Genomic DNA, 72,089 nt, shown 5'->3' on the forward strand with positions numbered 1-72,089 from the left:
CCGACTCTTGATTTCAGCTCGGGTCATGATCTCACAGTTTGTGAGATTGTGCTGACAGAGAAGAGCCTGCTTGGGATTCTCCCCCCACCCCCCCATCCTTCCCCCCCTCCTCTTTCACACACACACATACCCAATAAATACATAAACATTTTTTTTAAATTACCAAACACAGGAATGCCTGGGTGGCTCAGGTGGTTGAGCATCTGAGTTCAGGTCATGTTCTTATGGTTTATGAGTTCAAGCCCCACATCGGGCTCTGCACTGACAGTGTGGAGCCTGCTTGGGATTCTCTCTCCTTCCCTCTCTCTGCCCCTCCTTTCAAAATAAACACACTTTTAAAAAAATAACCAAAAACATAAAAAACAAACCACCAGGGAAGGACCAAGAATAACAACAAAGCAAAGATTTAGAACCCAAATGACTCAGATATTAAAATTATCAGATATAAAATAAGTAAAAATAGAAGACAGCACATGTCAACAAAAATACTTGTCCAAGGATGATCATCGCAGCTTTATTTATAATGACCAACATCTGGAAACAGCCCAAATGTTCACCCATGAGACTGGATAAGCAATTGCCATATAACTCACTCAAAGAATACTACTCGACAATAAAACAGAAATGAATTAAAGAAGGAACTACAGCGTTGATAAATCTCAAAAATATGCTGAGAAAAAGAAAGCACATACAGAAGCCACACACACACATACTGTACGATTCTATTTATATAAAGTTCAAAAGCAGATAAAACTAATCTATGGGTGATAAATACCAGAACATCTTGGGGGGGGGGGGGGATAGGAGGAAAATTTAATGGAAAGATACATGGCAGAGCTTTGTGGAATTAAGGAAATATCCCGATGCTGACTAGGATAGTGGTTTCACAGGACATACAATTGTTAGAATTCATCAAACTGTACTGTTAAGATTTGTGCATTTTATTGTATAAATTACATTGTATAAATGTATTGTATTTAGTTACATCTTTATAAAATACATTTTATAAAATACACAGACACATTTAATGAAAGAGGGAATGGAAATCATGTTCCAGCCCATTAAAAAGTGATCAAGAATATCTGCAAAAGATTCAGAAGGAGCTTTCAGAAATAAAAATACATAATCACTGAATTCAGAAACTGAACAGGTTCTGCTTCAAGCTAAGACTTATATCAGACCAAGTCATCTATCAAGAATGTTTAAAAAAGCAGAAGAACATAGTTGGGTTTCTTTTTTTTTTTTTTTTTTTTTTGGTTACTGCTGTTGTTTTTAAGTAGGCTTCCCCCACAGCATGGAGCCCAGTGCAGGGCTTGAACTTACAACCCTGAGATCAAGACCTGAGCTGAGATCAAGAGTCAGACATTCAACCAACTGAGTCACAGAACATAGTTGTTATTTTAAATAATATTTTAAAGATGTTTTTAAATGCTGGGGAGCTATCAAAACTTTGAGAATTTGACCCTACGATCTCTGAGAGAAGAGACAAGGAGAGACAAGAGCCATATATTTAACTGTGCTTTTTTGTCTTAGAGTATGTGCTGAAAGTGTCCAAATGAGAATACGGGAGGTCGAGAAGAATATGGCAACAGAGAAGTTGAGAAGCTAGGCCAAACTCTTGGTAGTAGTAAGGGCTGGGGAGATAACCAGTAGAGTTCAGAACCATATAACGTATCCCCAGGCTTTCAGGTGGGACCTAGCTGAGTTACACCCTAGTTATAAGAGTGGTAGCCCCCACAGAGACCAAAGCCAGTATCAAATCAACCAAATTTCAAAATGAATTAAGTCTTCACCTAGCACAACTGCCCGACTGAAGCAAAAGTCAATCATCTTTGGAAGGAGATACTATCCGCAGCCCCAAATTATTTCTACAATTCCTCAAGTGCAATGTCCCTCCTTCAGTGAAAACAGGCAAGGGCTCCAGAGGGCATGCAAAGCCAAGGAAGTAGGGTTGTAATCACTGCAAAGCCTGCCTTGGCTCTTCCAGCACCCTCACCAAGCTCAAGAAGGCTACAACTGCCTGGGAGATGCTCTATCATGAAGGGAAAAGTTAAAGAAATAGTCACATTTCTTTACTCAGGCAGCGGCTGACTTCAGTTCACAGTTTTTCAACTCTAGCAGAGCAAACCTCCCTGCACATCCTCAGAGATGTCAGAATCTGCCAGCTGGGCCCCCTCCTCTGGGGTCTAGATCTCAGACCCAGAAGGCCCTTCCCCTGAGCTCAGGGACACCAGCACCAGAGAGGCAATAAGTACCCTTTCCCCAAAGGTTGACATTTCAGCATCATGAGGCCCCTCCTCCAAGCTTGTGAGTTTCAGGATTTCTGGCCCCTTACTTTTGCTCCCCAAGCTTTAGGGATGGCAACCGCACTTGCTCCTTTTAACCCTGAGATTCCTGATCCGTATCACACACCATACACATTTTCAGATAAATAAATACAAGTGGTTTTTATCATTAGTGGCTTTTTAAATTTTTTTAATGTTTGTTTGTTTGTTTGTTTGTTTTGAGAGAGAAAGAAAGCAGGAGAGGGAGAGAAAAGGAAAGAGAGACAGAGAAAATCCCAAGCAGGCTGTGCGCTATCAGTGCAGAGCCCAACGTGGGGCTTGATCTCATAACAGTGAGATCATGACCTGAGACAATTATCAAGAGTTCAATGCTTAAGCGACTAAGCCACCCAGGCGTCCCAAAACCATTACAATTTTTTCTAAAAACAAAGCATACAATGTCCCAAACAATATAGACAAAAAACAAAATGTAAATGAATCCTAATATTGCTAAAAAAGGAGAATGAAAAGCATTGAAAATGTGGGTAAATAGGCATGTCTGGGTGGCTCACTTTGTTAATCATCTGACTCTTAATCTCAGCTCAGGTCTTGATCTCAGGGTAATGAGTTGAAGCCCTGTATTGGGCTCCATGTGTAGCCTACTGGAAAGAAGGAAGGAAGGAAGGAAGGAAGGAAAGAAAGAAAGAAAGAAAGAAAGAAAGAAAGAAAGAAAGAAAGAAAGAAAGAAAGAAAGAGTGGGCAAATAGAAGCCCAAAAATGATACATAATTATAATACATAATAGTGATCATAAAGAAGAAAACTTTATGAACACTCAGCAGTTAAAATAAAGAGATCATCATTTTGGATGGCAAACAAAATGCAACTATACACTACTTATAAAAGATACACCTAAAATAGGACACAGCATATTTCAAAGTAAAAAAGTGAGAAACTACCATAACTGAGATATACCATGTATACATTAACAGACAGAGCTGACAGATCTCTCCATAGTAACATCCAACAAAATACAATTCAACAGAAAATATTACAGATAAAGAAGATCACTAGTAATAAAAATCTAGATTCTCAGGAAGATATAATAATTCTCTACCTTCAGAATATGTCAAGCAAAAATTGACTGAATTAATAAATGCAACATCATAGTGACATCTTTTAATGTACCTTTGTCAGTTACTGAAAAGATCAAACAGTCAAATATTAATAGATGTGAACAGTGCATTAACAAGCTAGATCTAATGGACAGTTACAGGACTTTCTTTCCGATAATTTGAGAATATGCAATTCTTCTCAAATGAGAAGGGGAGGCCATAGAGCAAGTCTCTATAAAGTTCAAAGAATATATTCACATTTTCTGATCACAATACAATTAATTCAGAAATACCAAAAGCAAACAAACAAAAACACTTTAAAAATGCACATTACCAAACAGAGTAGCTGATATCCCCAGTGGAGTTTGAGCTCAAAGGCAAAAATAACTAGACTCCTGAGAGTTAGAACAACCTCAGAATAAAGTCAACAAACTGAAGAAACATAGACCCGCCTGAGAAATAAATATTAAAATAGATGAACTAAGATTTTTTTTAAGTATGAAAAGTATAAGTAAAGATGTTAGTAACGCAAAACAAAAATTTGAAATGATTTTTTAAATTTTTTTAAAATTTATTTCTAGGAGAGAGAGAGAGAGCATGAGCAGGGGAGGGTCAGAGAGAGAGGGAGACACAGACTCCAAAATAGGCTCCAGGCTCTGAGCTGGCAGTCAGCACAGAGCCCGACACAGGGCTCGAACCCATGAACCGCGAGATCATGACCTAAGCGAAAGTCAGACGCTTAACCGACTAAGCCACCCAGGCGCCCCTGAAATGATTTTTTAAAAACAAAAAAGAAGTATTAGATTTGATGATCAGAATGGTTGAAATAAAAACCAAAATAGAATATATAAAAGGATGGGTTCAACTGAAAAAAGTAATTTGGTTACTTTGAAAATTAGATTGAGAAACTATTCTAAAATCAAGCAGGAAAAATTAAGGAGATAAAGGTTTAAATTAAAAAAAAAAAAAAACCTATCTACTAAGTAAATAATAATTGTAGACCAGGGCTGCCTGTGTGGCTCAGTCAATCAAGCATCTGACTCTTGATTTCATTTGCACATGCTGTCTCTCTCACTCCCTCTGTATCAAGATAAATATTAAAAAATAACAATAATTGTAGGCCAAGATCGGAAAAACAGGGTATCCAGAAAGAGAAAAAGACAAAGAAATATTTGAATAATAGAAACAACTTTCCTATAATGAAAGAAAATGAACAAGTTTGGAAGGGTTCAAAGAGCACTAAACACTATAGTGAAGTACAAGAATATCAAAATAGGGAGAAATAAATTAATATTTGCCACTGGAGATTTTAGTATACCCCTCTCAGAATCTGATAAATCAAGCAGACAGAAATAAACAAACATACTGAAGATTAGAACAATACAATTAATAAGTATGAGCCCTCAGTGGAATGACTCTATGCCCTCATTTGCCCAGAAAGTACTAGTTAATGTCTGGCAAATTTTTAATAGTGGCCCCTTTTACTGTCAAGTGTGTCATAGTTTGGATAATAAGGTATACGGTCACGCTGGCTACTGGATATATTTAGAACTTTAAACTCAGCAGAGAATATCATTTTTTAGCAGATAGGCAACATTTACAAAACTAGACCTTGTATTAGGCTATAAAAGAGAGCTCAATAGAACCATTCATTTAGTCATTCTTTCATTCAACAAATATTTTTTGAGTACCTACCTTATGACTTGGCATTTTTCTAGCCTCGGGAATGCAGTCAAGATGCTACGTGGCCACAAGTTCAATGGCAACTGTTCACACTGTGTTCTAAACATATTATAGTCAGCAATGTCCCATTGTACCACACACGGCTTGGTAGTCTATCATAATGATAGGGAAAAATCTGTTATAAGATGGCCGACAGGACTGATAGGGAAATTCCAGTCTCCAATTGAAGACTCCTCTTCTGGGTTCTTCTTCTTCCTATCCCACTTGCCTCGCGCACCAAATTGCTACTAACGCAGAATACAGAAGTAACAGACTATACATTGCTCCCTCTGCTTCCACTGGGGGCTCAGACCTCAGGAGAGTGATATCCGGTGAGCCCTCCGGAGAGCCTGCCTTCCAAGGTCTCCAAGTGCCGCTTGGTTCTTCCTCCGGGTGATCCAACCAGGTTCAGTAAACAAGAACACCTACCTGAAAGTCTTACCTTAAGTGCCACAGCAACAGTCTTGGGTACATTAGTGAATAAAACAGTCAAAAGTCTTGCCCTCCTGGAGCTTATATTCAAAAAGAGACAGAAGATGAACAAAATAAATAAGGGATGTGTTTAGTATTACAGAAGATGATAAGTGACATGCATAAAAGTAAAGGAGACAACAGAGACAGGACACCAGGAATCAAGGTTGAGGAAGGAGTAGTAATTTTAAATAGAATGGTCAGTAGGATAAGCCTACCGAGAAGATGACATTTGAGCAAAGGTTTAAATGAGGAAAGGAAGTGAGCCACACAGGTGTCTGGGGGAAGGCATACCAGAGTGGGAACAGTCATTGCAAAGGCTGGCATGCAAGCTTACCCTGCATATTTAAGTAAAAGCAAAAAGGTCAGTATGGCTAAGTTCAGAGAAAAAGAAGAAACCAGTAAGGGAGAGGTCAGGAAGGTGAAATTAGCCAGAGGGTGTTGACTCTCATCAGCCATTGTATGGACATTGGCTTTTTTTTTTTTACCATGAAGGAGATGGAGCCTCTAGCAAATTTGAACAAAGGAATGACATCATCTGACTCGGATGTTAAAGGATCACTTAGGCTGCTGTGTTCAGAATAAATTGTAGGGTCATAAGGTCACCCAAATAGAAACTTATTAAGAGGCTGCAAAAAATAATCCAGATAAGAGGTGAGGGAGGTTTAGATCAGAGTGTTTACAGTATAGATGGTAAGAATGGTCAAATTCTGGATCTATTTTGAAGGCAGAGGCAATATAACTTCCTGACATTGAATGTGGAATGTGTGAGAAAGAAATCAAAGATGACCCCCTGGGATTTTTATCCCAGGACTAAAAGATTAAAGTTGTCATCAACTAAGATGTCATTAACTAAGACTAAAAATAAAGCATGTTTTGGGGCAGGAAAATCATTTGGAGCATAAACTTAAAATGTCTACTGGACATCCAAGTAGAGATATTTGTTCAATAGTTGGATATACCAATGTGTAGTTCATGGGAGAGGTCGAGACTCGAGATGAAAATATATAAGTCACAGCATATAGATAGAATTTTAATACATGGGATTGGAAAATCATAAAAAGAGTAGTATGTAAAGAGAAGAGTTTCCAGGGCTAAGCTCTGGGACGTTCCAACATTGAGAGGTTGAGGAGATAAGACACTGAAGAATAGACAGTGAGGCTGGAGGCATGTCAGAGTGCGGGGTTCTGGAAAACCAAATGGAGAAAAAAGTATTTCAAGGAGGACACTAATAATAAAGTAAGATAAAGCTGAAAATTGATCATACAATTCACAAAGTGGGATTTTCTTTTACTGCCCTTTTTGGTAATTAGGAAAGAACAGGAAAAGAGAAATCGAAAAAATGAGAATACAAAAATTCTGTCAAGGAGTTCTGCTGTTAAGGGAATCCAAAATGGGGCACTATTAAAGGGAGAACTGAGGTCAAAAGTAGGTTTTAAAAAAACAGGAAGGCAGGGGTATCTGGGTGGCTCAGTTGGTTAAGCATCTGACTTCGGCTCAGGTCATGATCTCACGGTTCGTGGGTTCGAGCCCCGCATTGGGCTCTGTGCAGACAGCTGGCTCAGAGCCTGGAGCCTGCTTCTGATTCTGTGTCTCCCTCTCTCTCTGACCCTCCCTTGCTCCCCGCTATCTCTCTCTCTCTCTCTCTCTCTCTCTATCAAAATAAACAAAACATTAAAAAAAAAAAAACCAGGAAGGCAGTGGGGGTAAGAATAGCTATGCTAATGAGAATGATCCAGTGGAGAGAACAAACAGGATATAGGAATTGGATGAGAAATGAAGGCGAACTTCAGAAGCAATGCCCTTGAAGACCTGAGGAGACAGGACAGAATGCCAAGGTTGGCCAAATTTAGGAACCTGAGAATTAAACTGAAAGTAACAGGAAGGATGACCCAGCTTAAGGGGACAGACAGAGGAGGGTCATGTGGTGGTGGGCGCTGGTGGAAGTTTCCTTCTGAGTTCTTCAGCTGTCCACAGAAATAGGAGGCAAGATCTTTTGGTGTAAGAAAGTGGTGTTGCAAGTTATAGTAAGGATCTAAAATAGAAAATGTCCCCAGGCGGAGGGGAGCGAAGTACACTGTACACTGCCCCCGGGTCCCAGTCCCAGCCCCCAGGTCCCAGCTTCTAGTCCCCAGCCCACAGAACCAGGCCCAGGAAGAGGGGCGCAGCCCGCCCCACTCGGCGTTTGGGGGAGCAGCGGAAGCTCAGGACCACCTGACCACCAGCGAGCTCTCCCTGCTGGGGCAGGCTCGAGACACGTGTTGGCAAACCTTGTTCACCCCCAATTTCTGTGAACTGGTCAAATGGGGAACAGGGAGACTAAGGAGGAAAAGAAACCTTCAAATTTAAGTTAGATACAAAAGGAGTCTGGATCTACAACATAGCAGGAAAATGAGAATTTGGGGACAGGGTAGGGTTCTGTGAAGGAGTCAGAGGGAACCAGGAACTGTTCTGTGACTGGACTCCCTGTGGCAAATGGTGTAGGTCTCAGGGCAAGTGCACCCTGTGCCTGTGATTCAAGGACCCGGACTCCTCTCCCCAGCCCCTCCATCCTCAGCAGGCTGTAAAATGGGTACAGTAGCAATCTGGTTCCTGACGTGTAGACCCCAAGGTGGCGGTGTGCTTCTCACAGCATCCTCATTTATACCATTTCATTTTCAAACAGTTTCCTATGTCTTTTACCATAATCATGTGTTTTCTTTCCAGTGTACCAGATTAAAACTGTAGAAAACAAATAAATAGACAAAAACAAACACCCCAAGGATCCCAGATCTAAGACATGAATGTATATTTTCATACTTCTAAGTAGCGGATCAAATTTTGTGGAGGTCTTTTAGCTCCTTACTGCAGACGCAAAAAAGAAACATGCATCAACACAAAGGAGGCCTTACTGGTTACGCAGATTCTTAAAATTTGACTTATTACTCTTTATGTTTAAAAAAAAATAAGAGCGGGGTGCCTGGGTGACTCAGTTGTTTAGGCGTCCGACTTCGGCTCAGGTCATGATCTCATAGTTTGTGGGTTCGAGCCCCACGTCAGGCTCTGTGCTGACAGCTGGCTTGGAGCCTGGAGCCTGCTTCAGATTCTGTGTCTCACTCTCTGATCCTCCCCTGCTCACACTGTCTCAGAAATCTCTCTCTCTCAGAAATAAATAAAACATTTTTTAAAAAATAAAAAATAAATAAAAAAATTAAGAGCTTAGTTGAGGTATAATTGACAGGTAAACAACTGCTCGTATATAAAGTGTACAATTTTATAAGCTTTAAGATATGAGACTCGGTAAAACCATTCCTACCTTCAAGATAGTGAATATATTCAGAAATCTGAAAGGTGTCCTGTGTACCTCTGTACTGCCTCCCTTCTGCCCTTTCTATCTTCCCCTTAGCCCTTCAGGCAGCCCCTCATTTACTTGCTGACACTACAGATTAGTGTGCATTTTTTAGAATTTTTTAGAAATAGAATCATCCAGTGTTTACTCTTAGCATCTGGCTTCTGCCACTTTACCTAATTACTTTGAGATTCATTTGTGTTTCTGCACGTATCAATATTTCATTCCTCTTATGGATAAGTAAGTAGTATTTCATTGCTTGAATGCACCGCATTTTATTTATCTATTGATGGATAGTTTGGCTGTTTCCAGTCTGAGGTGTTACAAATAAACTGCTATGAATATTCATAAATCATCATCGTCGTCATAGAAAGTATGAACAAAATATTGCCTCTAACAGTGGGAGACACTGAACAGGTTATGAAGCATCATGAAAACATGACAGGAATACAGCACTGAATCCAGAGGAAGGCCAATCAGCATGGTTCTGGGTATTCTTCCAGCCATCTTTGACTGCAGGAGTACACACAGAGAGAAGCCAGAGAATTACATTCAACCAAGTTCAAGTTTTGCTCTGAGAATACTACAAAACGAAACAGGGGCAAGATACTCGAGGATAAGCCAAAGAGGGTGCTGATTGGCCACGAAGTTTGGAGCAGGGCATGAGTCAGCTAAGGTTGTTTATGCTTGTGTTTGAGTGCACATGTAATATACAGGTAATTTTGCAATGACAATATCAGTATAGTTGATAAATTCATTATTTTCCTCTTATGATTTCCATCCTCTTCTGTACTCAACTCTCAAGAAACTCCCAGCTCACACTGAAAGAGAGAAATGAAAAAGAGAGAATAGGTGGTTTATTTGCAGGACTCTGAGGTGCTTCCGAAAGGCTATTAAAACACAGTTGAAGTGAAAAAAATAGAAAATGAATGGTGAAGACATTCGAATGCAGGCCCACATTCAAAACAGACTCAGAGGACAATAGAGTCTGCATGGAGCATTAGAAGGAACACTAGTCCCCAGAGCAAGGAACCCCAAGTTCATGTCCCAATTCACCATACACTGGCAGGCAAGTCACCAACATTGTTTTCCCACCTGCAAAATGGGATTGTGCTTGATGTGCCCACCTTACAGTGTGACTGTAAGCTCTAGGAGAGCAGCAGTGTGTCTATCCCATTCCTTATGTGAAACCTTGTTCACAACGGTTGCGCAGTTCACTGTTGCACAACTGCTGGGCTCAGAGTAAACCCAACACACATTGTTGGATAAATGGTGGTTCACATGATGGGTGTGAAAGAACTTTTCTAACCTGGCAAGTAGTACACAAATGTTAAAGACTAATGTTCTCTCCCTTCCCCACACTGTTGTTGCTCCAGCAATGATCCTGAAACAAGCCCATCCTTCAACCTAAAAGTTTCCCCCCAGGCCTCCTCGGCCAGTGGGATGGCCCAGGGGTATAGTCAACCAACCCAATGTCAAGGACAACAGCAGTTCCAACATCCTCCAGCCCGGTTAAGACTCCTAGACCATCTAAGTCACAATACTCCCAACAGTTTTCATCTACCAGTATCTCCCAGGGCCACTCCTGGTATGGAAGCAGGTCCTGGGAATATCTAACAGCTCTAATCTCATTCCCGATCTCACTTTCCCTGGGGACTCTAGCTCAGCCCAGCTCCTCAGCCCAGGGCTCCCTTCCCACTCCTTCCTACTCCAGCCTGGGACTCAAATCTCATTAGGAAACCCCAATGTTGCCCCCCTGGCAGATGCTGGAGGAGGAAATAGAACCTGGTGGGGGAGGGGTGGCAGAATTGAGTTAACCCCTCTCCCCCCCCCCCCCCCCCCCCCCCCCGCACACCCCACAAGCATGCTTTATCGCCTATAACATAAAAGCTTTCTGCTCAGGATTGTTGGAGGGCTCAAGGAAATCATGCAAGTACCTAGCCTAGTATCTGGCACTTTGCACCTCAGAAAATGTCATTTTCCCTCCTCCTCTGATCCAGTACTTCCAGTTGCAGCCATGATCCCCAGAAACATGTGGAAGCCTTTCTCTTAATGCTCTTTCATCACTGCATGAAGGAAATTAACATCTTCCGGGCATTTTCCCCTTACCTGGCCCTTCTTAGAATCATTCTGGGATGACTCCCTCTTTCACAGAGGCTCAGAGATGTCAGGTGACTTTCTCAAGGTCACATAGCTCCCACAAAGGCTTAGCAAGATTCACACCTCATTCCCTGGAACTCCAAAGTCTACATTTTATGCTTCCCACAGCACTCTCCTTCAAAAGGTTATACGTGAGTCAGAATCACAAGCTGGTTGCAATGATGATATAACTTCAAGGGAAGAAAGTCATCAGGCAGGAAGGGCAGTTCACTCAGGGGACGTCTCTATCACATATTGGAATACCCTCTCCTCCAGTCTCCTTCTCTCATCTGACTTTCCCTCTCACTCCACAAGGTGGCGATAGGCAACAAAGTTAGAGGGACATCAGCTCTGTTCAGCTGGGATCCGAGGGTCACAACTCCTCAACCTCCTCTGAGCACCTGCTAGGAAGGACACTTGCTGGTAAGTTCCCTGAAACACACTGGATGGAACAAACATGAGCACCACACCAGAAAAACCTCCTTCCACTCCCCTCATCCTCAGAAGATAAAAAGGTGTGCTCTCTCAGGGGCTTGACTGACACCTCGTCTCTACATTACAGGTCAAGTCAGAAAAACAAGAAGAAAGAATGAAAAAGGGGTAAGAAGACAAGAGGAGAAGGAAAAGATAGAAGAGAAGGGCCAATGAGAAGGAATAGGGCCAGGGTTAATGGTGAGGGAAAGCAAGAAGGATAGAGAATTGAATGCTCTGAATTTGAGGACCCTACATTTCTAGCAACCGAGGCCAGAACATGCAGGAAATCAGAGAGAGGCAGTCACTTGACTAGAGTCACACAGCAGCCAGTGTAGAGTCATCATTTGGGTCAAACTACCTTTCAGCCCCTGGGCCCCACGGACTCAACAAATCCATGAGGAATTCCATAAGACTCTAGGAACACAAGCTGCTAGAGTTAAAACTGACCCTAAGACTAGCACTTTCAGAAAGATGGAGACATAATTGTCCCTTTTCCCCTGCTAAGTGCAGATAAAACCCTTTGACCTTAAAATAAACTTAAGAAGCCTCTAAAAGTTAGCCAGAAGAAGACAGACAGACTAGGGACCTCAGGACCCAAGAAACTACACAGTAGTGACTTCTCTGAGTTTTCTTTTTTGCTTCCAGTCTGAGTGCTGGAGAAGTTGGCAACCTAGAAATGCCAATAAACATAGACCACAATTTAAAAAAAAAACAAACAAACAACAACTCCAAGAAAAGTGTGTTCCTCCCAAAAAAGGGACAGCTTAGCAAAACAGAAAACTTCTGGGCAAAAATCACTCAGCTCCAGCCAAATGTCACCAAAAAAAGTTGCAACTTCACTCCCACCTTTACCACTAAAAGGTCAAATGGAGCGCCTAGATTTTTACTTTTGCCAGGCTGTGAGAATGCACCCTCAACGCCCTTCATCTCCCCACCCAAACCAGTGTGATGCCAAGTGAGAGGCTGGGCCTTTCCTTCTCACTGATCGATGACAAGCACCCCCGACCATGTGGAGGGGTCAGTGGAGACCACACGGGGCACCTAGACTTCTTCCTCCACCAGGTGGTAGCAAGGCACCCCTCCTTTTCTCTGCCAGGGTGCTGTTGGAGGATCAGACCGGGTGCAGTGGAGAGATGGGACCTGCACCACCACTCAGCAATCATAAGACTCACCACCCAACCCCCCACCCCAAGGTATCAGTGGGACCCATGTGGGGAGCCTAATTCCCACCCACCACTGCTCAGCAGTAACAAGGAGTCTCTCTCTCCCTCGAGTATCTACTGAGGCCAGGAGGGGGACCTGTATTTCCATCCCCACCTGGCAGGAAAAGGCCATGTTCCCCTTTCCTCCATCAAAGCTGCGTCAGCAAAGACCTGCTAAAATACAAGACTTAAATGAGATCCAAAGTCTCAGAATATAATACTCAAGATGTTCTAGTTTCAGTTTTAAAAAAAACTACTTAGGGCACCTGGATGGCTCCGTCGGTTAAGCATCCGACTTTGGCTTAGGTCATGATCCATGATCATAAGTGAGAGCCCCACATCAGGCCCTGTGCTGACAGCTCAGAGCCTGGAGCCTGCTTCGGATTCTGTGTCTCCTTCTCTCTCTCCCCCTCCCCAACTCATGCTTTGTCTCTCAAAAATAAATAAGCATTAAACAAAATAAAACAAAAGCAAAACACTCCTCAACTTCAAAGATCTCAACTTGACTGGGAAAAGACAATCGAGAGAAAACAACATCAAGACGACACAGGTGTCCACCAAGGATTTTAAAGCAGCCATTGTAAAAACCCAGTTTGTGCTGGAGCTGAATTAAAACCTACCTCTGCTGCCTTTGCCTGAATAAGGGAACAAAGTCAAGGAAAAGCTTTCAGGCTGGAAAAAAGAGCAGACTTACTGAAAAGGCTCTATTCTTTTACTTTGCTTTTTATAATAATAGAAGAAGGTTGAGAAGGAAGTAGTGTTTTTCATCCACAAGCTAATTTTACAAATATCTGAACAAGCTAAATTGGCACCCAGAGTAATAAATGCCTTAGTCTGAAGGACTCTGAATTGATTTGGAGTTTAAAAAATAAAATAGGCAACCTATGTTGAGATGTTTCCCTTCTGGAAAAAAATGTAAAGTATCTTTGGCCTAATCCAATCTAAACTTTCTCTTGAATCATTTATCTGTGAAACAGCTATGATTAAAACATTTTTTCCTTAATCAGCTTTACTGCCTGAAGATAGTAGGCCTTTTTCTCTAAAAAAGGGAAAACAGTATCCAAAAAGCCAAAAATTTAATACTTATTTTAATGTGGCTTTGTTTTTCTATAGCTGTACACTTGGAGCTTAAGACAAGTCAAAATACAAGTATATACAAACATTTTTTAAAACACAACGATTACCTGATTTTTCTTTTATATAATTAAAAATTTGATAGGGGCGCCTGGATGGTGCAGTCAGTTAAGTGTCCAACTTCAGCTCAGGTCATGATCTCTGAGTCCCTGAGTTCCAGCCCTGCGTCTGGCTCTGTGCTGACAGCTCAGAGCCTTGAGCCTGCTTCAGAGTCTGTCTCCCTCTCTCACTACCCCTCCCCCACACACTCTGTCTCTGTCTTTGTCTCTCTCTCTCTCAAAAACGAATAAACTTTAAATAATTAAAAATATGACAATTTAAGGGACACCAAAGCATAAAATTACATTACAAATGTATTTTTGTATTGTATTTGAAGACTCTGGTTTACCAATTTCCATTTTCTTTTTTTTTTTTTAATAGTTTATTGTCAAGTTGGTTTCCATATAACACCCAGTGCTCATCCCCACAAGTGCTCTCTTCTAGGCCCATCACCCCCTTCCCCTCCCCCACCAATTTCCATTTTCAATCAGGTTGGCCCCTTAGAAAGTATCTTTCTAGATTTCTGTCTCCTCATCTATAAAATGCAGCTAAAAATATCTCCTGACTGTCATGAGAAAACCTCTAGGAATAATGTATATGTTCATTGTCTTGATCATAGGAATGGTTGTGTATATGTATATACATATAGTATATATATATACATCATATATATAAAACCATTATATATACATCTAATGTCAAAACATCCAATTGTATACTTCAAATATGTGCAATCTATTGTCCATCAACTATACTTCAATGAAGCAGGTTTTTTTTTTTTTTTTTATTAAACACTCTCGATTCATTGCCACAGTTTGCTAAACACTGATCCAAACAGAGAATGCTGGACTGGATGGGGGGAGGGGCGTGAATGTTGACCAAAATGCCACACAAATTTGCCCAGGTTAAAAAGAGATCTTCAGGGGCGCCTGGGTGGCTTAGTCGGTTAAGCGTCCGACTTTCGCTTAGGTCATGATCTCGCGGTTCGTGAGTTCGAGCCCCGCGTCGGGCTCTGTGCTGACCGCCAGCTCAGAGCCTGGAGCCTGTTTCAGTCTGTGACTCCCTCTCTCTCTGACCCTCCCTTGCTCACGCTGTCTCTCTCTCTCTCCTAGAAATAAATAAAAAAAAAAAAAAAAAAAAGAGATCAAAGAAAAAAAAAAAAAAAAAAAAAAAAAAAAGAGATCTTCAGCATTTTGTAGTTCATGCTAAAAGGGACAAACCTTCTTTGGGAAAATGACTGATCAAGACTGCAATCAAAATAAACTTGGAACCATTTTTATATGGGATTAAAGGCCCTGAAAAGCACAGTGCCATCCTGCCACAGAATGGGACAAAAATGACATGGGACACAGAAGAGCCTTGAGAGAAGGCCCGCCACAAGTCTCTAGCCTCTCCCGCATCCTGTTGCTAGAATCAGCTTTCTCAGAGATCGGTTTCAGGAAGGCTCTTGCTCTCCCATTTCCTGTCATCTTCCATGACTTACGTGCACAAATACAATACCCACCTCTTCTCTCCAACTTTTTTCTCTACAGTCTGACCTAACAGCACTTCCTCAGCACTTCCTCAGCGCTCCTCACATCACATAGTTCCATTTTCACCCCCTAGGCCGCCCCTCCCCCTTCTCCCCTACAATCCAAGCCCTGCCCATCCTGTTAGATCCAGCTTAATTTTACATCCTCTGGAAATCGTTTCTTGGCTTCACCACTAGATGATAATTTATCTTTCCTTTCATTAAAAACCTATCTATAGAGACTGTATTTCTGAACCCAAAATTGGGGCATGTGGATGTGGAGTTTTGTGCTGTTGACAGATGTGAGAGACAGTCTGGGAAACATAGCTCAAATGCTCAAAAATTGGACTTTGGAGGATGGCTTGATAGTGTAAGGGGCCAGGGAACAAAATATTTGAAATGGTGAATAGATAGGGTGTCCGGGATGCATGACCGTATCTGTCATTCGGCTTTCGGCATGAGCTACATACAGTGCATTATTAAATTCTTTTATTCAGATCATTTTTCCAAAACTAAGCTTTAATTACCCTGGGGACAGGAACTGTGTCAATACCTAGATACACTCCTAACAACTAGGCAGAGCTGGCAAATTCTATAGAGCAAATGAATGGTTATGAATAAACAATTTCAAATGCATCATCTCTATGGGGAAATTATTTTCATACAGTGTCACCATCAGCCGCACTTCCTTATCTATTCCCTGGGGAGGCAGCTCTGGGGGCGATACAGTGGAGAGACAGAGGCAGAAGTTGACCTTTAGGATCTTGTGTCATTTACATCATCCTCTAACCACTACTTTAGGGAGAGTAGGAAAAACAGTGAGGTGCTGCTAGAATGTAGAGTGAGTCTCCAAAACTTTACCAGCATAAGAATTCCCTGGAGAGCTTGTTAAAAATGATTCCAGGGCCCCACCCCCACAGACAAGTTTGGGATGGTGCCTAGAAGTTTGCTTATCTCACAATCTCCCAATTGAGACTGATGCTGTTGGTCTTCACACCACACCCTAAGTAGCACATACTGAAGGAAAGAGGCATTATTAAGACCTCTCTCTTCACGAAAGTGATAGTAGAACCTTAAGTCAAACTATCTTAAGCAAGAAAATGGATGTGTTGGAAGGAAGCTGAAGTAGGTAGCTCAACAGTGTGAGTGGAAAAGGAGTAGAAGCAGATGAAGATCTGAGAACCTCAGGGGCTAAATTTGGGGACTTGATCATCATTGGAACTCCCTCTCTCTTTTTTCACTTTTACCTCTGCTTGGCATTGTTCTCTCCTACTGCCAGTAAATTGTCTTCCTATAGCGGACATGGCTGCTGGACATTCCGAATTCTTATTATCGAGTTCCATAATATTGCTGTATTATAAACCATCCCAAACATGGTAGCTCAATACAACAACAATCATTTATTTTGCTGACAAACCTATAATAATTATCACCATTATAATTTAAAATTTGGGCAAGGCTCTCATCTTTAGTCTTTGTGGCATCAGCTACAGGTCTCAAAGGCCAGGGGTGAAGACAGCTAGGATTTGGAATCATCTGAGATTACCCACTTGTCTGATGATTGATGTTAGCAGTTGATTGAGACCTCATCTGGGGCTGGCAGCCAGAACATATATTCATAACCTCTCCACATGGCTGCTTGGGCCTCCTCACAGCATGATGGCTGGATTCCAAGAGCAAGTACTCGAAGAGAACCAGGTGGAAAGTGCATTCTGTTTAATTACATACCCTCAGATATCATAAAGGATTATTTCCACTATAGTCATAAACTTACCCAGATCCAAGGAGAGGGAACATAAACCCCACTTCCCAATAGAGGTGAAAAAGTCACATTGTAAGAAGAGCTGTGGTCTGGGAGACCTTGTTGTGAACATCTTTGAAAATACAATCTACCACAATCCATAACCTGAGATGCCAGACTTCCTTAATTACATATGAAAAATCCCAGGGAATAATATTGACTGACCTGGCCTTTGTGGCTCATTCCACTGACCAATTATTGTGGCCAAGAGAATAAACTACAATGATGAGTCTAGCCTGGCTTAATCCTCACTCTGTGGCTGGCTAGAGAGAAAGCCAAATGATATATACTCACTATCAGATAAAACTTTCCAGGTTTGGGTCATTCTGGACACCAGTCTTAACTTTCATAATCAAGAAGGGTTCACAGAGTTCAGATATCTATACGTGAAAACATCTGGAGGGGACTGTACTCAGACATGCGTAGACGTTACAGACTGAAGGTTTGTGCCCCGACCCCAAATTCATATGTTGAAATTTAATCCCCAAAGGACAAGATGTTGGGTTTACCCATGATTTACCTTACATGGTTGCCCTGAGTGGAACAAAATATCAATTATATGGACATATAATCTGTCTTTGCAAAAAAATCTTCCTGCCCTACCTCCTGCCCCCACCTTGAAGTTACTGTTCTCCTTACTCTAAATTCCTTAAAATATATAAAGTTTGGATCACTTATTTGTTACTTTTTGTCAACTGCCTGATATTTTAGTGATCTGCCTACATTTATATCTTACCTCCTGATTAGATCACAAATCCTTCAATTTAATGTTATTAAATGAATGCTTATTAATAATAGCTATTAATAATTATTATTAATAATAATGCTATTAATGTTAATGTACCCCTAGTGACTAGGATAGTAGCGCTACAGAAGCTCACATAAAAACATCCTTTTTAAGCTGATGTTTGCAAGACCTGATAAGCATTTTGCTAAATGTTTTATATGCACTACCTCATTTAATCTATACAACCTCAATCCTATATACCAGCAATTACCTTGAGGAAACTGAAACTCAGAGGTGTTAAGTAACCCATTCAGCATCACACAGTGTTGGGACCTGTTGGAGACAGGACCAAACCCAGGCCTGTGTGATGCCAAAGTCCCTGATCTTAGTTGGTACAATGTGGGGACTCCCTCATCCTTTGTGTTAAGGCATCATTGCTTCTTACGGGTCCTTCCTTCGGTGAGAACTGGCTGTACATAGTGCCCAAAAGCTATCAGCTACTTTTATTATTCAACTTTGTATTTGAAGACAATTATCATTTCACTTATTTCTCAAAATGACCCTGTGATTGTATATTAGAGGTTTTGTGGTACCACAGAAAGTGAAGACCCTGAGACTCGAGGGGATACGACCAGCGTATCCCCTGGTCAGGGCTCCTTCCACCATTTGGTCACATTTCCCTCTAGCTGGGGACATTCCCATCAGCAGGGCAGTTCAGGGCTGTCCAGACTCCCACAGTGAGGTCACAAGCATAAAAATATTCCTCCAGTCCCTAAAAGCAAAAGTGGATACAACTTCTTCAGCCATCAAATGCCCTCTGAAGGACTGAGAGCAGCTCCCACATCTGAGCGGAAGAACCTTCCATGATGCCTCTCCTCAGCTTTCTCCTCAAAAACTCCTCATCACCTCCTGGGAACTCCACCCCAGACTCCCAGCCTCAGAGCCCTCTTTAGACTTGCCCTTTGGGATCCAGGGCAGGAAAAGTGTGTCTTCCGATGGGGTTTGGAAGATGATTAAACGTGGGTTTAATCATCCAGCACAATCAGCTCCAAAGGAGGCCATTGTTCTGCTTCACCACTCAGAGCCTAAAAAAATGGATCTGTGGGCTTCAAACTTCTGTTTTTAAATAAGGGATTCTTTTTTTCAGACCAAATTTTTCCAGAGCCCATACTAAAAGAGATGAAAGTGGTAACTGTTTCTTCAGACATTTTAAAATTATTCTATGTGCAGAGTCAAAGGCATCACTGTTTGTTTTTTAATTTTGTTTTTTTAAGTTTATTAATTTATTTTTGAGAGCAAGAATGAGAGTGAGAGACAGAGCATGGGGTGGGGGTGGGGGGCAGAGAGAGAGAGGGAGACACAGAATCCAAAACAGGCAGGCTCCAGGATCTGAGCCATCAGCACGCGTGAGGCTCGAACTCACAGACTGCAAGATCATGACCTGAGCCGAAGTCGGATGCTTAACCGACTGAGCCACCCAGGTGCCCCAAGGCATCACTGTTTAAGGAACCCCTGCAGTAACCCTGGATAGCCAGGACTCTCCAACAATTTGAAAAGCCTCTGAACCACTGAGGCCCATCCAGCCCCACCATTGTCTGGGTTAACAAGTACGGCTTATGAAGGGCAGTATATTCATCCTGAATTCAAATAAGGTCTTGAAAGGTGGGGAGGAGAGGTCAGCAGCATAATTTGTGTGCCTTATACATTCAGTGTTTGTTAGCACTTATTGAAGCTGACGGGGGAAGATGCTTACAGAGAAAACTAGATTTGCTCATACACTTGTTCCGTGAAAACTCCCTCGGGCTCACTCCCAAAGCCCTTATGATGTGAATCCATTTAAAGCCAACAAAGACCCACCCCAAGAGGGTGCCACTCTCCCTTCCCACTCCTCCCTGTTCCCTCCTGCCAGCTCCAGCACCACAATGTTCTTTTCTCAGAATATAAATTTAGCTCCTGGAGGACTATGAGCAAGACTCATGGCAACGGTGCTCTCTGCAGGAGGTCTGAGTCATGCGGTCTCTGGAGGGGCCTCTCTTCCCCAGGCTTGCCAGCCGGGCTTGGGCCAGTCAGCGGGGCCCGGTTAAGCACACCTGAATGGACGTCTCTTGTATTGGGCTGCTCATTCTCCCAGAGAACCAAAGCTGTGATTAAATCAACCCAGAAGATGCTCTATCCCCTGCATTTGGCTTCTCTCACTCCAGTTGGCTTTTCTTTCCTCTTTTATGCAATTTGCTCACAGGGACATGTTATTTGGATCAGATGGTGAGAGCAGACCTACTCAGCAGTGAAACAGCATGCCTTTCTTCCCACCCTAAATTCTAAACGCTTGAAGGATTTTATGCTGAATCTGATTATTTTTGCTTTTCACTACATGCCATTTCACACTAATCTGCTCATTCCACTCTGTCCCATAAGCATATATATTTCATTTCTCTCTCTCTCTCTCTTAATCCTCTGGCCCCGTGGTTTTCCCAGATGGCTAGCATTTCCAAGAGGCCTGGAAAGTGGGATTTGCAGTTTTTTCTTTAAACAAGGGGGGGTGAAGCTGCCATCTAGTGTCTGAAAGGGGACACGCAGTCATGAAAGAAGTCACTACGTTTGCACAAAGTGTTTTGTTTTCTAACCTGCCAATCTCTAGGAACAGGGATGAAAGTTTGTCGCACAATCAGACAAGATGTATATATTAGGGGCAAAGGAAATGGTGTTTGGGCAACAAAACACAATCCTCTGCCCTATTTTGGTGTAAAGTTACCATCCATCCCAGTTTACTTAGGATTGAAAGGAGACATAAGGCAGAAGACTGTTAAGTGCTAAATAAAACCGGTGAAGCTCCCAGCAAACAGAGATGAGTTGGTCAGCCTATATGGAGAGACAAAATGGCTCTGGAACAGAAGCTGTAAGACAGAAGGGACCTCAGGCATCTGCCTCAGGGCAGAAGACTCAGCTCAAGAAAGAGAAGTTTTGCTTTTATAGAAGCGATTGGGCTTTGTGGGTATCGGATGGAGGAGGCTCAGCCAGGGAACAGAGAAAGTACTTGGAGCACCAGCCCAAAATATCTTGAATCAAGATACAAGACTGAGCTTAGGGGATTCTCTGGGGGCCTCCAGACTGAGGGACCTCAGTTAAAATCATCTGTCTTCTACTGGGGCAAAAGTGAGTTCTGCATCTGCCCTTACGAACTTGGACTTGCTGGCCTGGGCAGTATATTGTTTGTATAAATTCCTAATACAGCTTCAATGCTCCAAGGAAACACATTCAGCTACACTCAAGAAGTGAACCAGAACATGGCGCTTCATTGAGCATCTGGGAATCTTCCAGTGAGCCAGCGGACCTCAGAGTTGTTACGTCCTGAATGTCTGTATCCACGCCCCCAGGTTCAAATGTGAAAGACCCAGTCCCCAGTGTGATTGTATTCAGAGGTGAGGGCTTTGGGAGCAGAGTAGGTTTGGATACGGTCACAAGAATGGAGCCCTTTAATGGGATTATTGCCCTTATAAGAAGAAGAGACCAGTGCTCACTCTTGCGCGAGTGCACGTGCTCTCTCTCTCTCTCTCTGCCATGTGAGGACGTGGAAAAGAGGCAGGTGCCCTGCAAGCTAGGAAAGGGACTACCAACAGAACCTCACCATGCTGGCTCCTGATTCTCAATCTTCTCAGCCCCAGAACTGCGAAAAATAAATGTTTGTTATTTAAGCCACCCAACCTATGGTATTTTGTTATAGCTGTCCTAGCTGACGAAGACAGAGCTCTGCCACCAACCACCTGTGTGACACTGAGCAGGTGACCTAACTTTCTGAAGTTCCTTTTCCTCAGTGGGCTGTTGGGCACATTGGATGAAGCTTGAATAGAAAGCACTCCTAGCCTGGTGCCTAGCAACTGGCAAGGACCAGTAAACCTTGTCTATTGTTGACCAGGCAACCCAGAGCCAGCTCCCAGCCCTGAAGCCAGAGTTCTAGGGTTTCTTTCCTTTCTTGAAGCAGACCCCAGATTAAGCCTACCTTGCTTTCTATTTAAAGTTGCCCTCCTAGTACATATTGCCCACCTCCCCACCCTACCCACCAGGACTAACTACAGAGCAGAGATAATAATAGCTATTGTGGGGTTTAAATGAGCTAATTCAAATAGAGAGCCTAGAGAAGAGCCCAACATAAGGAAAGAGCATAAAAACCCTCTTGTCATTATTACTGTTCTCCCACCTTCCCCTTCCTAACCTCTGTTCATCTCATTAATTGCCAGAGTCAAAGAAACAAAAGTTCAAGAAATCCCTCAAATTTCACCTTAAAATCTAGGCAATGCTGAAAAGTTTCAAAGGCCTTTATGGTTTATTTGTTTATCTATTCAACAAAGATTTGTGGCCTCTATGCCACACATTGGATGTGACAGGAAGGCCACCTTGTAAATAAGACAACACAGCCCTTGCTCTCAGGGAAGCTGGGCATTAAAGGGGAATTAGAATGAGGTCCAACAGATAAGGCCCTGGAGGGCTGTGGGACGTGGTCTAGAAAAGCCTGTGTCCCAGCAGTCATATTCGACCAGACATACAAAGGATGAGGATAGGAATGAGTTCACCTATCAATGAGAGGGGCAAGGGAATAGGTGGAAAGAGTTCCCAGCCACGGGAGGAGGTCAGAGTGGCCAATCCCAGGGACTAAGAGAAGGTGGGAAGACAGAGAGAAGCAGAATGGTGTGGGGTAAGGCTGGGAGGGGAGGTAAGAGCTAGAACTTGTGGGACCTTAAAAGTCTTTGTATGGATACTGGACTTCCTTCTAGGGGAGATTGGGAGCCCCAGGAGAGCTGGGAGTAACTGATCAGTTTTGAATTTGGAAGGCTCACCCTTTTATTCCTAAGGTTGAAGCTGAGCAAATGTCTTCTATCCCTTTCTTTACTAATGTCTTCAAAGAAGGCACAGTTGGGATAGGTAAATCTCATTCCCAGAAGACTTCCAGATTAGCATGCTTGACTTCCAAAGAGATTATCAGGCAAGATGGCACATTTCTTCCCAGTAAGGGAAGAAATCCTCCCTAAGTGAGGGAGAAGATTGAGGTGTGAAACTCTACCCTCAGGTCCCAGATGGTAAGGGCTTCTGGGAGCTAGCAGCAAACCAGCTGCAGGTGCCTACATATGCCTCCTTTTTCTTTTTATAGCTAATTCAATTGCTAGTTTTTGCAACTGGTCAACAAATCCAGCTTATTCCAACCCCTGGGTATTTCTTAAATCTCCACCTCTGTAACAGTTGTTCTGTCATGATTTAACAAAAAGAGTCAGGCCTTAATGCTTCTGGGTGTAGGTGGACAGATGGGTTGGAGTGTGAAGAAGCTAGATATAGAACAGAGACCTCATTGCAGTCTTCACAGAGCTTATAATCTTGTGAGGAAGGGGGCAGGGGGAATGAATTCAGTAGGAGACAAGGACAGCAACAATCTCTGTACTTCATGGGTAGGGAAACTGAGACTAAGAATGCAAGGAGCCATTTGCCCAAGAATGGGACAGAGTCAGTGCCAGGGCCAGGCCTGGAACCCACTGGACCACACTGGCCATTACTCAAACAATAGCCTCAAGGAAGATGTGGGCTCCATCCCTGCTGATCATAAGTCATATGCCAAATTCTTAACTATAGTCCACCAGCCTTAAGGGCCCCCACTCCAGTCCTTTTTTTTTTAAGTTTTATTTTTATTTATTTTGAAAGAGAGATAGACAGCAAGCAGGGGGGTGGGCAGAGAGAGAGGGAGACAGAATCACAAGCAGGCTCCATGCTAAGAGTGCAGAGCCTGATGTGGGGGCTCAAACTCACAAACTGTGCGATCATGACCTAAGCTGAGGTCAAGAGTCAGGCGCTTAACTGACTGAGCCACCCAGGTGTCCCAAGCCCCCACTTCAGTCTTGCAGACCATCCTCTGGTCCTGCAAACAAATCAAGTCTATTCCTACCGCCTCAAGATATTTACTTCTTTGATTCCCCCTAATCCCCTGAATCATTTGGTTTCCTCCTTCTCTGAAGAGGCCCCCAGAAGACCCTTCCTGAAGAGACCCCCACACCCACACCACACACAGCTTGAGTCTCTCTGCCCTAATGTCATGCCTGCCATCCTCATCATACTCAGCCACCATCTCATATGGTTCTGTTCAGTTCTTTCTCCCATACCCCTAAGCCCCACCCCCAGACTCTAAATTCTATGAGATTTGGATAGTGTCAGTTTCATCCATGGCTGTGTCCCCAGTCAAGGGAGGAGGCCCGGCAGGTGGCAGGCACTCAATAGTTTCAGAATGAGTTAATGAAAGAAATGCTTTATAAACAAATTTACATCAAGCAGACATGGAAATCAGTGTTAAGTAGCGGAATTCAAGGCTGGTGTAGTGGAAAGGGGACCAGATTGAGCGGTCGTAAGACATGAATTTAAGTCCTAGATGGATTTTTTTTCTAACCGTGATTGCCAATGTACTGAAAATTCTGAGTCTCAGACACGTTTGGGCCTGCAAAAGCAAAAAGGCAGTGTCCCAGGGGTGCCTGGGTGGCTCAGCCAGTTAAACATCGGACTCTGGTTTTTGGCTCAGGTTGTAATCATGGGGTTTCTTAAGTTTGAGCCCCACGTTGGGCTCTGTGCCGGCAGCATGAAGCCTGCTTGGGATTCATTCCCTCCCTCCCTCTCTGCTCCTCCCCCACTTGTGGTGACTCTGTCTCTCCCAAAATAAATAAAGAAACTTTTTAAAAAATTGAAAAAAAAAAAGCAGTGCTCCACACATTGGTGTTGGCACGGTGAAACCAGACAATGTATATTAAAATGCTTTGTAAACAGGAAAGTGCAATTAAATGTATTGTTGTAACCATACAAAGGGAATTACTACAATATTTACTTATATAAGCACTTTCCCTATCCTATCTAAAGTAGGCTTCAACTTAGAAAAAAACGATTTAGAGTCAACATTTCAGAAACTCATCTAGTACATAAATAGAATCATTTCTACAAATGAGGGCAGAGTATATAGATGTGCCTATTCTCAGACTCTGTGGTGTTTTTTTCACACTTTGCCCACTGACAGCTGCTTCACTTTTGAACTATCTTTTCTGTCTGTTTATTTTCTTTTTTTCAAAGACTTTTTCCTACTTATGATGTAATACATATTCTTGTAAAAATTTTAGAAGACTCTTAAAAGTATAGAAGAAAACAAAATCACCTATAACCCTAATAATCTGGAGATAACCAAAGTAGATATTTTGAAATATTTTCTTCCAAATTATTTTTATTTTTATTTTTTATTAAAAATTTTTTTAATGTTTACTTAGTTGTGAGAGAGATACACACAGAGTGCGAGCGGGAGAAGGACAGAGGGAAAGGGAGACACAGAATCTGAAGCAGGCTCCAGGCTCTGAGAGGTCAACACAGAGCCCGATGCAAGGCTCGAAGTCATAAACCGTGAGAACATGACCTGAGCCAAAGTTGGATGCTTAATTGACTGAGCCACCCAGGAACCCCATTCCAAATTATTTTTAAAATTGAAGCTGCAAATGACAGTTTCATATTTTACAGAGCACAGGTACACAGGCTATGGAATAATGGATCTGTTAAGCTGTGTGAGGCTCTCATGCATAAGAGGCAAACAGAATGGTGTAGTGGGAAAAGCACAGGAAAATGAGGACTAAGAACTCCTACCACCCAGAGTGCTTGGGAGCACTCAAAATAAAATATGTGAACTGGCAGAAACACAGTGATGCACAATAAAGTATGGTCATATTAGTAGTGCTAAGAGGTGGCAGTTCAGTCTTAAAGAAAGAGAGTTTAACAAGCAAGGTTGACTAGAGCCAGATGAGATGGGGTAGGGCAGGGTAAGAAGTCTGCTCAGTGCTCTCCTTGCTAGGATCTAGCTTTGTGTAGTGAGAGAAATGTCCCATATCTGAGGCTTACCCTTTCCTTGAAAATAGTAATCAAAACTACAGAAAACCAATGGAAATCAACAACCTCCAGGTCAGGCCACAACTTAAGGATAGTGATTGCAGCTCTCACCAGCCAATTGCAGAAAGTCACGTGTGGCAAAGGCTGTGATGTGTCGCCCAGAGCGTCCTTCAGGAGGACAGACTTAATCCCCAGGAGCATTGCTGGCAGCCCCCTCCAGAGATGACCTCAATGAAGAAAACTGCCTTGCCAAAAGTCACACCCCTTTTCTGGTGACTCACATCCTGTGACTGATTATGTGGGAGTCTGAAAGCCTGACCCTGTCTGCCCAACGTGGGCCATCTTCAGAATGTCCTGCAAGGTCAGTTGAAGCTTTTCCGTGGAGATGGAGTCTTGACATCTTCCCTGGAGGAAATCCTGCCTCCTTCCCTCCCCCCCTTTCCATGGGTGTGGATCCCACAGCGCTCCCTACCATGCTGCCTTCATCCCACGTGCTGCCTCCATCTCAGAGTCCGCTTCCCAGAGAAGCCAGCCCGTGACAGGGGCCTCGCCTGCTCCCTTCCTCCCTTCTTCCCGTGCAGCCATTGCTGAGGACCCTGGAGGACTTCTTGAGGAAACGAAGGACTGAGCTGACTCCAGATTTTATTCTCATGTTCTATCTTTTAAAAATGTCACAAGGGGCACCGGGGTGGCTGAGTCAGTTATGCATCTGACTTCAGCTCAGGTCATGATCTCACGGTTTGTGAGTTGGAACCCCGTGTCTGGCTCTGTGCTGACAGCTCTGAGCCTGGAGCCTGCTTCAGGTCTGTGTCTCCCTCTCTCTCTCTGTCCCTCCCTCATTCGTGCTCAGTCTCTCTCTGTCTTTCTCTGTCTCTCTCTCAAAAATAAACATTTTAAAAATTAAAAAAAAGAATTTAAAAAATGTCACGGAAGGACTTCGGCCCCCAGAAGATGGAATAGGTGGACTTTTCCCTATCTGTCCTGCTAAATACAACTAATGCTGGACATGATATATAACACAAACAAAAGAAGACTCTGAAGGTGGAGGGAGGAAGGAAGACAGGCTAGGGAACTTGAGACACAAGGAATGACACAGTGCTGAGCCACCTGGGTTTTTCTTTTTCCATCATCGACCCGAGACTTGGAGCTGAAAAATCAGGAACTCAGAAATGACAAGCACGCGTGAGAAACCAGTCACAAAATCCTGCCTCCTCCAGTCACAGAACCAAGAAAAGTGCAGTCTAGTAAAAGAAAAGCTTTTAGACAGTAATCACTCAACTCCAGCCAGATAACACAGAAAAAAAAACCCTGAAAAAACTGTGCCCCATGTGCCATCTCAGCAGAGGCACCCAAGCGGGGAGCCTAGACCTCCACCCTCATCTGCAAACGGGAGAGGTGGACAGAAGCCTCGGGTCCCTCCAGCTTCATAGTGCCACAGACTATCACAGGAATTCGTTAAGATTTCAAGTTTGTGGAGGTGGCCTCTATCATCAAAGAGAAAGATGGATCGTCTTTATTAACTGACGAAATTACACACAGGATGAGACTTTCTGGTGAATGGCACAGGTATTAACCCCAGGCAGACAAGAGCAAGAATAAAATAGATATGGAGCCTCCGGGTCCTACTGGAAGAAGAGGTGGTGCAGAGATCACAACCTACCTTTACTGTCATGGACTTCTTTTTGAAACTACAAAAAGTCTATAGGTTCTTTATTTAATTAAACCAATCTAATCAATATGTAAGTCTAGGGGCACGTGGGTGGCTCAGTTGGTTAAGAGTCCGACTTTGGCTCAGGTCATGATCTGACAGCTCCTGGGTTCAAGCCCGGTGTCAGGCCCTGTGCTGACAGCTCAGAGCCCAGAGCCTGCTTGGGATTCTGTGTCTCCCTCTCTGCCCCTCCCCGACTTGTTCTCTCTCTCTCTCTCTCTCGATCTCTCAAAAAATAAATAAATATTTTTTAAAAAACTTTTAGGGGCGCCTGGGTGGCTCAGTCGGTTAAGTGTCTGACTTCAGCTCAGGTCATGATCTTGCAGTTTGTGAGTTTGAGCCCTGTGTCGGGCTCTGTGCTGACAGCTCTGAGCCTGGAGCCTGCTTCAAATACTGAGTCTCCCTAATGGGCACCCTCCTACACTGTTGGTGGGAATGTAAACTGGTGCAGCCCCTCTGGAAAACAGTGTGGAGGTTCCTCAAAAAAAAAACAATAGAACTCCCATATGACCCAGCAAAGCACCGCTAGGAATTTACCCAAAGGATACAGGAGTGCTTATGCATAGGGGCACATGTACCCCAATGTTCATAGCAGCACTTTCAACAATAGCCAAATCATGGAAAGAGCCTAAGTGTCCATCAGCTGATGAATGGATCAAGGAGATGTGGTTTATCTACATAATAGAATAATACAACATGGCAATGAGAAAGAATGAAATCTGGCCATGTGTAGCAACATGGAACTTGAGGGTGTTATGCTGAGTGAAATAAGTCAGGCAGAGAAGGACAGATACCATATGTTTACACATATAGGAAGATTAGGAGGAACTTAATGGAGGACCGTGGGGGAGAAGAAGGAGGGAAATAGTGGAGGAGAGGGAGGGAGGCAAACCATGAGAGACTCTTGAATGCTGAGAACAAACTGAGGACTGATTGGGGTGGAGGGGAGGGGAAGGAGGGTGATGGACATGGAGGAGAGCAGTTATGGGGATGAGCACTGGATGTTATATGGAAACCAACTTGACAATAAACTATTAAAAAAATAAAATAGATACTTATTTGTAAAACAAACAAACAAAAAACAAATACTGTGTCTCCCTCTCTCTCTGCCCCTCCCCTGCTCATGCTCTGTCTCTCTCTCTCAAAATTAAATAAATGTTAAAAATATTTTTTAAGGGGCGCCTGGGTGGCTTAGTCAGTTGAACGTCCAACTTTCACTTAGGTCATGATCTCGCGGTTCGTGGGTTCGAGCCCCGCGTCGGGCTCTGTGATGACTGCCAGCTCAGAGCCTGGAGCCTGTTTCAGATTCTGTGCCTCCCTCTCTCTCTGACCCTCCCCTGCTCACGCTGTTTCTCTCTCCTAGAAATAAATAAATAAAACAAAAAAAAATATTTTTTAAACTATGTAAGTGTAAAAGGTTAACTGTGTGGGGTTCCTGGGTGGCTCAGTTGAGTATCCAATTCTTGATTTCAGCTCAGGTCATAATCTTACTGTTTTGAGTTAGAGCGCCATGTAGGGCTCTGCACTGACAGCATGGAGCCTGCTTGGGATTCTCTCTCTTTCCCTCTCTCTGCCCCTTCCCCTCTCAAAATAAAGAAATAAATTTTAAAACAAAAAAACTTTTTAAAAGGCAAACTGCTTAAGGGTTATCGTTGTTGACCCTGATGTGTTTCTTTCCAGACCTTTCTTTTACACAAACTCTTATCTTTGTGCTTATACACATTTTCTCTTTTGCATTTTAAAAATTATCAAAAAACCCAGAAGCTTAATGCAAAAAAAATTTTTATTAGAAGATTCAGAGCTTACAAAGAAAGTTATGCTTCACCAATGCAGGTCAACTCCCAGGAGGTAATAGCTGCACATGAATGTACAACTACTTACTTGATACTTTGATTTGTATTCCAAATAAGCAGCTCAAATCCAGGACTGGCCACTTAACTACTGGCCCAACTTCATGCTCCAGAGTTTCCCTATCATTACAAGGCCCCAGATGTCATCTCGTCATCCAAGCTAAAATTGGGGAGTCAGCCTTGGTTTCTCTTTCCCTTGCACCCCATATCCAATGTATCAGGAAGTCGTACTGACTCGGTTTTCAAAATATATCCCCAATTCTGCTGTATCTCGTGGTGTCTGTCTCTTGTCATGATCCTAGTGCAAGCTACCCTCTACTCTCACCTATATGACTGCTTTGGCTTTCTGACTGATCTCCATGCTGCCAACAGCAGCCAGGTGGACTCTTCAAAAGAGCTTTAGGGTTTCCTGGGTGGCTCAGGCAGTTGAGCATCTGACTCTTGATTTCAGGTCATGATCCCACAGTTCATGGGATAGAGCCCCGCATTGGGCTCCACAGTGAGAATGGAGCCTGCTTGGGGTTCTCTCTCTCTCCCTCTAAAATAATTTTTTTAAAGGGCTTTCTTTTTTAAAATTTATTTATTTTGAGAGACAGAGAGAGAGAGAGAGCAGGGGAAGGGAGGGGCAGAGAGAAAGAAACCCAAGAGAATCCTGGCTCCAGCTCAGGAACCCAGAGATCAGGACTTGAGCCAAAACCAAGAGTCAGATGCTTAACTGACTGAGCCACCCAGGTGCCCCCAAAAAAGAGCTTTAAATGACTGCTCTGACTTTCCACTACACTTGGGATAAAATCCAACCCCTTTGGCCTCCATGACCTGCCCCCCCTTCCTTTCTCTCCTGAAGCCCCTCACTCACTAGGCTACACAGAGCTCCTTCCCCACAGGGACCTTCAATTTTATGTCCCCTGTGTCTGGGACATTCTTCCATGGAATCTTCACACGGCACTTCCTTCTCAAATGTCCCTTCTTACCCAGCCTCGAAAAGCCTCCCCATCCTTCCCCCAGATGGTGTTTAGTTTTCTTTAAGGCAGTAGAAATAATCTGCAAGTATTTAGCTGTATACTTGTTCCATGAGTCTCTGACCAGAGCTCTGACTAGAGCTCTGACTAGAGCTCATCCCTCATGAGGGGCACAGATTTGGTCTGACCCAGCACTGCATCCCTAGTTTCTAAAGCAGTTTGTAGTACATGGTAAGATCTTAGTAAATAGTTACTGAATAAAGAATAAAAACATACATATATATCCACAATTTTTAAAATAATAGTTTCATGCTATATCTACTCTTTTCAACTTGTTCTTTTCACTTAGAATATGTTATGCAAGCCCTGTTCTATGTCCATGCATAGAAACCCCCCTCCTAACACAAGATGTTATGCTATATTTGAACCATGATTTATCAAAACATTTCTCTCAAACAGATCATTTCCAGGTTTTTGGTTAAGTGTATAAGTATCTTCTAGGATGCAAAGTTCTGCACAGGTGGGAAAATGATTAATCAGGTAGCATGGCATAGCCATTAGGAGCATGGGCGCTGGAGCCATCCGGCCTGAGTGCTAATGTAGACTGCTGACGTGTCACTGCATCCTCACACAGCAGAGAGCTCGCTCGCTCTCTGACCTCTTCCTGTAATTCAACCCCATTCACCAGAGCAAACGTAGGCACCACTGCCACTGCTTCTTGTGTTCTGTGGGCAGATTGTTTAACCTTCCATGCCTAGTATTACCATCTTTTTATAAGATGGGGATAATAACAGTATCCACCCCATAGGGTTGTTGTGAGATTTACATAAATCAAAGTATGCATACAATACATAGAAATTTGAACAGCACATAGTAAACACTGTGTAAAGTACTGTCATTACTGTCATTGTTGTGATTTATTTGGGAGCACATAAAGCATTACTTTATGAAGAACAGAGCTACCTAAATATGTGTTGATGCTTTCTTTTGGTTTACAAAAAAGGCATCACATTCTTATAAATTATAAAGATTTCTCTCACTATTTTATCTCTTTTACTTGCACCTTCTCACCCTTTATTAACTTTGTCATCCTCTTCAACTGGTGCACATGTCACACAGTAAAATACATGTAGTCTATTCTATATTCTATGTATGGCACTCAAAAACTGGATAAAAAAAGAAAACCCTAATATCTCTCAAGTTTTAGAAAATAAATACATAGTGTTGCTCTGGGGTGTGGGGGGTGGGGGGAGAGGCAGCCAATGTACTGAACTGCCATGTTCCATCATCAAAAGGCACTGGTTAATATTCATGGTATGTTCTTCTGGAAATTCAGACTGCACATCCATAAAAGACAATGCTCAGCCCCACTTGATGTCTTTCTGCAGAATTCTCACTGGGCTAAGAGTGAAACAGAGCTGTTACAATGGGTACAGTTCACCCTCTTTGCCTGGTGTGTGCTAAATGACATGAGGCTTCCCAGGACACAATGGAACACAATGGCCATGGCACTGGGGAAGAGAAGGCTATTTACAATCTGATAAACAAGCATTGAGCTATCTATTAGATGGTCATTGTCTTTGTATTTTTGAATTCTGTATCTCTCTCTCATAATAGATAGATAGATTGATTTCTTAATAAAAAATATATATTTATATACATAAATAAATTTATGTATTTATATATTTATATGTATTTATATATTTATTTATATATATTTATATATTTATACTTATTTATTATATTTTTATTTATTATTATTTATTCTATTTATATTTATATATTATGTATTTATATATTAAATATATATATTTATATACAGAAATAATACATAAATATATTTATATACATAAATATATATATTTCTTCCAAGAAATTATTAATTTGCCCATGCTCCAAAGTCCATTTTGGAGCCAGAGAACAGAACACATCTGAAGAGGTAAAAAATGTGCTAGCCTTGACCCACCTCCGGGATTACTGATGTAATTACAACCTTTGTCAAAACAAAGGGCTTTCTATAAACTCCATGAGATGACATCTCTTCAGAGCAAAGCTTATTCAGCTGGCATCAGCTAAAATTCAGAATTATAATAAGGATACAAAGGTATTGTGATAATTACTTTTAATGCGTCAACCTGACTGGATCGTGAGATTCCCAGATATCCGGTTAACCTTATTTCTGGGTGTGTCTGAGGGAGTGTTTCTGGAAAAGATTAGCATTTGATCATGAGAAGACAGTAAATCAGATTGCCCTTCCCCAGTGTGAGTGGGTATTATCCAATTCATTGGGGTCTGAATAGAGCAAAAAGGCAGAGGAAGGTTGGATTCAATCTCTCTCTGACAGACAGAGCACAGACATGGATCTTCCCCTGCCCTTCGCATTCCTTGGTCTCAGGCTTTCAGACTCACACTGGAATCTGCATTATCTGCTCTCTGGCTCTCAGCTCCTTGAATTACACCACCAGCTTTCCTGGGGCTCCAGTTTTACAGATAGCAAGTGTGGAGCTACTCAGCCTCCATAATCACATGAGCTAATGCCTTGTAATAAATCTCTTTCTATATAACTATCCATCTACCAATCTATCCTTGTCCTATTGGTTGGAGAACCCTGACACAAGTATCTTTATAGAACTCCTAAATTCATCCATCCTATCACCTCTGTGTTTAACAGACTCATTTAATTGACATTTAATAAAACTTTGCATATAGTATTCCTTTTTCAATAGTGAGGCTTCTGTTCCTGAAAATGTAGGTTTTGAAAAACTTGAAGTTGGGGATCTTAAGACCTTTAAACCTTTGAGATTAAAAATAAATTAACCTGTAAAAAAAAACCTTTAAAATAAATGCATTGGTCTGGCCAAATTTCTCAGACTGGCACTGATTGTCTATCTACTTTCTGTTCTTAACCTGGGTTTCCAATCTTGACTCTGGACACTGCCCTGTACAGATACTACTCTGTTAAACAGAGTCTCTCAGTCTTCCTTTCTTCCTCCAGCACCCTGAGGTGGAGCCTTTGGTCTCTGAGCCTTTGTTTAAAGGCAAAATAGTTATCGATAAACTTTTACAACAGATGCTGGAATGCATGTTAGCAGTGTCTCCAGCAACAAAAACATATAGTTGTCTGCCCATAACAGAACCACTCTTCTTTTGGGGAATGCCATTGTTATGGACTGAATACTTGTCCAAAATTCGTATGTTGAATCCCCAAGATAAGAGTAGTTGGATGTGGGGCCTTTGGTAGATAATTAGGTCATGAGGATGGAACCTTTAGAAACAGGATTAGTGTCTTTATGAGAAGAGGCCAGAGAGCTAGCTTGCTCTCTTTCTGCCATAGGATAATGAGACGTCAGCATCCTGCAACCCATGCCTGCACCCTCACCCGAACCTGACTATGCTAGTACCTTGATCTTGGACTTCCACCATCCAGAATTACGAGAAATAAATCTCTGTTGTTTGTAAGTCACCTGTCTATGGGACTTTGTTATAGTGGCCTATTCTGACTAAGATAGCCATCATCCCAACTCCAAATCCATGGTAGTAGAGTGGGTTGGAGTCACAAGACCCCATATGTCTGACCATGGTGACAGGCCCCCGATCCACCCAGTTTGTCAGAATCCTTCTCTGGGACTTTTCTAACTAGAGCTTTCCTTTTCGGTCAGGAAGCCATAATGATAATGATGCAAACACGGGGCTGCTTGAGGCCATGGTAAGGAAGTACAAATAGTCAATTTGCAAATAGAAACAGAAGTAGAGACAGAATCAGCCAATCTCGGCTGCATTCAAATTCCCTATGGCTGGACCAAGCCACCCTTCCTGTTCTTTGGGGATGTGGGCCAGTATATTTCCTTCTTATGCTTCAACTACTTCAAGGTGGGTTTCTGCTATTCACCAGAGTTGACTGATACTGCTAGTGTAGCAGAAGATGCAAATTCTTCATGTGAGCATCGTTTGTGTCAATCCTCAATAAAAGTTGAGTACAAACTAAACTTAAAAATGCTTTTGGCAATAAAATTTATCATTATCAGTTTTCTGATTGCTCAAGTTAAACACAGGCATTGTAAGATAGGTTTATGAAAATGAGGACAGTGTATAAAGTGAATATCTCAGATTTTTATCTGTATACAATAGTTATCTTATTTTCAAAAATTGATAAGACTATGCATGTAATCCCACAGCTGCCATTTTCCACGTAATAATGTATCTTGAACACTATATTAGTTCATATAGATCTGATTGGTGTTTGAAGGCGTTTTCAATGTTTATTTTGTGTTCAAAGTGTGTCCTCTTAAATGACTATCATTAGTAATGGCGGTCACTAAGAGTGCATGTTATCTCATTGATGGAATTCTAGCTTAGAACTCAGAAGGATCTCTGCTATTGACTTTTTGTGGGCAAGTAGGTTTTGAAAGAAGTTGAATGGCTCATTTTTCATCTCCATAATATAAAGAATGTCAGACTGTTGGCAGTATTTCAAGTACTCTCTTGATTCAGGGTTGAACCACACAAGAGAGCTAGCAGGCATTTGCCCGGCAGTCTGCCAGGTGACCTTACCATTCTGCAATGCAGACGGTATGGGGGAAACAGAGCAAAGCCTGCTTGCTCTGGACTTCTATCTAGCCTCAGCTTCATAATCAAGAGTCATGAAAATAGTAAGAACTCTCAAAACAGCAACTTTCATTGAGCACTTGACAGGTGTCGGGGACGCTGGCTAAGCACTTGACTTTAGTTATATTCTTCAGTGTTAACAATTACCCTAAAATTATCTCTATTTTTAGTAATTAAATTGAAGTTCTCACCCATGGTTAGGTGGCTAGCAAGAGGAAGTGCTGGGGGTTGACCTCAGGCTAAATAATCCTAAAACCCATGCTCCTCAGCACCATTTATTTTTTTTTTAATGTTTTTTAAATTTATTTCTAGGAGAGAGAGAGAGAGACAGCATGAGCAAGGGAGGGTCAGAGAGAGAGGGAGTCACAGACCGAAGCAGGCTCCAGGCTCTGAGCTGGCAGTCAGCACAGAGCCCGACGCGGGGCTCAAACCCACGAACTGCGAGATCGTGACCTAAGCGAAAGTCGGACGCTTAACCGACTAAGCCACCCAGGCGCCCCAACTGTCCTCACCACCATTTATTTTGCTCTCCAATTTGCCCCCACCTGACTTGGGACATGTACCTATCCTCACCCCAGGTTTTGAGGTGTAAAAGTTTTCAGTGTTGGGAAAGCTTGTGGAAATTTTACGAACCCCGTTGTTGTTGGTTTACAAGAAATTTAGGGGAGGATATTACAAGATCCTCTTGGTTGGCACAATCCGTTGCAAAAAAGACTTAGGGGTTTGTGGGCTGAGGTTCTGTTCCCTGACACCTCCAACAGTTGCTGAGTCAGACTTCTGAAAATAACATGTTAGAAACAATATAGTTATGTGCAGTAACAAATTTAATCCTAATTATAAACAGCACCAGATGATTAGTAAGAAAACTCAATGTAAAATATGGCTTTAGGGGCGCCTGGGTGGCTCAGTCGGTTAAGCGTCCAACTTCGGCTCAGGTCATGATTCACGGTTCATGGGTTTCAGCCCCATGTCAGGCTCTGTGCTGACAGCCAGCTCAGAGCCTGGAGCCTGTTTCGGATTCTGTGTCTCCCTCTCTCCCTGACCTTCCCCTGCTCACACTATCTCTGTCTCTGTCTCTGTCTCTCTCTCTCTCAGAAATAAATAAAACATTAAAAAAATTTTTTTAAATATGGCTTAGGGAAAATAGTGTGATGTAGTAACTTTCTTTGGCTGCCATAACAAATCATCACGGACTTAGTGGCTTAAAGCAACAAAAATACGGAGTGCTTGGGTGTTTCAGTTGGTAAGTGTCCGACTTTGGCTCAGGTCATGATCTCATGGTTCGTGCGTTTGAGCCCCGCGTCGGGCTCTGTGCTGACAGCCAGCTCAGAGCCTGGAGCCTGTTTCAGATTCTGTGTCTCCCCCTCTCTCTGGCCCTCCCCTGCTCACACTGTCTCTTTCTCTCAAAAATAAATAAATCATTAAGAAAAAATTTTTAAAAACCAACAAAAATTTATTAGCTTGCAGTTTTGGAGGTCACAAATCCAAAATGGGTCTCCGGAGGCTGAAATCCAGGTGTCCGCAGAGCTGTGTTCCTTGTGGATGCTCTAGGGAGGGAGGATCCATTTCCTTGCCTTTTCTAACCTTCTGAGGTGCCTGCATTCCTGGCTGGAGGTCCTGCTCACTCTGACCTCTAGTCTTCTATCACCCCATTTCCTTCTCCGCCTCTGACTCTCCTACCTCCCTTTTGCAGTTTGTTATTGCTGTTATTTTGTTAGAAAACCTAGTTTATTCGTTAATTGTGGTAAAATACACAAAACATAAAGTTTATCATCTTAACCATTTTTGAGGGCACAGTTTGGTATTAGGAAGCATATTTTATTTACGGTATTTTATTTACCGTAATGTCTTGAAAGATAGCATGTGTCAGAATTTATTTCCTTTTTAAGACTCAATAATATTCTATTGTGTGTATGTACCATGTTTCATTTATCCGTTCAACCACTGAAGTCTACTCAGGTTGCTTCTAGCTCTTGACTACTTTTTTTAGGCCCCCAGACTTAACTCCCACCCCACTCCCATACCCAACACCAAGCAATTCTTGGACACCATCAGGCTGAATGACCACATACATATTTCTCATAAATCATTGCATTGCACTATTGTGGATAATGCTGCTATGAACATGGGTGAACAAATATCTCTTTGAGACCCTGCTTTCCATTCTTTCGGGGTATATATGTGGAATTGTTGTATCATATGGTAATTCTATTTTTTTTTTTTATGTTTTATTTATTTCTAGGAGAGAGAGAGACACAGTGTGAGCAGGGGAGGGTCAGAGAGAGAGGGAGTCACAGACTGAAACAGGCTCCAGGCTCTGAGCTGGCAGCCAGCACAGAGCCCGACGCGGGGCTCGAACCCACGAACTGCGAGATCATGACCTAAGCGAAAGTCGGACGCTCAACCGACTAAGCCACCCAGGCGCCCCTGGTAATTCTATTTTTAATTTTTTAGGAACTGTCATACTGTTTACCATAGCAGCTGTACCATTTTACATTTCTACCTGCATTGCACCGGGCTCCAATTTGTCCAAGTACTGCCAACATCCTTTTGTTTTGTTTTGTTTTGTTTTGCTTGGTGGTAATGATCCTGAAGGGTATGAAGTGATATCTCACTGTGGCTTTGCTTTACATTTCTCTAATGGTTAGCACATCTCCATATGCTTATGGGCCATCCTACCTCTCTTTAATGAAGACCCTTGTGATGACGTTGGTTCACCTGGATGGTTCAGAATAATCTCCCCATTCAAGGATCCTTAAACTAATCCCACCAGCAAAATTCCTTTGGTCATGTAAGGTCACACATTCACCAGTTCTGGAGATTAGGATGTAGCCATTGTGGGGGGTGGTAGGGCAGGCAGGGAGGCCTGTCCACCACAAGCAACTACTATACGGCCAAAGCCAAGAGAATAGAAAGTTGGGAAACTGAATGTTTGGTTGATGATTTCAAATACCGCACAAAATCTGAGCAGTCCAAAAAGATTTAGCTGAATTTCATGATCAGTGACTTTTGAGACAGCTTTTGGTAAAATGGCAGGGCTGCAACTCAGGCAGTTATTAATATTTTAATTAAGATTGATATTTTAACTACTACATTGGGATTGGACTTACATATATGTTTCTCCCTAAAGGAGCCAGTCTGTTTAAATTATCTGAAGTTCTCATAAATTCAGGTTAAAGTAAAAAACATGCAGTGTCCCTACCCCCTCGACGAAAAAGCCCCTCCCCCAATCATACAGTCCCAGGCTAGTATGGCAGCTCTACTCTCTACAGTATTTGGGGTCCATGTTCCTTCCAGCTGTCCACTCCTCCATCCCTAGGGCAAAGTCCTGGTCCTGTGGTCCAGGTGTATCCACATTCCAGGCAACAGGATATGGGGGTGGGGGGCGCTGGGAGGGGATGAACATGATATAAAGCAAGGGAAATGATACACAAGTTATTATAAGAGGTTACTTGGGTCTAAACTAAGGTGTTGGATATGAGGGCAGATCACTTGTATGTAGGGTGCAAACAAGAGAGAGATGGTAAGTACTTGTAGCTGTTGAAGGAGCCAGGGGGATTGGGGTCTATTAACAGACCCAAGAGGGGTGTGACAACCCTAGGCCTAAGGAAATATGTGTTGTAGGCACATGGGTGGCTCAATCAGTTAAGCCTTGGACTCTTGATTTCAGCTCAGGTCATGATCTCACAGTTCCTGGGTTCAAGCCCCACATCGGGCTCTGCACTGACAATGCAGAGCCTACTTGGGATTCTCTTTCTTTTCCTCTCTCTGCCCCTCCCCTACTCATGTTCTCTCTCTCTCTCTGTCTCAAAACAAACTTAAAAGAAGAAGAAAGGAAATATGTGTTATTTGTGCTGCTAAGACAAGATGTGGATTCTCTTAAAGACTGACTGAGTTTCAAGATCCAGAGTTGTTTTCCAGGTATAGGTGTCTATTGGGCTTTGGAAAGGAAAAGAGACTGTCTTTCTTCTAACTGGAGATAGTGCCAAGAAAATAGGAAACAAAGAAGGAAATACTGAGATTCAGAAATTCTGAGGTAGCTCATCTCCTGCAGTCTTAATCTGACTCTAAATTATATGTGTGATTATCTGCAAAGAGTGGCAGAGGTGGGTGGATGTCCAAGTGTTTCAGGGCTTACTGAGCAAAGAAATTTACAAGGCCTTGGGAAGTGTGAGGAGGCAATGAGAGACTTACAGCTGGGCATGAAGCCTTCACTTAAAGGGTAGTCTTATCTCCAAAGTCACAACTTCAGTGTAAGAGTCCTTCAAAGCAAGAGAAGGAAAATCAGAACAAAAGAGAGGTCCATGCAAGCACCAACAGAAGGGCATTCTGAAGGTCAGACCCTGGGTTTGTAGTTATGATACTGAATTACCTCTTAGGGGCATATCAGATGGTTTCAGCCAGAAAGTATAGTCAGCAACTAGAATAATGCACCAGGATATGTCGGTGTTTGTTGAGATGCTCATGTTTCTGATTTTATGTATCGGAAGAATGTCAGAGTTAGCACATATCAAGTGATAAAGAAACTTTTATCCCCAAATGCAAAGCTAGTTTAATGTTAGAGGCAGGTTACTGTAATATATCATAAAATGAAACAGGATAAGAGAAAAACATGATTATCTTAATAGACACTGAGAAGGTATTTGATAAAATTTCACACCCATTTTTCATTTTATAAAAAGGAACCTTACAAATTAGCAATAAAGGATTTTTTAAAAGTTTATTTAATCTGTGGGTGTATGTGTGTGTGTGTGTGAGAGAGAGAAAGACAGAGAGAGAGAGAGAGAGAGAGCAGGGGAGGGGCAGAGAGAGAGGGAGAGGGCTCTGACAGCACAGAGCCCAACATGGGGCTTGAACTCATGAACCATGAGATCATAACTTGAGCTGAAACTAAGAGTCGGATGCTTAACCCAATGAGTCACAAGGCGCCCCTAAAGGAAGTTTTTGAGCAAAATATTCACACATGCACTCAAAGATACTTAAACAGAAATAAAAGGCAAATGAATAGAAAGAAGTAGACAAAATTATGATCATTTGAAGACAGAATAATCTATCTAGAAAATTCAGGGAAATAAAGTGCAAAATCATTATTTTTCCTACAAAATAAATAACCAAGAAGAGTTATAATATATAATAGAAGTTCCATTCACAGCAACCTCCTCTGTTAAGTTTCCTATGGCAGGTGCAACAAAATACCACAGACTGGGTGGATTGAACAACAGAAATTTATCTCTCACAGTTCTGGAGCCTGAAAGTCCAAGGTCAAGGGGTCAGCAGGTTTAGTTTCTACTGGGGCCTTGCTCCTCGGCTTGCAGGTGGCCTTCTCTCTGTGTCTTCACATGATCTTTTCTATATGTACACACATCTCTGGTGTCCCTTTTTATGTAGTAATGTTTGTCTCTCTTTTTTAAGAAAGGCAAACATCCACATGCTGTGCCTCATTTGGAGGTGTCTGGAGTCATGGAAACTTGACTACGCCAGGTTCTCCTACGAGTGGATGTGGAGAACTTGTAACTTGTTTGAAGGTTCTAGCAGAGGACTGCATCTACTTGTATACAAGTATATACTCTTCTTGACCAAAGAGTGGTTCTTCTCTATCAGGGAAAGTCATCTTCTTCTACCAAGTAAGCAGCTTCAGAGAGGGACACAGGCACATGGAATGGTAAGGGAGGAAGGGGACACCTCCCTAGCCAGTCAGATCAGCCAAGTCAACCCTGGCGATCTAAGGGGTGACAAATGTCACAGCCAGACTGTGTTCACATCCTTAATCTCCTTTTATAAGGACACTGGTCAGATGGTTTTAGGGCCTATTTTAACAACCTCATTTTAACTCAACCCCCTTTCTTTAAAGGCTGGACTTCAAAATATAGTCACAGATACGCAGCAGTTAGGAATTCAACATATGAATGGGAAGGTGTAATCCAAATCATAATATTCTCAGAAAATATACAATACCTAAGTAGAGCCCTAAGAAGATATATGAACAACCAAACGGATGTTAGCTGTACCATGAAATTATACAGAAAGACATAAAAGAATGGATAAATGGATAAACATACCATGTTCTTAGTGGGAAAGTCTCAGTATTATAAAGTAATTTATCCCAAATTTAATTAAACTAAAATGTTTAACACAACTGAACCAAAAGCCTATCAAGACTGTCTTTAAAGCTCTTACCCTTTTTCATTTCTCTTCCATATTTGTTACATTATCTTCAACTGTATATTTTCTATTTCTAATGCCACCATCAGGGGGTCCATCATCTTCCACCCCAAACTGACCTTCCCAACAGCCCTGTACCCAGCGACAGGAGGTCATCAGTCACCTAGGAGAAAATCTCTGGCTTATCTGGGAAAATTCTTAGTCCACCTATAAACAATCAATCAGTCCTGCGCAGCTATTTCTGTTGAACCTGCAACTTCCATGCCTTTCCTACCTGGCCTTCTTACCTCCCATTTGGGTTTTAACTCTGCACATCACTATCGTTTAGTCTTTTTAAAATATGATTTTCATCATTCTCTTCCAAGTTTACAAATATTGTGTTTAATAGTTGTAATTTATATCCACCAGGTGACCTTGGACATGTTTGTTAATCACTGTGCTTCAGTCAACTCATCTGTAAAATGGGGATAACAGAACCAAATTTCATGAAAATTAACTGAGAGCATTAATCTGAGAACACCTAGAACAGTTAACACTTTCTATGTATTTGTTAAATAAATAAATAAATAAATAATCTTCCCTATGGTTTTACCCAGCACTCAAAAGTGCTCACTTTGAGAAAAACTCATTCCTATGGGTTTAGACACTATACGCCCCTTTCAAATAATTACATGCAGAAATACTTGACAAATAGGTTATCAGTGAACACAGATGTTCCTTAGAACAGTATATTTAATAGAAAAAGATTGAAGGATGTCTGTAGAAAAAGTGCTTAATAAAAGATGAAGTCATACCATGGAAAACTGTGGATATAGACAAAGGTAAATTTGTAGATAAAAGTTCCATTGGCTTTTAGTTGCGTTCAGTAAGAGGTGCAATATGCTTTCCTACACATTCGTTTCAGGAAGAATAGGATGTACAAGAAACTGTAAGCAGAAGACAGAGGTTTCTGTTATGAAATGAGGCTGTATGACCTCCCTACAATGAATATATATTACTTTGTAATTAAAGTAAAAACAAAACAATAATGAGGAAAAAACTAAAAAATGTTTAAAACTTCCCTTATCTCTGGGGCGCCTGGGTGACTCAGTTGGTTAAGCGTCCTACCCTTGGATTCGGCTCAGGTCATGATCTCAGTTTCATGGCTCCAGTGCTGGCAGTGCAGAAGCTGCCTGGGATTCTCTCTCTCCTCTCTCTGCCCCTTCCCCACTGGCGAGGTCTCTGTCTCTCTCCAAACAAATAAATCAAACTTAAAACAAAACAAAACAACAAATCTTCCTATCTCTACTTGTTTTGCCTTTGTTGATGGGTTTTTATCTGCACTGCATGAAAATACCGGTGATTTTGAGGCTGATGAGAAGTCAAATTTCTAGTATTTGCTTCAAAACCTCTATCCTACCAAAGATGGCTTTAAACGCCTTGCAGATTAACCTCAAATGTTAGCCTTTATTTTCTGTCTGAGAAATAGGCATCATCAAATACTTATACTTCATCCTGAAAGTCGAGCAAAGACCATTAATGTAATTGCCTGGGAAATGCTAATGAAAAGTGACACAAAGCCTTCTATCTTAACCGTTCCTGATGGTTAGGGAAACAGCTACCCTTTCCAACAAACAAACCTGACTTTCAGAGGCAGACAATCTCCATGTAAAAGATTTTGAATTTTCTCGTCTTCTTGATAATCACTTCTACTACCAAGAGAAAACTCAGAGAGCTGTAAATTAAGTCGGGCACACTTGAAAAATGTCGTTTTCCATAGATGTTCTTCAGGATTTCCTATATGTTGAGATTCAAAGGGTTTGGGGTTTGCAAGTAAAAGGTGGCGCTCTTTAAGAAGTGACTAAACAGTCTCAAGGAAATTAGTTACACGGTACGTTTTAACTATCTAGGTACCTGCTTTGACTAGAAAAACAGCCTGTTGTTTTCATTTGTCGTCTCTCGGCCTCAAAAAGCTAGGCCTTAGCCACCACCTGGTGACGCTGATGACGCGCGATGTCCTACAGCTGCCGCAATTAGAAAGGCAGAACCTTCTCCTTTAAGAAGCTGACTCACGTGGATGCTGTGTTGTGTGCTCTCAGCTGGGAAGGAGGCGGATCCTAAGCCTCTTCACATTGGTCGCTTCCCGAGAAGGGGCAGAGTTAGCCTCTTTGATTGGCTGCACGAGTACGAGGAGTTGAGTCAGGGGCGGGGCGATCTAAGGGAGCTGGCTCAGTGCCTGCGGCTTCTGGGAGGGGTGGGCAGAGCCGCGGAGGGGAGAGGTAGTGGGGGAGGGTGAACCAGAGAAGGGGCGGGGCCCCGCGGAAGGGGCAGGATGCCGGGAACGAGGGCGGGGCCTAGAAATGAAGGGCGTTCTGGGCCAACCAGGAGAGCCCACTGTTCGAGGGGCGGGGCTACGCCGAGTGATTGACGCTGAGGCCCAACCAGGGAGAGGCGGGGCCAAGGCCAGGGCCTGACTAAACCTGGAGACTCGGGTGGCCGAGGGGCTTCATCCCAGTTGAGGAGCGAAGAGCCGCCAGCGGCCGCGGATCTCACAGCCGCTCGGGGTGAGTGCGGTCGGCGGGGGCTGGGCTCGGAACCCGGTGGAGGCTGAGGAGCCCTCCGGGTCGACGGCTTCGAAGCATTCGGGAATCGGCCTGAAGAGGGGGACAGAGGCAGGAAGTGCCTCTTCCTCGCCGCGCTCCCCTTGGGGTCCTAGCACGGCCGCCTTCGACCCCTCTGGGCGGGTCCCAGCGCCGGGGCTGCGGATAGACGGGCTGGGCTGTTTCCTCTTTGTGAGGCCCAGGCGCGGCGGCCGCCGTCGGCCCGCCCCCGCCGCGCAGCCGGGGCGACCGGCGCGCCCGCAACAGCCGCGACCCCGCCGCTTTGCGCCCGCGCCCTCCTGCCGCAGCCTCTCGCCGGCCCAGTGCCCGCGGCGCCGCCTTGGAGGCCCTTCCGCGGGCAGTTCGGTCGGCGACCTCCCCCGCCCCGGCTGCCCCGCCCCCACGGGCCGCGTCCCCGCCGCAGTGTCGGGGGCGCGCCGGGGTTCCGCGTCGCCGCGGTCGTCCGGAGGCCTGTTCCTCTGCAGCCTCGCCGCGCCTCCAGCCTCGAAGTGAAGTCTGAGTTCGGCTGGGCGCTAGGCGGGGGTCGTCTTTAAAAAGGGCCGCTGTCTCGGCCGCCTGGCACTAGCCACGGGCGGGGGGCCGCGTTGGCTTTGTGTCTGCCCCGCCAGGTGATGCCAGCCACCCTGCCCTGCAGCTCAGCACCTGGCCCCAGGAGTGAGCTTGCGGCCCCGCCGTCCTGGAGGAGATCGGGGTGGGGCTGTTGGGCGGCCGTCGGGCGTCCCGGGCTGCGGCGGGCCGGCCAGGACCCCGCGCCGCCGCCCGCTCAGCTGTTTCCGGCCCGTGTTTGTGGTGCGGGAGGAGGCCGCGCCGCGCTCGGTCGGCCCCTCCCGATTGGCCCGCGGTGTCACGTGCCCGCAATCAGCTGGGGCCAGCTGGGGCCGCGGGCGGCTGGCGGGGCCCGGTCCGCAGCGGGTCGCGCGGTCGCCGGCTGCCCGGACGGGGGCCGCGCCCTTCCTCTCCGCCCTCCCCCCTCCCCACCCCCGTCCGCCGCAGCCGGCAAGAGGGTGGGCGTGCTCTCGCAGCCCCTTTATTCTAGACAGCTAGGTAGGACAATGAGTATTATGAACGCGGGAGTTGGAAAACGGAACTGCTACAAAGATCTGCTTAATCCTGACTCTTATTAATCCCCCCCCCCCCGGAGACGCTGGGAAAGTATACAGCTCATTTATTTTTAAACTTTTTCTGTTTATAGGGCCTTGTTGGTAATCTGAGGATTTTTATTCCAGGTCTCCCTGACAGATGGAAAACCTGAAGTAACCTCAGGCCAGCTAACCTTGTGTTTTTGGAAAATTAGCTTTGCTGGTGAAGTAACTGGGGGCAATAGGGTATTAGCTCACTTTGCGTAGCCACGTATAGTGTTACAGCCGAATTTGCACACAGGTGAACCAAAATACATGAAGGGTTTCCAGGGTAAATACTTGTGCTAGATGTGAAGTGTCTAGGTGTATTCTTTCCCTAAAAGTTTATGGCATATGTGTACTGTGTTAGATAAGACGGGATAAGATACCAAGATACCAAGAACGCATGGTCTTTTCTCTAGAAGCCTGTAACTTAGTAAAAAGTCATAAACAAATGAAATGGAGTAACTATTTCATAGTCAAATATGAAATGAGTGTTACAGAAGTTGAAAAGCTGGGGCAGTGAAAAAAAAATGGATAAGAGTGAAGTAGGAAACATCCTGAAGTGGATCGGTATTGATCCGACCTAGAAAACGTGAGTCTTGGGGGTGGGATGGGGTGGGGGGCCAAACAGGCCTAGAAGGAAAAACAGGCCTGGAGCATTTATAAATAGTGAGAAGGTGGAGCTTGTGGAATTTGGCACACTGCGTACTTTCCGTATCCCATTATCTTTCTGGGTATGTGCTGGAACACCAGGTAGAATGTACCTCCTGGGAAAGGACTGGTGTCCACCTTGACCATACCCTCACCCAGCTCTGTCCCCAATACAGGCCTACTGGTTGACTTGTTTTTGAAGTTTATCTCTAGCAACCATCTTCTCTATAGGAGGGAGATGATAAAATGTGCTCAAGTAAATTATTGAATCCTGTACAGGGGAATTAAGGAAAACTGGATTTTCAGAAAACTAAGGTTGGTAACGTACATGTGGCTTCCAAACATAATTTCTGGTTGGAGCATCAGACTTTTCCCTAGACTTGGTTGCGTTTTGCTCTATTTGAGTGGTGGGAGAGACAGAAAGGTGTAGAAACCATGAAAAGCAAAGGGAGATAAAACCAAAATTAAGTCTAAACAAAAAAAAGATATTACATTAGACAGTACCCTCCAATATAGGCCTAACATAGTCCTAAATATCTTCGTGAGATGTGAAAGTTATTTCTAAATACAGTCATGAGATGTGAAGATAGTCCTAAGTACATTTGCACCAAGAATATCTCTTTAGGTTTTATAGAGCCTGAATGGCTATAGAAGTCATCTGTGTCTCTGGTAATCCCGTGTAATAATGGCTGCGTAATGTAGAAAATGAACCTTAGCTGTGATATGAACTTGCTACTTGACACCTGTATGAGGAAACCAGACAGTTAATTTATACTCCGATCTACCCAATAAGAGGCTTTTTTGAGTCCTGGTATTGCATCACAACAAATGAGAGATCTTGAATTTGTCTTGCCAGTGGGTGTTTTGGGGAGATTACCAGCTCAGATTGTTTAGCTGACTCACTGAGTTCCATGACTACTCTTATTTTTTAGTGATGACTAAACAGTAAGTATTATAGAAATATAGTAAACCTGGAAAACATTCAACAACAACAAAAGCATTATTTGAAGGACAAAAACAAAAATAGTGAAGTTACTGTCAGTTGAAGACTGGATTCCACAACTAGAACATCCTTTGACACCGTAAAGGAAACTGATCAGGTATTGCAAGAGAATTAACAAGAGGAACACACAGCTCCCTTTTGTTCCCGAAACCTTGGCTTGGTAAATATTCTCTACAAAAACTAATTGATTTTTGGATTGAATTTAATGTATTTTCTCCCTTTAATGTTTTAAGTAGAATTGAGTCACAAATCAGTATGAAAATAGTTGATAAGATAACCACAGCATTAAATGTTAACTGTAGTAATCAACTATAAAAGTCTTTAGGTTTTGTTCCTTGTTTTGGAGAGGGGAGAGACTGAAAACCAGATAAACATGCTCCAGCAGGTTTTCATTTTATCAGAACTGTTGCAAAACATAGTCTCCTCTAGAAAGGCAGATTCCTTGGGCCCTCTCTGCGCTGAGCTTCTACACACTCAGTTCCTTGCTGGAGAGAGCCTTTGTACCTTGCATTTGCCAACCACCTTCTGGCATCAGAAAAGCCCTTCTTACTGGCTAGCAATAAGTGGAGTTCCAGTATTGGGTGTGGCTGGTGGAAATGCCCTAGGGAAAAGTTTACAAGGAAAAGTCTTATCTGTGAATGGGGGGTTTTCCCATTGGTGGATCCTTAGAGACTCAGATCAATACCTACTCTTCTCTCTGGTATTTCTAGGGTTGGACAGTATAATGCTTTCTTTGCTGAATTCTGCCTGCCAGGGTTGGATCCCAACTTTATTATTAACTACAGGGAGGGCGTGTACCTATTTTAAGACCTGGAACTGTGACACTGAGAATTTGAGACGCTTCACAAGTTTTCTAACTTTTCCTTCTGCTTATAATTTCTGTCACCTCATCACTTAGCTTTGCAGTAATGAACAGGAGATGAAGCCAGTTGTTTTGTTTCATAAGGAAATCTAGTTTTACTGCATTTACCTTTGTTTAACATTTATGATGTGCCAGACACTGTTCTCATAATGTATTCTCTCCATTTCATTCTCACAACTCAGAGATGGATACTGCTGTCTCTGTTTCACAGTTGAAGAAGCAGAAGACACCTTATCCAAAGTTTACACAGCTTTTAAGGGGCAGAGCTGAGATGTGAACCCAGGCTGCCTGACTCCAGAATTCAAATATCTGGGCCACATTATTTAAAATCCTGGGGATGGGAGAGAAAAAGGCCGCAGCCAGGAAATCTATTATTTATTTTTGTAATCTTTTTAGAGCTGATTTGATTATAGATAGTTAAAGATTTTAGCTAGAAAAATCTGAAGAAAAGGGGAGCAGGATAAAATTGATCTTGTCTAGTACTCCTATTGATCCTTAACCCTGAGTGCCAACTAAGTTTACTTTTTTTTTAATTGAAAATGACTATCTGCTTTCTATTTTTTTTTTTTAATATTTTTATTTATTTCTAGGAGAGAGAGACAGCATGAGCAGGGGAGGGTCAGAGAGAGAGGGAGTCACAGACTGAAACAGGCTCCGGGCTCCGAGCTGGCAGTCAGCACAGAGCCCGACGCAGGGCTCGAACCCACGAACCATGAGATCACGACCTAAGCGAAAGTCGGACGCTTAACCGACTAAGCCACCCAGGCGCCCCGACTATCTGCTTTCTAAATGAAAAGCCTTGTTCACCATCTGAAGGAATTTTTAACAGCGGTTGGCATACTTTCAGGGGCCAAATAGTGAATATTGTAAATCTTACAAGCCATAAGGTGTCAACCATAACTATTCAAACTTTGCCGTTCCAGTGAGACAGCTGTCAAGTAAAAGCAAATATGTGTGGCTGTGTCCCATTAAAACTTTATTTGTGGACATTAAAGTTTGAATTTCGCATAGTTCTCATGTATCACAAAATAATCTTTTGATGTTTTTTCTTATTTAAAAGTGTGAAAACCATCCTTAGCTTGTGGGTGGTACAAAAACAGGTGGTGAGCTAAAATTTTGCCCACAGGTGTTAGTTGTCTAACCCCTGTTTTTATTTTGTTTTACATTTTATTTATTTTTTTTAATGTTTTATTTATTTCTAGGAGAGAGAGAGACAGCATGAGCAGGGGAGGGACAGAGAGAGAGGGAGTCACAGACTGAAACAGGCTCCAGGCTCTGAGCTGGCAGTCAGCACAGAGCCCGACGCGGGGCTCGAACCCACGAACCATGAGATCATGACCTAAGTGAAAGTCGGACGCTTAACCGACTAAGCCACCCAGGCGCCCCTTATATTTTATTTTTTATTATTATTTTTTTAATACAACTTATTGTCAAGTTAGCTACCATACATTGTTTACAGCGTGCTCTTGGTTTCTGGGGTAGATTGCCACGATTCATTTCTTATATACAACACCCAGTGCTCATCCCAACAAGTGCCCTCCTCAGTGCCCATCACCCATTTCCCCTCTTTGTCACCTCCCCCCCACATCAACCCTTAGTTCTCTGCATTTAAGAGTCTCTCATGAGTTTGCCTCCCTCTCTGTTTGAAACTATTTTTTCATCTTCCTTTCCCCATGGTCTCCTGTTAAGTTTCACAAGTTCTACATATGGGTGAAATCATACAATATGTCTTTCTCTGACTGACTTCCTTCACTTAGCATAATACCTTCCAGTTCCATCCATATTGTTGCAAATGGCAGAATTTCATTCTCTCTCATTGTCGAGCAGTATTCCATTGTATATATAAACTACATCTCCTTTATCCATTCATCAGTTGATGGACATTTGGGCTCTTTCCATGATTTGACTATTGTTGAAAGCACTGCTATAAATATTGGGTTACATGTGCTGCCCCTATGAATCAGCACTCCTATATCCTTTGGATAAATTCTTAGTAGTGCTATTGCTGGGTCCTAGGGTAGTTCTATTGTTAATTTTTTGAGGAACCTCCACACTGTTTTCCAGAGTGGCTGCACCAGTTTGTATTCCTGTCAGCAGTGCAAGAGGGTTTCGTTTCTCCACATCCTCACCAAACATCTGTTGTTTCCTGAGTTGTTAATTTTAGCCACTCTGACCTGTGTGAGACGATATCTCAATGTGGTTTTGATTTGTACTTCCCTGATGATGTATGGTGTTGAGCATCTTTTCATGTGTCTGTTGGCCATTTGGATATTTTCTTTGAAGAAGTGCCTGTTCATGTCTTTTGCCCATTTCACTGGATTATTTGTTGTTCGGGTGTTGAGTTTGGTTAAGTTCTTTATAGATTTTTGATACTAACCCTTTATCTGATAAGTGATTTGCAAATATCTTCTCCCATTCCGTCAGTTGCCTTTTGGTTTTGTTGATGGTTTCCTTTCCAGTACAGAAGCTTTTTAGTGAAGTCCCAATAGTTCATTTTTGCATTTATTTCCCTTGCCTTGAAAGACGTGTCAAGTAAGAAGTTGCTGCAGCTGAGGGCCTGACCCCTGTTTTTAAGGAAAGTGTGTAGCAATGAGCCAGACTAACCAACAAGACACCATATTTGTTATTGATTTATATATGTATGTATATATAAATGTGCTACAGTATGGTATTGACCAAAGAATAGACAATTAGATTAGTGGGACAGCATACAGAGCCCAGAAATAGATCCACATAAATATCATCAGCTGATATTTGACAGAGGAGCAAAGGCAATACAGCAGAGCAAAGATAGTATTTTCAACAAGTGGTGCTAAAACAACTAGACCTCCACATGCAAAAAAAAATTTAGACCCAGACCTTACACCTCATTCACAAAAATTACTCAAAATCAGTCACAGACCTAAATGTAAAAGGCAAAACTATAAAACTTTTAGAAGATAACATAGGAGAAAGTCTAGATGGCATTGCATATGGCAGTGACTTTTTAAATACAACACCAAAGGCATCCGTGAAAGAAATAATTAATAAGCTGCAACTCATTAAAATTAAAAACTTCTGTACAAAAGATGTCAAGAGAGCAAGAGGATAAGCCACAGACTGGGAGAAAATATTTGCAAAAGACATCCGATAAAGAACTTCTCCAGAACATACCGAGAACTCTTAAAAACTGAACAAAAAGAAAACCTGATTAAAAAATGGCGAATAGCAAATGAAAAGATGCTCCGTATCATATGTCATTAGGGAAATGCAAATTAAGACAACAGTGAGATACCAATACAAACCTATTAGAATGACCAAAATCCTTAACACCGACAGTGCCAAATGCGGGTAAGGACATGTAGAGCAATAGGAACTTTGATTCCTTGCCGGTATGAATATAAAATGGAAGACATAGTTTCTTACAAAACTAAACCTACCGTATGATCCAGCATTTGCACTCCTTTGCATTTATCCAAAGGAGTTGAAAACTTCTATCCATACAGAAACCTTCCTTTCACACATTTCTGAAAGAAATCCTGCCTTATTTTGCTGTGAACCTGAAACTGCTAAAAACAAACAAAACTTAAATCTGACCTAAAAATAGCCATTTTTAGAACGTTGTTTATTGACTTGGATTCAAACTAGGAAATTACATAGTCCATATTGTCTAACTCTTTTAAGTTTATTTAGAGTATGTATGAGCAGGGGAGAGAGAGAGAGAGCGTGAGCAGCACGCCCCCATATTGTCTAATTTTTAAAATAGTTGACCTTGAACAATACAGGTTTAAACTGGTGAATCTGATTATATGTGCATTTTTTTTTCAATAACCACAGTACGGTTGATATATTTTTTCATAGTTTCCTTAATGTTTTGTTCTCAATCTTTAAGAATACAGTATATAATATATCTAACAGCGAAAAGATGTTATTCGATGATTATGTTATTGGCTATGGTTTGTTATGTTTATGGTGTCCATAGGCTTCTGGTCAACAATAGGCTATTAAGGTTTTGGGGAATTAGTGGTCATATATACATATTCCACTGTGCAAGAGAGGAGGGTGGCATCCCTAACCACCACCCCCCATAGTGTTCAAGAGTCATTTATAATCCATTCCTTGAGATTTTTTTTTTTTATGGATAATTTCAAAGAGAAAAACTTTTTTCTCTTACAAGTTCTATTAAATCCTGTAAATTTAAAAAAATTCTGTTAAAAAGGTACCGTTTCTAAAAATGTGATTGCTTTACTAGGGTCTCCTATTAAAATAGAAAATGGACACTCTAAGGAGCTAAATGTGCTATTAAAGGGGAAGGAAATTGAAACAGTTACTAAACTGTGATCTATAGATCATCTGTGAATTTTACTTATATTTTCAACTTGGCCTCTCAGTTTCCAGTAACTTCAGATAAACTGATAATAGGCTCCCAATAAACAACCATGTTCGGTAGTTATTTCAAGCTTTTAATAACCTGGAACTAAGAAAAGCTAGTACCAAAGAGGGCTTATTTATTAAATTATCTAGGGAATAGTACTTACTAAAAATGTGTTTTGCTTGAAATGTTAAAAAGAAAGAACACATCTTAAAGTTTTAGCTGTGATGAGTTTGGCCTTAGTTTTGGTTATAAACTTGAACTTCAACACTGACAGAGACCAAAGCATGCATTTTATTACTTAGGGATACAGTAAGGTGTCTCTAGAGTCAGCACAGAAAACATTAGTCATCTATGAAAGCAGCTCAATTTTAAGATGTTTTTTAAATATGTGACTGAAGAGATTTAGGATTCTTCAGAGTCTAAGCAAGGGACTTAGCATATCTGGGAAATATTTTGGATGTAAAACTAGAAAATCAGTGGTTGCCTGTGATTGCAGAGGGGCTTGTAATTTGGGGGAGGTGATAGAAATATTCTAAAACTGGTTTGTGGTGATATACAGTGGTAGCACAACTTTATAAATTTACTAAAAATCACTGAGTTGTAAACTTACAGTGACTAGATTTTATGTTATGTAACTTATTCCTTTAAAACTCTGGGGGTTTTTTAGCTAAAAGAATTAGCTATATTCTATTCAGTGAGACAGATTTTCAGTTTGTGAGGGAGTGGTCTGTATGAGCTCTTAGAGATGCCTAAAGCACATGCCTTTGACCTTAATTTTGTAGTGCTATCAAGTTTAACACAAGTGTAGTGGCACCTGTGAATTAAGACCTTAATGGGGAAGGAGGAAAGACCTCCAGAAGTGATTTAGGAAGTATTGTTGGTTTTGCAATTTCTCTAAGAAGTTACCAGGGTTTCTCATTTAGGAGAGTGTAATTTGAATTGGCCACCAACCAAGAAAGGACATCTAAGAGGGATCAGCATGGAGGCAGGAAGGGTACATGATTAACCTGAATCTGGTAGCCCTGTGGTCACTAGGGAATGAAAAGGGTCAAAAGAACTGGAGCAAGGTTTCATTCAGGCCCTGGCTTGGCCAGTGTCAGGACTCTATTTCTTTCTCTACCTAGGAAGGTGACAAATTCCTAGTTAAGAAAATTGTCCAGATTAAATGTGGTATGTAAAGTACCAAGTGCAGTGTCCCATACAGTGTAGACGCTAAAAAATTATTAGGTGTAAGGCAGAGTTTAATATAATCTCCAGATCCCAAGAAGCCTAATTCTGGTGTTACATCTTAGCTTTTTAATGGCCTTCCTCCTTCCATAATCAAGTGGCGTTCTGATTGATACCAGCCTCTTAAGAGTTTGGATAGTGTGAGTCAGTAGTAGGTTGTTCCCAGCACTGCAAAGCTAAGGCTTAACACCTAGAGCCTAATGACCCCACCCTGCACAGGTTTTTCTACTTCATAAAGACCTTTGATAGAGATGTTTTGCTTGCTTTTGCTGGATTCCATGGCATTCTAACTTATCTTTTTTGGCAAATAAGAACGACATTTTACAGTTTTATGTACATATATAGTACTGTATAAATGGAAACCACAACTAGGAATAGTGATTCTGTACAGATATTTTTGGTCTTGGTAATGAATCATATAATTGAATCCAGTAAAAAATACTTGGGTAAAAGTAAAAAATAGACTGAACTTGAAGCAGGGAAGAGAAAGCATATTAAGTCTCTTTACCCCATTTAGGATAAAGGACCAGTAGCAAATGGTCACAGCTATATTGTAATTTTGAATCAAAGACAGAATGATGTAGACAGAGAGTATAGGGAGAGTTTGTTTTGAAGCCCAGTACATTTTCCACAGTAGCATTGTGTCTGCCATGGCCAATTCAGAAACATCTAGATACTCTGTATTATGGTTGAAATAACTTACACTATGAATATTCAAAAGTTTGAAGGAAAATTGGCTTTAAAGTAATGAGTCCCAGAAGCCCAAGCAGGGGGGTTAATCATTGCACAAATACTGGTTTTCAGAGAAATACAGAATCCCAGCCCTGTGTCTTAGGTGGTATGGTAAACCTTGCTGTTGGTTACTTTCTGTAAATGACCAGTATTAAGAAATATGACCCAGATCACTTGCTCACAAGCCGTTGCATGCTTTGGTTATATGAAGAGTCATAAACTCCGATGTCTTACAGGGGAAGTAATTATGTGATGCAAAGTGGTGACTGAGCAGACAGAATGACCTCAGGGGAGTTGCAGCTACCACTGACTCTAGTCATTGTTGCCATATGAGAATGTGTGCCTCGTGTGCCATATCTCTCCATTGTTGGGGGAGAAAAAAATACAAGCTCTATTAAGAGAAATCTCTAAAGTCTTAAATGGCGACCCACCTATTTTTTTATTAATAAAAAACTGTGGGCCACATTTAAACATGTCCACATATGTTTTGTAAGGGAAGAGTTGTCTGTTTTGTTCACTGATGTATCCCTATGCCACCAGACAAGTTCAGCCTGCAGGCCTCAAAGACCTCTGACCTTTATGTAACAAATACTGTATTCTTAAGCATCTAGAAAAGGGAATGCTATCATTTTAAAGGCTGAAACAATAGTCTTACCATCTGTTGTCATTTTGGAAAAATGTAATCAAAAGCTAAATACTATTTCTAAAGTTGTGTCAGTTTCACCCAGGGTTTATTCACTGACATGTTTGCTTAAAGTGCAATGGATTTCTTTTCAGCAGCCATAGATTTTAATTGAACTTACCATTTGTTTTTCATTCTTCTTAAACTTCCATATCAAAATTTTTAATGGACGTCATAATCTTTGTGATAATGACTTTTCTGATGACCTTAGGACTGCCTAATAACTAAGGACATTCACAGATGTAAGAAGAAATGGAATTTTTAATTTGTAATGAAATTTCCCCCAATTTAAAATGACAGTGATTCTTACTACAAGCATAGATTGTAGATTTTCTTTCACGGTGGCAGCTATAGCAACCTGCTTGCCATTTTAAATATACGTAATACAAATATTTAAAACATAGTGTTTAAGGGGATTAATTGCTGTGAATTGAAGGAGTTGTGCATAGTCACTCTAACTTTTGAAATCCCGAAATGTGATTATCCTTGTTTCAGAATTTGGATTCAAAGCTTTTTCTTTATTCCCCTCCCGCCCCAATGTTTCAACACTTCTGCGATTTATTGAACCGTGTGATTTCTTAAACATAAGTTACGTAATAATGGCTTCTCTTTCTCTTCTCCTCTGTTCTTGTTTTCCTAGCCGTGTGCCAGGGCATGGAAGAATTTTGGCTTTAGGTTGGGTGAACTGCACTCCAGTCATGGTGTTCTGTACTTGAAAGCTGTGTAACCTTTGATCACTTAATAACCTTGGATAATTTATGAAGTGGGGATGATAACCTCACAGAGTTATTGTGACGATTTTGAAATAAGGAAAGCACTTAGTGCTCCACAGACTCCAGCCATCACCCCTACATGGTTATAGAGGTGCCTGATGACCAGAGCCATCCCATGCTCGTGACCAAGACTCCCCTCTTCTCATTTTCTGATGCCCCTTTTTTCACTCTTGGAATTATCCCACTCATGCCCCACAGTCTTTCCTCAATTTATACATACTCAGAATGTACATTTAATGCTTAGGCTAAGCCTTTCTTAGGTCTCTGCCTGTGCTTCTCACTATTCAGTTTCTGATACTCCACTTTCTTCCTGTGTTTTTCATACCAACCAAAAGAGAAGTGATGATATTGTTCTGGCCTTGCCTAAGCGTGTTTGCTTCCTTGGCTCACTGTTTCTAAATGGTTCTTAGCTTGGTTTGCCTGTTTATTTGTTCAGTGCATGAACCTTGGATCCTTTAGTACAGAGTCCACTCTTTCCCATAATGAGTACTACTACAAAGCAGAGATCACATATATATGTTATTTATACATACATCTCTATACGTATCTATGAATGGTTCTCTATGACCCCCACCTCGTAGATACCAACAGTTTTTTAAATCATAATGCTTTCTTATGCTTTTCCATTTGCTCCTAGGTTTTTAGAACTTCAGCTATAAAAATGGGCAGAATTTTCCTTGATCATATTGGTGGTACCCGTCTGTTTTCTTGTGCAAACTGCGATACAATCCTGACCAACCGCTCAGAACTCATCTCTACTCGGTTCACAGGAGCCACTGGCAGAGCATTTCTTTTTAACAAGGTTGGTGGGAAAACCAGTTCCATTTTCTAAGTGGGTTCAGTGAATATATTTGACAGCAGTACCAGAATACCCCTCATAGTTTGGAGATACCAGAAATGAGAGCTATATTCTGCATGTTCAAATGAGTGCCCGCTAGGCTTACCTTCGGGACCTTAGGAAGGCATTACTAGAATGTGATTTTTTTACCATTAAAGTTTAAAGACTGTATTACAGTAAGAAGAGTAGTCTCCATTGCTTTAGAAAACATGCAGTGTAAGAACTTTGTAGTGACTTCATGGACTATGGAAGAAGGAGTAGAAATACTTCTATACCCATATCACTGATTGGTCCTTAAGGGGGGATGGCTTCATGAAGCTCTCATAGCTTGACAGGGCAACTGAATGAAGATCATCTAACTTCCCTTGCTCTAATTTATGCTTTCCAGTCATAACTTCTGATTATGTTGTGGCTTATGGGATGCCAACGGGAAGAGCATTTCCCGATTTACAAATTAATGACTAGTCTGCCTGCTTCTCTAATTTCTGGCTTGCTTTAAAATTGGTTGAGTGATTCTGCCTCCTGGAATCTAAAGTGTACTAGGAGAGTTGAATTTCTAAATCTTTTAGGCTAAGGGACAGAACTAGTCTCAGGTGCTGCTCTTAAAAGGCTAGCAGAATTTCCCCAGTGGACACCCCTCTGTTCCACTTAGAAATAGGCTTTTCTCTCACATAATTGATAGTGTATATACCCTTGACCTTTCTTTAGGTATAGAGCAGGAGTTGGTACACTGTGGCAGGCCAGCTGTCTGTTTTTGTTAATAATGAAACACAGCCATGCTCATTCGTTTATGTATTGCCTGTGGCTGCTCTTGGGCTACACAACAGCAGAGCTAAATGGTTAGAACAAAGACCATCTCGCCTTCAAAGCCAGAAATACTGACTATCTGGCCATGTAGAGGAGAGTAAAGTGTAGAGGACTGTTGGATGTTCAGAATCCTTGGAGATTCTTCACAAATTATTTGAGCCCACTTGAAAACTGTATTGCAGTATATGATCTGAAGTTGGCTTAGTGTGTCCCTGTTGATCTGTATATAAAATGTATTTCTGGAAACAGAAAAAACCTTTTCTGTGGAATCCCTGTTGCATACTAGCTTCTTATACATCGGTAGCCTTCTTTGAACTCATTGAATGGTGAATGGTAACAGCTGGTCCCAAACCAACATTTTTATAGCTCCAAGTTGAGGACCCTTCACTGCAACACAGAAATGTAACTAGTGTGTATAAATAATGTGGCTAGGACTGGCATATAGTACAGTAATTCATGAGTGCATTAGATGTCCAGTGCAATTTCCAGATATTTGCCTTTCCCAGCAGCTTCTAAAAGTAGCCCCTGGGAAGGGTATTGTGGGTTTGACTAAAGTAACAACTGCTATTTGCTTTTCTGAAGTTGCTCTTACTGCATCAGCCACAATAACGTGTCCTTTTTTGGCCAGTAACTCACATGGCTCTGCGATTTTGTGTTCCCCTGTTTCTTAGGTAGTTAACCTGCAGTACAGTGAAGTTCAAGACCGGGTCATGCTCACTGGCCGCCACATGGTTCGCGACGTGAGCTGCAAGAACTGCAATAGCAAACTGGGATGGATCTATGAGTTTGCCACTGAAGACAGCCAGCGCTATAAGGAAGGCCGTGTGATCCTGGAGCGCGCCCTAGTGCGAGAGAGCGAGGGCTTTGAGGAGCATGTACCATCTGATAACTCTTGAAGAAAAAGAGCTAACTCCATCCCTTCCCAGGTCTCCTTCACTGAAAACAAAAATCTACTTACATACACTGTCACCTTAGCATCAGGGTCGGATTCATGAACTGCGGAACAAGAGGTTGTGAGAATCTAAGATGGAAACTTTCTTTCTTTCTTTCTTTTGTTGTTTTTTTTTTTAATTTCAATTTTCCATCCAGCAGCAGTGTGTAGAGAGAATATTATGCAGATGCCGTTAATTTTTTTTTTTCCCTGTGTTTACATCTTGAGGCAGGATAGTCTATCTGCAGCTACACGATGGGCTATGTGAGGGAAAAAAATCTGGGCTATTAGAGTGAAAAAGTGTGTTGTATGTAAATTTTGAAAGGAAAATGTGTCAAGAGCATGGTTTTTAAACTCATTTGGCTTCATTTTAAAAAAAAGTTTTTTTAACCCAGTTATTTCACTTGATTTGCTAGCTTCAGGGAAGAGATCCGAAGTTGTGACCAGCGCTAAAGGTTCAGTGTTAGTATGGCTTGTGCTGGCCCTCGTGCCATATTCTTGTTGGAGATGAACCGTAGCACCAGAGCCCACCCGTCCTTGTCAGTCTTGACCCAAAGATGTCACCAGTCCTAGTTATTTGTCACCACATAATTGGTGTTGATTGGAAACTTTTCCTGAAATGGGGCAGAACTGCTTGGTTGTCTTTTCCATGTAACTTAAGCATAGTAATATAAATAAAGTGATAGTTGGATGTGTTTGGTCCTGTGTTGCTTTTAAAAACACCTTTTAAAAGAGCAGAGTGTTTGAGAAGTAATTTTCCTGGTAGCGTTTCTTTTTATCTCTTAAGCTAAATTGACTGTGTAGAGATTACTTTGTTGAAAGCATACTGTTGAAACTTCTAGGACTGCGTTCAGAAAAGAGTTGAACGGAATGCCGGTGTGCATCCATGCAGAAAGCATTTCATCTGCAACTGTTTTCCAAGAAGGGGAGAAATGAAGGAGCCTATCTAAAATTACTGCTTTGCAAAGTGTTTTCAGCCTACCCTCATTTTTGTGTTGATTTTTTGACAAATCTGTAGAGTCTGATAGTTTCATCAAAGCACTAGATCTGTCATTAGCATTATTTTCTCAGATCTACCCTCAGAAGTTCAGCTATTGAAATTTAAACTGTACTTGGTCCTTTCAAGCAGAAAAGGATCAAATGCGACTCAGGGTGTTATTTTAGGCCCCAATTTACAACATGATGAAGTATTAAAATATAAATGTTTCTTTATCCAAATGATTTCTAGATATTCTAGTATTTGTTTCTGGTGGAATAAATGACATTAAAATTGGCTAATTATTTAAATGTGTGAATGGATGTTTGCGTGCTCAATCTCTAGGTCTATGTCTAGAAAGCATATTTGCCTCAATTAGCAAAATCTTTCTGTCCTTGATATTAGAAGTGACTTCTGAGTACAGTTACGATTAAGTTTCTCTTCTTTGCCTTCGGGCTCTTGGTTAGAGCCGTAGTTCTCTGATGAAGTAGGTGTATAATACTGTATTTGAGAGAAGTGGGCACAAATGATCTTTCCTTCACCGTGGAATAAATCTTCAAGCTTTAAGAACCAGCTTTCCTTCCCATCCATTTCCATACTGGCCTTGGATTATATGCACACCCCTGCTAGCCTGCCTTACCTGCAGCACTATGTGCATTTGCTGTCACAATAAAGTATATTTTGTCTTGCATTGGTGCAATACTACTTATTTTCCACTGAGTCTACTAAACGTTTTAGCTTAAAAAAATTTAAGTTTATTTATTTTTGAGAGAGATAGAGACAGCGCTTGGGTTGGGGGAGGGGCAAAGAGAGAGGGAGACAGAATCGGAAGCAGGCTCCAGGCCCTGAGCTGTCAGCATAGAGCCCGACACAGGGCTCAAACTCAGAAACTGAGATCATGACCTGATCCTAAGTCGGATGCTTAACCGAATGAGCCACCCAGGCTGTCTTCATCTTGTCTTAGTTTTAACGTGAACATATATGTTGTACCTATGAGTAGCTAGGCTTTCTTCAGTCAGCAGTGATAAAGTGACATTCTGGCTTAACTTTACCTAATCTACACCAGGAGATACTGAATACTAACTTCTGTGAGCTGACTTTGCCTCAGGCACTGATGAACTATAGTTTAGTGTATATGAACAAATAAAGTGACCCATCACTAGATTAACTTAGGCGACTGGCAGGCACCACAACGAACAAGGCAGGCACCACAACAAACAATGAGGTCCTCTACGTCTTCCTTTTAAAACCTTGTATTTGCAAAACTGACAAAAACAAGCAACAGGGAAGATCCAGTCAGATCGGGTTGTTTACGGAAAAGCAAACACACTGTTCGCTGGAGATGGGAAAGCACTAATGGGAAGGATTTTGCTTTGGGATGAGGAGGTTTACCAAATACAGGGGAGTATACCACATAATCAGTAGGTCACTGAGGGATGGGCGGTAAGCTTTAATATTCAGATCCCTTCCTCCTTTTTTTAAAAAAAGTTTTTTAATGTTTATTTTTGAGAACAAAAGTTGGGGAGGAGCAGAGAGAGAGGGAGACACAATTGGAAGCTGGCTCCGGGCTCTGAGCTGTCTGCACAGAGCCTGACGTGCGAGATCATGACCTGAGCTGAAGTTGGATGCTTAACCGACTGAGCCATCCAGGGGCCCCCTGAACCCTCCCTCTTAATTTTAGGTGACAGTGGCCATGAATTATTTTGATTTTAAACAACAGGAGTGCTTTTATTTAAAGAGAACCTAAAGTGAGTAATTTTGGGGTTAAGCATTTGTTAGTGATTATTGTAATGATTTTTGTTACCCTTGTGAGTGGCTACTTTGGGATTGAAGGAGAAAAATATTAGTACCACGTCTGTTTTCTAAATTTACCTGTTTGTCAAAGTCACATGGGCTGTTTGAATCCAGAGGTGGCCCCAGCCCAGGCTGAAATCAGTCCACAGGTAATCTTGATCTGGCAGGATTGGGAAACTACCAGTAGTAAAATATTCAAAGACAGGTTTATGATGGTTCATTTCCACACTGGTTATAAAAATATCTCAGTTTAAATAGATACCCACTACTGCATGCCTGTTTTAACACCAGCTTCCCACCAGGAGCCATTTAAAACCTTCTAGGGAAGGTGTGAAGGGAGTAGAGCAAGATTAGACTGAAAAACTCCTGTTAAAGCCTAGCACTTTGCACTGATGTGAAAATTATTATTCAAATAAAGCAGAACTAAAAGGAAAAATTAGAATGGATACCCATCTAAAATTGACTGTGAATTGTATGGCTTCTTGGTTTTAAAATAGTGGGACTTAACAAATTGAAGCTTCTTGGGGCGCCTGGGTGGCTTAGTCGGTTGGGCGTCCGACTTTCGCTTGGGTCGTGATCTCGCGGTTCGTGGGTTCGGGCCCCGCGTCGGGCTCTGTGCTGACTGCCAGCTCAGAGCCTGGAGCCTGTTTCAGTCTGTGTCTCCCTCTCTCTCTGACCCTCCCCTGCTCACGCTGTCTCTCTCTCTCTCCTAGAAATAAATAAAACATTAAAAAAATTTAAAAAAAAAAAAAGAAAAGAAAAAACAAATTGAAGCTTCTATATTACAGTGTGTATGTAAAATACAGGTCCTGAAGCACCATTAAGGATTTTGTGATCCGGGACAGCACTCTACATATTTAGGCTTGTGACATCATCTGTAATCCGACCCCCGGGGAGGCTAGTTAAACTGAATTATGCCCCCATTCCCTCTCCCAATACCAGATTGGTCTCTGAGGTGGAGCCAAGAAATCCAGAGTTTTCACTCAACTGCAAACATAACCTGTCCGTGAACACATGACAGTCACTATCCGAAGGGTTATTCAAACTCAAAATACAGTAGTCTCCCATTATCCGTAGTCTCCCTTTCTGAGCTGTCAAATTACCTGTGGTCAACCGAGGTCAGGAAGCAGATGATCCTTATGAAGATGTGACCTCCATCAAAATGCTCTTGTCCTGCACCTCACTTCCTCTCATCACGTTGGGATTTTGTACTCCCAGATCCTCACAAGAGGAAAGGTGAGCACAGCACAATATATTTTGAGAGAAACCACATTTGCAGAACTTATTACAGTGTATTAAAATGGTTCTATCGTTAATCTCTTACTCTGCCTGATTTATAAATTAAATTTTTTAAAAATGTTTATTTTTTGAGAGAGGAAGAGAGACAAAGTGCGAGTAGGGAAGGGGCAGAGAGGGAGATATAGAATCCAAAGCAGGCTCCAGGCTCTGCGCTGACAGCACAGAGTCCAACGTGGGGCTCGAACTCATGAACCGTGAGATCATGACCTGAGCTGAAGTTGGATGCTTACCTAACTGAGCCACCCAGGTGCCCCTATAAATTTTATTTTTTGTATATATAGGAAAAAACATACTCTGTATAGGGTTCAGTACTATCCCAGTTTCAAGCATTGACTGGGGTCTTGGGTGTATTCCCTGCAGATAAGGGGGAGAGGGGGCTACTGGAATGTATGGTTATAGTATGTTACCACCTGGTACAAACGTGTTTCTCACAAGAGGCCCACAGAGAAGTAGGAACAAGAGAAAAAAAGGAGTAATATGATTTACACCTGCTTAGAAACAGTGATCCTTAAAATGAATAATACAACAGATAAACTTTGAAGGAGAGGAAAAATCTTCCAGGAAAAAGTTTCTAAAAGGTCACTAAACTTTAAAGAGACTTGGGGCGCCTGGGTGGCTCAGTCGGTTGAACATCTGACTTCAGCTCAGGTCAGCCCACAGTTCATGGGTTCGAGTCCCGCATTGTGCTCTGTGCTGACAGCTCGGACCCTGGAGCCTGCCTCAGATTCTGTGTCTCCCTCTCTCTCTGCCCCTCCCCCTCTCATGCTCTGTCTCTCAAAAATAAATAAACATTAACAAAATTAAAAAATAAATAAAGACTTAGTGCTGAGTGTCATTTACTAGGTATGTGACTTTGGGAAGTATGTGACTTAACCTCTTTTAGAAAGACAGAGTGAGAGCAGGGGAGGAGTGAGGAGAGGGAGAGAGAATTGCAACCAGGCTCCCCGCTGTCAGCGCTGTCGGATGCAGGGCCCAATCTCACGAATCACGAGATCCTGACCTGAGCCTAAATCAAGAGTCAGACGCTTAAGTGACTGAGCCACCCAAGTGCCCCTGTGACTTAACCTTCGTTTTCTCAAGTATAAATTATAAACACAAGTTCTATCTTCATTGGTTTTTGTTAAAACATAGTGAAATACATGGCTTAAAAACCTGTTAAGTATTATGTATATGTGTGGAAAAACTGCTTTTCTTCATTAATCCTTCATAGTCCTTCACAATTTACTCCAAGTTTACTCAAAATGAAAGAATGTCCAGAATGGTTTCAAAGTTCTTGAAATCCTTCCTGGTCTTGATATACCTTTAACAACTTAGGGCAAAAAATCTGTTTATCAAATGTTATCATCTTGACCTTTTGCCTTTTGTAGGCAAAGAAATAGACATTTTGCTTTGCTTTCAAAAATTGTCAACTTCCTATTTTCCTCCTACCATGGAATAGAAGAAAGAAAAGGTAAATGGCATGTTGAATATAACCTCAATGATAAAGTAAAGAAAGAAAAAATAAAACCTCCATTTTCCCCCCAGCCTGACAAGGTAACTTTCAAGAAGAATCGTGTAAGAATGTTCACTAATAGGTATTGACTACTTCCCAAACCTAATTTTCTTTCTCCTGTGTTGTCTTAGCCTATTTCACGCTACTGCTATAATAGCATTAATCCAATTTTTAGAGTCCTAAGATTATGACAAAAATGACTTATATACCAAATTATCTCATTTTAATCCTCCTTTGTGGATTTGCCCCAAAGATAATGAACAAGTCATCTCTTGTCGCTGGATTTAAAACAAAGTACAAAGACCAATTCCATCTAATAATTTGGGAAACCTATCCAGAGCAAAGCCCAGCTTTGAAAAAGGAGGTATTTGCCGTTCCAGAGGACTGGCCAGAGGCTTTCAGGGTCTGGTGCGGTTGGAGAAACCCCGCTCGGTGTGCCCTGGGTCGGGAGGTTGGCTTCAACTGTTCCCCAGAACCTCACTCCCCTTCCATAAACTGTTCCATGGAGCGGGCCATCAGCATCTGGCCACCAACCTTCTCTATCTGTAGCCCTTCAGGAGAACCGGCAAAGTGGAGGCATGAGTGTGAACACATGACTCTCTGAGTGCTCTCTTCCTGAGCTAAGCCATCTCCCTTCCCACAGCCAACTGGGGGAAGTGTTCAGATGCTTTTCTACAACCTGCCAATATGTCAAGAGGAATCAGAAGCTTTTCAGTCCCTTTCCTGAGTAAACCTTAGGTCCTGTGTTAAAGGAGGCTCCTTAGAAAACAAGTTTCAAAGATTGAGAGGAGGCAGTATTTTCAAGGACTTGAGTAATACAGAGTAAAACAGTTGAGTGGCCCCTGCTGAAGTTCACAGTGAAGAAAGAATATTTTTAAATAAAATATCAGCTGGGACTCATGATACCAGGAAAGTGCCAGTAGATGGCATGAGTAAGCAAGAAGTTCAGCCCTTAACTGCTAGTCTGGCCTGTCTTTTGGAAAAGAACATCCGAAGCAGTCTTCCAGTCAGCTCACCTGAACGCGAGAGGACTTTACCCCAACAGGGTAGAGTTGTTGTGGGGGTCAAAGGAAATCAAATGTGAGAACGTGCTTGGAAACTACAAAGATCATTAAACTAGTCTGGTTTCCAGTTTTGAGTATAAGTGGTTTTTTTCCTGCCATGTTTGTTTTAGTATCTAAAGTTTTAGCTTATGCAGCTTCAAGCAATATTTTTTCAACAACTATTTTTTAACATCAGCTTTTATTTTGAAAATGACAGTGTGAGTCATAGAAAACTGAATACCACAGTGTGACTGTGAGGTCAGTTAACCTCCTGAAGTCTTGTTTCCTCAATGTTAAAAAATGGAAACAAATAATGTATGGGGAATGTGTGTGAAAATTCTTTATAAGCCATAAAGTCATCTAAAAATAAAATACATTGCTATAAATTGAGATTCCATGTGTTATTTAGCATAGGCTCCTGTTGCTAGAAAGCATTTCGCTCATTCCTTTAATCATTCTGCAACGTTTGAGTGCCAGGTCCCCGTGTAAGACAATATGCAGCACCTGGCACCCACTCCCCGGCACCCAGATGAAGGACATTTGCAAAGCCCAGGAAAAATGCTCCAAACTACTTTGTCAATACTGACTGTATCACTGTATCACTGCTGTGGGAAATGAAAGGCGTCCAACACAGGGCTGCAAAAGCTTACAAAACACCTTCATTCTTCCAGGGATTGATTCATTCCTAAATTTGAAAAGAGAGGAAGCTTCCAGATTAAATGAAAATAACAGAAACCATCTCTGCAAGTGCAATGGATTCTGTAATTGGATTGGCCTTCCATGCTAAAACAAGCTTCATCTGTCTCCCTTCCAGGAGCAACCATAAATCAGTATTTCCAGGGCACATGGCCATAAGAAAGGACACGGCTCACATCTGACAGCCATGCCAAGTAGAGGATGTCCTTGGCAGCCAAGCCACAGGGCCTTCTTTGCACAAGAAACATCCCAGGTAATGTGCTCTTTAAGTTGGAGGAGCGGGGGCTGGGGCATGTTGTAAATTCACAGGCCTTCAGATTTAGGCATTTTTCTGATGAGTGATCTTAAACTCAAGTGCCTTTGGATGGGGGACAGTTCATTACGGTGAGGCCCGTGGGCTCATGTAAGACCATGGAAGGTGGGGCTGCAGAATGGGGAGCCAGAACACACACTACTTCAAGACCATCACTTTTAACTTAGATCAAGAGAGCTGGCCAAACACAGCTTATTCTTTGAGGCCTTGGGGCTCCAGCTTACATCCCTAATCTGGCCCAGTGGCAGATTTTAAACATTTGGAAACTAAGGCCAGGAGAGGTGAAATGACTAAGCCAAGTTCTCATTGTAAGTAGCAGGGAGAAGACTATGTTCAGGGCGAGGCATTTTAATACAACAGAGAACCCAACAGGGGTATGTTAAAGCCTGGATACTAACTTTCTCACGGCAGCCTTGGGAGGCAGACTGGTTAAGAGCGTGGTCCCTGTACCCACAGTCCCTGTGCCTGAATCCCAGCTCTAACACTTACTAACTGTGTGCCTTTGGGCAAGTTATTTAAGCTTTCTGTGCCTTGACTCCCTTATCTCTAAAATGGCGCTGATAATAGCACTAACTTCATAGGACTGTTGTGAGGATAAAATGAGTTAATATGTGGAAAGTGCTTAGACCAATGACTAGCCTGTAAGCATTACCACTCCCATGTATAAACACATGCATGCTTAGGGGTCAAGGTCATACAGCTTTACTTAGAGGTCAAAAATCCATGCATGCCCAAATGCACATGCAGCTGGTATGGCACTCCCTCTCAGACATCCTGATTTCCCGGCCTCCTCAGCCTCACATCCTCAATGACCAACTTGGGAAGAATTGCAAAGGGAGGGGCTGGAACAGTGGCCAGAGCTGGCTGGCTTGGGGTGTGTGTGTCTAGTTTTCAGGAGTAGTGTAGGCTTCCAGAAAAGCAAGCCCAGGGACGAAGCAGCTTACATGCACCAGCGTTTCTCAAACTTCACATTGGAATCAGCTGGAGGGTGTGCTCGAACACAGAATACTGGCTGTGCTCTCATGCGTTCCCATTCAGCAGGTCTTGGGTAAAGCCTGAGAATTTGCATGTCTAACAGATTCCCAGGTGACACTGTAGCTGCTGCTCCGGGGGGGCCCACACGATAAAAACCACTGATATACATTTTTTTGTTCTAATCCTCCAAATAATCCTATGAGTTTGGCATTTTCTCCATGTTCTAGTGGAGAAAACCAAGCCCAGAGAATGTGGCTGACTTCCTCAGCATCACACCATTTGTAAGGAGTGGAACAGGGTCTCGAATCAAGCTGGCCTGATTCGGAAGCCTGGGGTGTTTCTACCTCCCCATGTGGTATGAGGCATGAGCGTGTACTCCCCACCAGGCACCTCGCCCTGGGCCGGGGACGTGAAGACAGGGTGTCTGCGATGGGCTGGAGTGTGCAGACGGAGAAGATGGAAGGGAAGCCTCTCTGAAGAAGGGAAGGCCTTCCTAGTGGTTCCTGTCTCCCCTCCCCGTTCACCAAGTGCCCTACCTCCTGGGCGTTCACAGCCACTAGGTCTGACCAGGTCACATCCCTAACATTCCCTGCCCCCTCCAAGGCCCCGTCTGACTCTGCAGGCTCATGACCCTCAAAGCTGTAGTCATACTGAGTTTTTTGTCCGCCTCTGAAAGTGACCTGCTCTCTCTGGATCACTGTGCTATACTCAGTTTTCCCTCTGACTAGGGTACCCAACCCCCTTCTTTGCCTGGAACACCCTTCCTTGTCCTAGAAGACTCAGTAGCTCTGGCCACTCACCCCTCAATCCCACCAGTGTGGGCTGTGGGTACTCCCTCTGCCTTTCCGAGAGCACTATGGCTTACCTCTGTCATTATACCTGTGTGTGTTGTTGGGTGATTATGTATTTATTGATCTATTTCTCCTGTACTAAATATCTAGTCTAAACCAACTTTTACCTCTAAGTCCTCAGGAGCTATGAGAGTATTTGGTATAGGGTGGGGCGGTGGTCCTGAAACTTGTCTGCACATTAGAATCACCTGGGCACTGGGCCCCTGCGTGGCTCAGTCAGTTAAGCATTCGTCTTCGGCTCAGGTCACAATCTCACAGTTCCTGAGGTTGAGCCCCGCGTCGGGGACTGTGCTGACAGCTCTGAGCCTAGAGCCTGCTTCAGATTCTGTCTCCCTCTCTCTGTCCCTCCCTTGCTGGTTCTCTGTCTCTCTCAAATTAAATCAATATTAAAACCTTTTTGTTGTTGTTTTAAAAAGAATCACCTGGCCATCTTTGAAAACTTCAAGCCCAGGTCACACTCCAGATGAATTAAGTCACAGTCTCTGAAGGTGAGACACGGGGCATTACTATGTTTTTCAAATCTCCCCAGGTGAACCAATGTGCAGACAAGCTTGGGAGACATTGAAGTCGAGTTTCAGGATGCAGGATGGTTGGATGGTTGGAAGGATGGTTTGATAATCAGGTTAAGGTTTGAAAAGGAGTACACTGTGCAGAGGGAGGGAGAATTTTTTAATAAAAAGTGGCAGCATGAACAAAAGCCCAGAAGTAACAAAGGACACTGGAGCTGATCCAAGATAAAAGGTAGGGAGCAGGCAGACTAGGAAGGACCCAACTTTGAGCTGTAAGTGGTTAGAAAGCATTGGAAAAGTATAAGCAGAAGGGTGAAATAAACATTTTTTTGGAAAACCCCCTGGCAACTGTGAGATCTTATTGGGATGGGGAGAGGCTGGAGGCATGAAAAAAGTGGTTTTTCTGCTTTGCCCTCCTGCCGGAGACTGGCCTCCGGGAGGCTGCTGAACTTTTAGGAGAGGCCGCCCTAGTGAAGCTTGATTGTGGGAGCACTTGAGGCTACTGGGGTGAGGACTCCCTCATCTACAACTGCTGCTAAAACTAGGACTCAAAGCTGTGACTTTCTGCCGGACATAACCTTCATGCTTCAAATGATCAGCAACTCCGGGTGGGTTCTGACTCCATGTCTGGTGTGAAAGTCTTCAAATTCAAACGCAAAGGCAAGTAGACCTCAAGTGAGCAGTGGCCACTAACAAAGCTGAACCCGCCAATTAAACAATTAGTTCTGGGGATCAAACTACAGAGAGAAACAATAGTGAAGCCACCAGTTATACCTTCGTTTTATCTCTAGTTAATCTGTCAATCAGGTCTCTGATGCTGTAACCTTCATCGTCTGGACTGGGTCTCCCTGGTTCTCCCGGCAGGCTGCTCACCTAGCAGCCACCCCATTTTACATGAAACTAGGTTTTCCTCTGGCCAGCTACATGCTGGAGTGTCTTTCTTATGCCCCATTTCTCCAGCTAGTGATGGAGGTGGGGAAGGAGAGGAGAAGGAGCTTGTGAACTGAAGTCTGAGGACCTCATGCACTTGATCTTCTGCTTCCCCAGCTGGCCGTGCTGGAGCTCCCAGCCACTGGTAGAGAAGGTCCCAAGCACCTGCCAAGGAGGACTTAATCATACTCCATGTACTTGGTCTGGTTTTCTTTTGTCATTTCTTTTCCCCTCTTGCTTCATCTCATAATTTCTCTCCCTCCCTCCCCCTTTCTCTTTTCTCTATTTTTTCTCCCATCTTTTTCTAGCCCTTGCAACCACCCTCTTACACTCATCTCTCTCATTTGTCTATCTGTTACCTTCCCCAGGGTGGCCACACTCAGATTTTTCCCTGACCAGGAGGGTTGTGGGGACAGAGCTTGCAACCCCAGAAGCATCTGCAGAGCAATAGCCACCCAGAAGGGAGCATCCTTTCTGATAGGCACGAAGACACTGGAGGGGCTGGCTCCCCTGTTCTTCATATTCTTCTCTCCTTTCTGTGTCTCTCTCCCCCAATTCCAGAGCAGTGCAACGGGCTGGACAGAGCATGGGCTCTGGAATCAGGCCTCTATTCCAACCCTCGCTCTGACATTTACTGATTTGGTAAACTTGACCATGTTGTTTGACCTCTGAGTTTCAGTTTCTCATCTGTGCCCACGTCTTTGGTTGTTAGTTCTGAATGCCTATTGAGAATGAGGCATTCCAGCACAGGGAACACAGACCAAAGTCTTAAATGCTCAGTCAACCACTTACAGATTGTGTGACCTCAGCACCCGTCCTCCCCAAGCCCTAATTTCCTCATCTCTCCAATATGTAATGGAAGGACCAAATTTGTCAGGTTGCTGCGAGGATAAATGAGCTAACTCAGGGAAAGTACTTAACATGAAATAATTGCCAACTGTATGCTCCGGCTGGTGGTGTTATATAGTATTTATATGCTACTTAGCATATGGTAGATGCTTCCTGTAGCCAGCCTCCACGATGGTCCCCAGGGAGCCTCACCTTCTGGAATTTATACTCTCATGTAGTCTCCTCCTGCACTGAATCACAGCCGGTGTGAATGAGTGTGAATACAGTAGAAGTGCGTGGCTTGCAAGACCAAGTCAGAAAAGCCATTGCCGCTCTCAGCTTCAGCTTCTTGAATCATTCGCTCTGTGGGGAGTCAGCCTCCCTGTATCGAGATTGTGCAAACAGCTTATGGAAAGGCCCCCATAGAGGGGCATTGAGGCCTCCTGCCAACAGTTAGCACCAAACACAAGTCTATCACCTGGAAAATGGAATTCCCAGCACCTGTCAAACTGTGAGATGGCTGTAGGCCTGGCTAACATCCGATAGCAGCCTTGTGGGAGACCCGGAGCCAAAGCGGCCTAGCCAAACCAAATTCCTGACCCATAGAAGCAGTGGGAGATACAATAAATTATTTGTTTTAAGCCACTCATTTGTTACACAGCAACAGTCAACTAACATAGTGCTTTAAAAAAAAAAAATCTCTTCCTAGTGAGAAACAACAGATTGACATTTCCATTGCAAATCCATGCAGTCCAGCATGCGAACAGCAGAGAGCGCCATTGGACTATTTTCTGGTCAGGCCATGCCAGCCCTTTTTCTTCCTCAAGCAGGGGGCACATCCAGGTTGGGTCAAAGGAAATGCCAGACTGGCCAGGAAACAAGCCAGCCACTTCAGGCCCCTGCTCCTCGTGGGCAGAGCTGATGGAATCCTAGTGGGAATAACCCAACCATCAGCCCAGCACAGACCCCTTACCCCTGTAGCCAGGAAGCCCAAGAAGTGTGGCTTAGAGTCCTGCTTCACTGCTTTGTTATGTTTTTAAATAATAGTTTTTAAAGTTTTTTTAAAAAATTGTGTATTTGAGAGAGAGAATCCCAAGCAGGCTCCACACTGTCAGTGCAGAGCCCGATGTGGGGCTCGAACTCACAAACTGTGAGATCATGACCTGAGCCAAAATCAAAAGCTTAACTGACTGAGCCACCCAGGTATCTGTGCCTCACTGCTTTAGAGCACATTTCCAAGCAGGCATGGGTACAACTCCTCAGTGGCTCTCCTGTTCTTGGGCTTAAAGCAGAGACCCTGGACAGGGAGCTGGGGTTGTGAGGCACCATTTGGCAAGGGTTTCTATGTCTCTTCCAAATGACCTATTTGCCACTGAGAAGACAGCTTGCTCTGTCTGCTGTTCTGGTGACCCCGGTCCACCCTGTCAGCAAGCACCCTTGTGATTGTCTCCTGGTCAGCAGGTGAGGGTCTTGCTCAGGAGAGCCATTGACCTTTCCCACCTCATGCCTGAGGCTTTGGGGCCCCTCAGCACATACATGCAGACCCAGGTCCAGCCTCCAGAAATGAGGTCCTGTCAACTGGGTCTGCCCTAACTGCAGAAGAGCTGTGGAAGCAGGAGGCGTACCCAAGGACCAGACAGACAGCCCTACTGAGGGCCTCCAGCAAGCTGGAGACAGCTGGTGTCAGAGTGCAGGGCCGTAGTTCCTGCTGGGAGGTGAGCAGGGTGGTTCACACACCTCCCTGCTCTCCTTCGGTGTTCTCCAGAAAGAATAGAGAGCCCTGGTGGCCCTCATCTCCTCTGAGCCAGAGACTGAAGGTTATCAAAGGCCTTCTGAGTCCTGCTATCTCCTCCTGGCCCAGGAAAAGCCAGGCTTTCAGAGGAGAGAGAAAAGGGATAGAACACATCCTGAACACTTCATGCCATTCCTTGTTGCGGTGAGGCCTGGGTAAGGGCTGTGGGGAGAGGTCTTCTGACAAGGTGAGAAGGTTAAGTTCATGTATTACGAGTTGGCTGACCCCTGTCCCCAGGAATGATCCTTGATACTTGCTTCCTTTGCCAAGTAGAATTTGTGAGGAGGCAGGACCACACTCTAGGGGTTTGGAGAAATGTAGGAAAGGCATATTTTCTCTCTGATCCACCAGCACCTTGATCTTAGACTTCCCAGCCTCCAGAACAGTGAGGAATAAGCCCCCACAGTCTATGGTATTGTTATATAGCATCCTGAATGGACGAAGACACAAGTCTATGGCTTGTTTGACAAGTCTGATCCTATAGTTATTGTCATAAAGTATCCCACAGCTGATCTTCTCCATCCTGGGTGTTGCACTGAGACCCTCACTTTTCCTAGATTCCAGTCCTCACTGAGAAGTCAACTCCAGTTCCTGGGAGGTGTTGGATGACCACACCTTCATTTGCCTGCTCAGTGGTCACTTTCCCTCTGCAGACCCACCATGTTGTTATTGTATATGTTAGTATTTGATAGGGTTAATGGTGTTCATTCCTTTTGTTTTTGAAACTTTCCTGTCATGTGGCAGGCACTCGATAAATATTTCTATAAACAAATGCTTCAAGGAGACTTTGGTCTACATGGCATGATAAGACTACACTGATGAAAAAAGCGGTGTCATAGGAATATATTCATTCAACAACCAATGATTCAGCACCTATTGCATGTAAGGCTCTGGGCAGAGGTTGTAGAGAATTC

At 42.8% G+C, this 72,089-nt stretch overlaps 2 protein-coding genes across 2 annotated transcripts; one reads left to right on the forward strand and one right to left on the reverse strand.

Moving 5' to 3' along the window:
• Positions 1–42,959: 42,959 nt before the first annotated feature.
• On the reverse strand, positions 42,960–50,767 carry LOC120235912 (collagen alpha-1(XXVI) chain-like). Its single transcript, XM_039238457.1, has 4 exons — positions 50,753–50,767; positions 44,339–44,736; positions 43,556–43,834; positions 42,960–43,251 (listed from the first exon to the last, which is right to left on the reverse strand). Exons 1-3 carry the CDS (start codon positions 50,765–50,767, stop codon positions 43,582–43,584), a joined length of 666 nt encoding a protein of 221 aa, XP_039094388.1. The 3' UTR covers positions 42,960–43,251; positions 43,556–43,581.
• YPEL5 (yippee like 5) lies at positions 43,553–59,344 on the forward strand. Its single transcript, XM_039238443.1, has 3 exons — positions 43,553–43,639; positions 55,739–55,903; positions 57,418–59,344. Exons 2-3 carry the CDS (start codon positions 55,763–55,765, stop codon positions 57,640–57,642), a joined length of 366 nt encoding a protein of 121 aa, XP_039094374.1. The 5' UTR covers positions 43,553–43,639; positions 55,739–55,762; the 3' UTR covers positions 57,643–59,344.
• The last annotated feature ends 12,745 nt before the right edge of the window (positions 59,345–72,089 follow it).

Source organism: Hyaena hyaena, unplaced genomic scaffold (assembly GCF_003009895.1).
Source record: "Hyaena hyaena isolate Hyena2069 unplaced genomic scaffold, ASM300989v1 scaffold_140, whole genome shotgun sequence".
NCBI lineage: Eukaryota > Metazoa > Chordata > Mammalia > Carnivora > Hyaenidae > Hyaena > Hyaena hyaena.

Coding starts and splice junctions, on each gene's coding strand:
- LOC120235912 (XM_039238457.1), bottom strand. Junction 43,835..44,338: donor AAGCTCACTCCTGGGGCCAG/GTGCTGAGCTGC, acceptor GTCTATCCGCAG/CCCCGGCGCTGGGACCCGCC.
- YPEL5 (XM_039238443.1), top strand. CDS start 55,763: ATGGGCAGAATTTTCCTTGATCATATTGGTGGTACCCGTCTGTTTTCT. Junction 55,904..57,417: donor GAGCATTTCTTTTTAACAAG/GTTGGTGGGAAA, acceptor CCTGTTTCTTAG/GTAGTTAACCTGCAGTACAG.